The sequence below is a fragment of the Larimichthys crocea genome, chromosome I, assembly GCF_000972845.2.
Source record: "Larimichthys crocea isolate SSNF chromosome I, L_crocea_2.0, whole genome shotgun sequence".
In the NCBI taxonomy this organism is placed as follows: Eukaryota; Metazoa; Chordata; class Actinopteri; family Sciaenidae; genus Larimichthys; species Larimichthys crocea.
Window position 1 is genome coordinate 35,263,519 of NC_040011.1, and position 71,740 is coordinate 35,335,258.

The window sequence follows — 71,740 nt, forward strand, 5'->3', positions numbered from 1 at the left end:
CAAGTGTGTGTTGCAGTAGTATCTAGGCCACATGTATGCATGGTTGCGAGGTAGAGAGAGTGTACTGCCTGGTTGTGTTTGGAGCGGGCCCAGGCCAGAGGAGCTCAAAGCGCTGAATGTCATCATCAGAGCTGTCGGGGAGCCAAGCAGTAATCACACCCAGATCACCTACACACTCACGCCAACTTACAACACCAGTCACCCCAGAGTGGTGTGTGTGTATGTGTGTTTGTCTAAAAAAAAAAAAAGGGGGGGGGGGAGACTGATTGAGAGGAAGAAAGAAAACGAAAGACAAGAAGTATATGTGCATGCAGTAAGTATGCATCCTGTGTTACCGTAAAAAGTGTGTGCGCAGACAAGCATGTGGTCATAGTGTGAGTAGTAAGTGAGTGAAGGCTGTGAATATGTGTGCTGTGGAGAGGAGAGGAGGGTGTATTTTTTCTCTCCTCTTTCTTCCTCCCTCTCTCCATGTCAGTCTTATATCCCACCCCTCTATTTTCCATTTTTACATGCAGCTCCAGATGTGAAGGCAGTGAAATATTAAATTACAGAAATGGGCTTGTTTCTGCACTTTGGCTATATCAAAAACAACCCAGCCTCTGCTCTTTCCTGACCTGACACACACACTTTCTCACACTTTGATAATCACATTTTAAACTGTGCATAACCATACGCTGCAGGTGAAAGGAGCAAAGCACAGTAATGCCTGTTACTTGCACGGATACATTTTTTCAGTATTTGTATAAAGTCAGTGGTTTGATTTTTGTGTTCAGACTGGCATATTATTTGTTTTCATTTTAGAGAACAACCCCTCCATACACACTGCATCAGAGTCAAGCAGCAACCAACACAGCTGGATCATAGAGCTCTTGCAAAAGTGCCTTGAGGTGCAGTCCCTGTAAACACCACTAGATGCTGGCTCCAAGAAAACCTTCCTGGAGTCAACAAACTATTTAGTTGCAAATACAAACATTGTTAATGGATTCATGTTTATTTATTGCAGGGCTTGCTAATATCAGTAGGACAAAATTTAACTCAAGCTCTTTCACAGCAATGCAGTTCCATTTAGATGGTATATATGAAGAAATAAGTTGTCTTGATCTCTGTGATTTTTCTTGGTCAACGTAGGACTTTTTCACAGCAGACATTTTGGCCTGTCATAGGAGGAAAAGCACATATGTTATATAATGAAATAACATTAATGATGGAAGTGTGCCAGTGAGTCATGACCAGCTAATGCAATAACCATGAAACTGAAGCAGCAATACGTAATTCAGCCATCATTAATATTATTCTTTACACCTGTGCTTGTCCTCGTCACGTCCTTCATGAAAAAGGATTATTATGATATTTATTGTTCAGTTCAAGGAATATTTAGTCTTAAAGAGATGTATATTTGGAGATGATTGGTTTGTGGGATTATCTCAGACATCATATTCAGCTGTGGTGGTTGTCATTTGCTTTGTCTATTTCAGTTTCACCTGACTATCCACCAAGTAGTGGTTGTACTATATAAATCAATCAAATCAAGTAATCTCGTCAGAGAAGCCCTCATCAACACCTAACTCATGTTACTTTGAACCAGTACTGTAAAAAAAACAACTTTTACTTACCTTATCAGCTGTTCCACTCCAAATAAATAATCAATGATGATTTTTCCTATTCACAAAGTATGCAGACAGTTTGGCTTTTGAAAATGGATGAAAACCTGTGACATCAGCTCAGTTTTTGAAGAATATTATCAAGTCAAGGATGTAGAAAATGAACAAACTTCATTAAAGTAGAAGTCAAAGTACAAAGTAGCATGAACAGTCATAATAATAAGTAAGCAACATTTGTTCTTCAATTCTCAGAGAACCGGAATGACTGCCTGGAACAGAATGCAGAATGCATTGTGACATCACAAGGACTTTTGAGTAATATGATAAATACAGAGAGAGAAAGAGGGAGAGCCACTTGTCAGTGTGCTCAACAAAAGTAATTTGAAGATCAGCATCAATACAAGAAACATGGCAAGTCGGGGCAGTTTAAAAGGTAAGGAACATTTCCAGACTTTCACAATGACAACTGCTGACTATGATTGAACGTTAAAGGCAAAGAAATATCCAGACTTAACATACAATTACATTAGTACAAATCAGGCTAAAAGATCGTTACATTGTGCTGCTGGTTACAGAGTGAGAAGGGTAACAGCTCTTGAAAATAAAGTAAAATTAGCTACAAACCATTTATAAAGATTTAAAACCACCCTCAGCCTGCAGAGGTTTCTAAAAGTAAATTCTTCACATTTTGTGTTATATATTCAGTAATGATAGCCAGATATGTGTACATTATTAGCTTAAACTTTTTCTCTGTTTCATATCACATCTCCTGATCATACAGCAGAGAACACACTGCCATCGCAGGTTAATATGACATTACTTGCTAGCATTACAATATTACAACATCGGCAAAAACCTACACACTCCCCTCTGCACATATTGTTCTGAAAGCGTAGCCCCCTGTTCACCTCCTCCATAAACCCTGAGCTATCCTGTGGATACACATGACTTACTGATTGAGTGTAGACAACCTGATAGCAGTTTAGGATCACAGTAGAGTTAACACACTGTCAAATGCCATGCAATGAGCACCTCAACAGGGGACAGATGAGAGTAACATGTGAGCGTATGTTGGGCGTGTGTATGCCTGCGCATATATGAGAGTGTGAAATGAGTGTGTATCTTGTGTGTGTGTATGAGTAAAGTGTGTGTATACGTCTGTTTGTGTGTGTGAGGGCTACCCTGCTCAGGGCATTGACTGAATTGTTTCCACATGTGTCTTAACGCAGAGTTCTGGGCGGGTTTGGAGGACAAGGGAGGAGAGGGGGCTGCTATAGTTGGTGAAGGGGGGGGGGTCAGGTTTCATAGCACCATGCAGCACATCTGGGCTGCAAGAGCAGAATTAGATTTCCCACGACTGAAAACACATAGCCTACACACACTCACATGCATCTGCACACACCTTGATAAACCACTATTGGTACACAAACATCTGTGATTTGTAAGCAGCAGCAACCATGTGCACATCCACAAACACAGAACATACATGCACACACAGTCAGCTACCACACACATTGTACAACCAGCTACACAGTTCCTCCTTGTTATATCTGTTGCCTTTTAACCCCAGTCTCTCTTATCCTTAACACACACACACACTCATGCATGCCCACAAACAAACACACACATACAAATACACATACAGATATACACACACTCACACTCGAACACCACTTCTTCCCTGGCACAGCTGTCCCAAATGCTGCGGGCACACGGGCGTTTCACTGGCACGACACATGGAAGGAAAATCTGAATGTGTTCTCACTAATCATTCCCCTATTCCACCCAGAGAGAGAGAGACAGACAGACAGACAGACAGACAGAGAAAGAGAGAAGTGTGGGGGGGGCAACTAAAGGATGAGGATGGACGAGTGCAGGGACTGGACTGTATAACAGGTGTTGGAAGGTGAGGAGGCAGGAGACAATAGTTTCACAGCGAAAACGCGACAAGAAAGAGTGACAGAGCAAGATAAAAGCAGGTTAGAGGTGAATGGATAGGGAGAGCTGGTGGGATAGAAAGAGAGAGAGAGACGGAGTGAGATGGGATAAATGGGGGCATGCCAGTTCCATAAATGTTTAATTGCCAGCAGGTTTATTCATGTTAAGAGAAAGAGAGAAGAAAAAAAGAGAGAGCTTAAACAGTACAAAATCTGTCTAGAGCCCCCAAATCTAATTTACACAACAAACAGAGAGAGGAGAGAAGAGAGGGCAAAAAACAGAGTGGAAGAGAAGGGGGGGGAGTGAAAAAGAAAAGGAGAGGGAGAAAAATGCTAATTGGCTACAGTTGGGCATGTCTGGCCTGAGATGAAAGAGGAAGAGGACAGAGAATGAGGGAGCAGGAGGGAGCGATGAGAGTGCAAAGAGAGGAGTGAAGAAGGCAGAGCATTGACTGCATAGACTGATAGATGGATGGATGGATGCGATGGATGGATGGATGGATGGATGGATGGATGGATGGATGGATGGATCACAGACATGGGTGAACGAGTGTCATCTGTAGTAGATATCACATAATGTGTCCCAGCCATTACTGCTGCTTTCTTTCTTTTTTTCCCCTGCCGTTACTCATGCGTCTGTTTTTCTTTCTCCAGAACAATTGAATGAATGAAAGTAAGGCTAAAAGATGGTAGGTCATAATGCATTTTCATTCACATAAATAATAGTATAATAAAGTTAATTGCCACCATCTCTCTACTTAATTCGCTGCTGTTCCTGAAGCAATTTCTTGTTAGACTTTGTGGTCTCTCTCAGTACATTAAAGACTCTTTTAAAATGGAAATCCAATTCAAATGTCAGTCATGTGACTGGGGTCACACATGATTGACGTTTGGTTGGTAGCTACTGTTCATTGGACTAACAGTTGAAATAGATGAGAGGATAGGATGAGCTGCGTGGTGTTGTATTTCACTATTTCAGTCTTATTTACACTGCAGCAGTATTTCTCCATCTGTAGATGCATAGACTTTGAATGGAATCCACAAATGAGTCAGATTGGACTTTCCCAGCTGTGCAGAGGTTTGGCGTTGTCTGCTGTACTGGTGCAGGGATACTGGAACTGTTTTGACTTGGCTAGTCCTTCCTGAATCGAAACAACTCGTAAGCTCAACTGCTGCAGAAAAAGGCTTAAAATTCTATTGGTCCCTAGCGCAAAGTGTACCTCGTACTCCCTCTGTTTATGGCAGGACCCTCTCCCCCTCATCTCACCCCATTTTGTCTCTCACTCTGTATATCTCTCCTATTCTGTCTCTCATCTCCTGTTCCATCACATTTTACACCTCCTCCACCCTGCCTCCCCTGTGTTTTCACTTAAGCTTATTCCTGTATTACCTCAAATCCCCCCAATGAGCCACGTGTGGAGAGCCAAGCCCAAATGTCACAAAAAAAAAAAACATGATACCAACTTAATAGGTCAGGATTGTCCAGAGAAAGGTCAGCATGTCCACTGGGCTTGGCCGGCCTTTGGCCTTGGCTGGATGAGGACATGTGAGATGCGGCTGGACCAAAGGTAGGGACATTCTTAAAGTCTGTCTCACTGTCTTTCTCCCTCTGTAACGCAGACCTATGTCTCCAGGCTGATACAGCATCTGGCTTTGTTAAACATATTACTGTTACGCAAGAATCTGGGGCAAAGAACAACAACACTTGCTAAATATTTTGTTTATTGAAGTTAAAAATGCATTCAATTGCGGTCATGAATCCTGCTTGAGAACCCTTCACTCTGATTAATCATGAAAACAAAGCAGCCTTTAAAAGAAAAATAAACCCAAGTCAGGCCACTGGTGGACAAATCGCCTTCGGTGTGTACCTGACTAGGTTTGGACTCAGGCCAGAACCAGACCAGGAAAGCAGGTCAGGGGGTGCTGTTCTGCGGGAGATCTGTTTGGAGTCTGCTCTGTGTGTGTTTTTGTGTTTAGCACGGTTTAGTCAGTCTCCGATTTACAAACATTTAAGGCCCCGCTGCTGCGCTGTTTCATTTTTCATTTAGTCACAGCCCAAGGCCATGTCCCAGATTGGAGACTGCTACACAGCACACCGCTGCACTCTGCACCGAGCCGCTCCCCTCCTCATCGTCTGGTCTGGTCTGAGGAGATGAGAACCTGCCGGTGACCCCATAGCCTGCAACACACACACACATGCTCACATTCTTGCACAGTTCTATATGCACGCTCACACACATATAGACCAAAGTAGAAAGCAGACATATTTCAGCTCGTGCACACAAACACACACGAGAAGGCCAAGAAAACACAGACAGATAGGCAGACAGAACACACACACGCAGACAACATACGGAACAAGCCGTCTAATTCCACTAATACGAATAAATCTGCAGAGACAGACAGGTATGACACTGCAGCCACTACAAACACAAAGAGAGACATTACACACACTCTAGTGCACAGTTATGTGTTTAGGGAGGTTTAACTCATGCAGACAGATACACACACACTGAAACACCTGATAACCAGTCACATGCATACTGAAAAAATCCCCGTACACCCACACAGATGCATGACCACCACATTGAACCTACTCACGCCAAAACAGAAATACATACACACAGAAACACACACACATACAGTAGGAATGTGCACACAAACACACACCTGTGGTTTCAGGCCAGCACACACAGAACTCTTTAGTCTTCGAGCTGTCTGTCCCACTTAAAGTGAGCGTTGCTTGTGAAGAGGACCTGACAGTCAGAGAAAACACACACGTATACACACACACATACACACACTGCGATGAGTACACTTCTGGAGCAGAAGACCTGACTAAGCTGAATTTCCCCCTGCTCCCCTTTCCTATTTTCCATCTGCCTCAGCGTAGGAGAACCTGTGTGGGGAAAAATAATGCCCACCATACACACGCCACGCTTCACTTTCTCTACTCTTGCTGTGACACTCCTTTACACACACACACACATACACACTGCTAATCCACTGTGTCAGTATCTACAGTTTCCCACTGCTTTATATTCACCGATTTCCTTCAATGCAACTTCTCAGCATTCTGTCTTCACTTGTTCCCCCAATTTCCTTGACTCCAGCCTTATCTCCTTTCAGTGCCCTATCTCCTCCATCTCTCCTCCTTCCTCCCTCCATCCCTTTGTCGTTTCTGTGGTGCTGTGTGGTTGACCAACAGCCAGGGAGAGACAAGTGCAGGAGTGCCGGCCAAACTTGCCTGCCTCTCCGCCCAAATTACATGGGACAGTCCCAATTACCCTGTGGCCAACCAAAGCATTTCCTGGGTTAGCGCTGGTGACGCGTGCCCCCCCTTTGCTGTGGTTACAGGGGGTGTCATTAGACGCTTGTTTTACTGCAACCCCAAGAACGTGCCCGCCGGCCGCATCCACGCCACGGGAAGCACAACTGCAACGTTCCAATAACTCTGCCGAGCCTGATGGATGACAAATGGAGGAACGCTAGGGGTAACGCTGGAGCTTGTAGTAAATTCCTGCTGGCCAAGAGGGAGATGCAAAGGGAACATTGCAGGGAAAATAAGAAAAAATCTAGACAAGCTGCTTTGAATTCTGGGAAGCAGATAACTGTGAGCCATGATGTTTTGTGGGATTCAAAACATTGAGACTAAATAATGAGAGCTTTTTGAACTGGTTGACTCCAATACTAAGCAAAGGTGTAAAGCATGAATATGGAGGGAGTAAATTATATAATCTGAGAAGTGTGGTTTTGGATTCAGCTGTATAAGATACAAATAATGGAAATGAGAAGAAGGCAGAAAAATCTTAAAGTCAATTTAGAAAGGAGGAAAAATATGTGCATGTGACAATTGTTGGAGAGTAACTAAGTAATCTGTCCTCAGGTACTTTAATTAAGGACCCAGTGTGTAGGATTTAGTGGCATCTAGCAGTGAGCTTGCACATTGCAACCAACTAAATACCCCTTGCCTCAACCTTCCCTTCCAAATGTGTACATGAAACTATGGTAGCTGCAAAATGAAAAATGTTTAATGTTTAAAGCCCTCAAGTCAGTGTTTGGTTTGTCTGTTCTGGACTACTGTAAAAACAAGGTGGTGCAACTTGGCAGACTGTGTGGAAGAGGATGTGCTCCCTCTGTAGGCTCATTTTCGGGTAACGACAACACAAATATTCTTATTTTTTACAGTGATTATACATTAATGAAAAATCTTACACAATGAACAAGTACAAGAACAATGCTGATATACTTTGCTTGCTTAATTCCATTTAATGTTACTTACATTTCTACTGCACTGTACATTTTGCTTCTCTATATTTATTTGACAGTTATTTTCACTTAAAAATATAACGCATTATTATAGCTTTAGAGCCCTAAGGTTAAAAAAAAAAGAAGCAAAGTAGCTGCACCTCATCCAGTGAAATCATTAAAATGTTGGTTACATGTTAATGAATTAGAAATAATAATCCAATAATATGATATATAATATACTATAAGTATAAACTTTGCTAACAATACTACTGTGCCTTTTCTTGAGTAAAACATTGCACTACTTGTAACTGAGTATCTTAAAAGTATAGTTTTACTGAAGGAATGTGAATACTGTACGTGACACAGCACAGATGGTCTACAGTATGTCATAGCAAAAATTGAAAACATAAACTAAATTTCAAATTTTTTTTTAAATTAGAACCAAACAAAGGAGAGTTAGAGAGGGGGAAGGACAGTGAAAGAGATGGATCTCATAGAGGAAAGTAGGCAAAAGGAGAAGGGAAAGAGTAGGCGACTGACGCACAGAGTGGGATGAGGGTTTGGAGGGGGTGTCTGGCGAGAGGCAGAGTGACGTAATGGATGAGAGGAGAGAGGGATTAGCTGAGTGACAGAGATGAAGGGATGCTCTCTGGTGTCACCCGTCCTCACTCTCACTCCGTCCATCATTCATTGGGAGCATCATGGGGCTCCAGAGTGTGTGGCAGCTGCGCATGCCAGCTGTGCACAAGTGTATGTGTAATCAATTTGTTTGCATACATTTCAAAGTCTGTTTATGCACGTGTGTATTGTATGTATTAATATTCCCTCTGTCAATATTAATGTGCACCATGTGTCTGTGTACAAAGTGTGTGTTTTATGTATGTATGAAGTGTGTGTTTTTTGTGTGTAGTGTGCGTCTACATGCAATGTGTCTACTTCGAGTTGCCCATCTGGGGCTGCTATGCTGTGCTGCTCAGCCAGCTCTCTAATAGCTCCAATAAGCCTGTGGTTTGCTGCCTCATACACACATGCACACTACACACACATATATACACAGATATGTACACATTGGCGCATGAATACACACACGTACTTACACAGTTAACACAAACCTTTACACACATGCTCCTCTCGCTGTTATTCTTCTTCCAAGAGAAAGAGGCCGAAAAATGACCATTTATTTACTTTGAGCTCTGGGGCTGCGGCAACACAGCCTGCCAGTTCCAAAAAAAAAAAAGAAAGAACGAAAGAAAGTCAAAGAGCGAAACAGAGGAGGGAGTAGGAAGGCAAAAGGTAGGCGAACAACAGAAGAGGACAGAGGGAGGAGCGGTGGACGAACAAGAAAAGAATGAGCCAGAAGGAGCCACAGGTTGGGAGAGAGGGAGAGAGTTTGCTGGTGGATGTGGAGTAGCAAGCTGTGGTTTGGTCCGGTGCAGCGTTTGGTTGTGTTACAGTCTGGCTGTGGCTTGTGTGGGTTGGGCTGAAATGAGCAGGGAAACAAATCTGGGCAAGAAAGTAGCTGAATTCACTCTGAACACTTGAAAACACACATTACAAGTGCTTAATAAACGCATCTTCCAAGTCATTTTTGTCCACGTTGAGGTTGTGTACATGTCTGATGAGACGAATTAAGGTTCACCTCATACATTTGAAATATTTTGAGTTGTATTTATGTTTGTCCAGGTCTGCTGGAGGGAGCACTCTGCCCTGCCCAGTCTGCTCCTGGCTCAGTCATTGGGGCTCCGTTCAGTAGCAGAGTGTCTTTCCAGCTTGTAGGGCCGCACTCGGTCCAGTTCCAACAAACTGAGAACTTATTTACATTCTGGGGGGGGGGGGGTGCGTGCATATGCCTTTTCAAATATGCCTTACAAGTCATTTCTAGCCAGAGAAATATTTCTACACATGTAAACAGGACAAATTGTCAACTTAACTTTGACGTGATTCCCCTGGATGTGGTGGATTACGCTCAGATTCAAAGCCAGGTTGTTCCAGTTTATCCAACAAAACAGGTCTCTCTTCAACTAGATGTTTATTTGAATCCCCTTGGGAAAAGCCAGGTGTTGCCAGTGTACACAGGCCTAATGTGGTGTAGGGAGTTTACCTTCAGTGCAGACTACAGGTGCTTGTAGGAGTGTGTGCTGCACTGCTCAAAAGATAAGATGCTGAGATGGGAGGAAAGCATGTGCCCCACAACCCCTGTGCAATGTGGTCCAAGGCAGCACAGAGATAGAAGCAAGCAGATTGACTGACTGACTGACAGATGCACACACACACACACACACACACACACACACACTCACACACACACTGCCTGGCTACTCTAAAGGCCAAGGTTGCCACAGTTACCTGCTCTCTGTTCTGTTACTTCTTCCGCTCTTTTTCATCCCTCTCTCTCCCTCCCTCGTCCTCTGTTAATCTGTTCCAGAGCATTGTGATCACATGGAAAAAAGCATAGCAAGTGCACATATTTCCCCCTTAGCCAAGAGTGAAAAAAACACACACAGGGGTGGGGTGGGATGGGGGGGGGTTGGGGGGGTGTATGATGGGGAGAAAAAAAAAGAAATAAACTGTTTATTCAAAGGCAGCGCTGAGCCCTTTTGTTGTGGTGGGGACCTGTCTTTTATTAGCAGCCTGAAAAGCCTTCAAAGGCTGGAAAGACAGAGGACATGCCAACAGACGAGTGTATACAAGGCAGAGGAGAGAGGAGGGGGAGGTGGGAGAGAAAGGGGGGACAGTGAAGGGGACAGGGCAAAAAGGTTTAGAAAGAGGCAAACGAATAAAGTCTGGGGACATGAATGGGTAGAAAGGTCTCGAGAGGGGGGCGGCAGTGGAGGAGGTGATGGAGGGTTGAGAACTTGAGATTGTGCCACTGGCAGTGAGGACACCGAGAAAGGCCAGCGCAGAAGGAAAAGGGGGGGTGCTGGGACAATTCCAGATGGACCATAATATGGGGAAACTGTTCAGAACTGTTCTCATATGTTTGCAGCTTTTTACACTGGCAGGACTTTCACAGAGTCTTGTAACTGATTTTGTCAGTGTGTGTGCATGTGTGTTTGTTGGGGAGGTTAAGAGGAGAATGATGTTTTATATCAGATCTTGATAGTTTAAAAAAAAAAAAGTTCTGGCAGAGAATGATTTGGTGTGTGTGTGTGTCTGTACCTAAATCTGTACACAGTTATGAGTGTGTGTTTGTCAGCGTGCTGTGTGGTAGGTGTTTGTGTGCATAAACTTACACATGTGAGGGAGATGGATGTATGTGGGGATAGCTTGGAGAGGCAAAGGAGACATTCCCTCATTGTGTAACTTCATCTCTCTTATCTCTGCTCTCAAAGCAAACTGTCAATGCTGTGTTCCCATCTCCTGCTCTCTCTTTCTTTCTTTCTTTCTCTTTCTCTCTCTCTTTCTGGATCACGTCGTCAGGGGCACAACCTTTTCGCTTTCCTTCTCTCTCATCCTGCTTTCCATCTCATCTCCTCAGTATTCAAGCTGTTTGTCTACTTTGGAAAAGTGCTGTTGAAATGATGTGACCACTATGATCCAACCTTAAAGCGCTGTGTGTGCCTGTGAGTGTGTGTGCACGCTCAAAAAATATGCTGATGGTATGAACAATACGTGTACGTATGTGCATAATGTGTGCAATCTATTTTAGTGTTTGTGTGTTGTGTGTTGTGTGTACGTGTGCGCTCGCCTGTGCATGGTGACCGCTCTTGAAGCTGAATCAAAGTGCTCTGCTTTCAATAAGAGTCACAATCAGCAAAGTGGCAGCAAGCAATGACATCACTGCAGCTGGGTCCCCAGCTGGAGCACAGAAAGGACTTTGGCAAGTGCGTTTGCGTGTGTGTGTGTGTGTGTGTGTGTGTGTGTGTGTGTGTGTGTGTGTGTGTGTGTGAGTGAGTGAGTGAGTATGTGTGGACGTATATGTGTAACAGAGTCAAAGACCAGTCTACGCATAGTTTATTTGTAATATGCATATTTCATGCAATTCGTAAACTCTGTGGCGGAGCAAAATGCAAGCAGGTCTGTGCCAATCTAGAACCTTTCCTCACAGCACTCATGACTGTGTGTTTGAGGTGTGTGTGTGTATGTGCGTGTGTGTGTATGGTGGCTGAGAGCATAAGTGAGATTTCCAACCTCAGTCGTCCCCATCAGTCTCTCTGCACATTCTGTGCCTTGTTTCTATTGGAGCAGACAGTGCTGCGGTGAGAAAAACAACAGGAATTTCATCTGTCATTGATTAAGCCCATTAACGGTGGTGTCTGATGTCTTTTACACTCATTCCACACACACCGACATGCAGCTGCACACAAAGTTATACATACACACCCTCACTCCCCCCATACTGCACTGCTACCAAGACTACCATACGGTAATGGACACACCATGGAATATCATCAAGATCCACACCATTTGTGTGTGTGTGTGCATGTGTGTGTGTGTGTTTGTGTTGGGTGTGAATGGATTTTCACACGCTAAGTCATGCAAGCCGGAAAATACTGATCATAAACTTCCAACCAGCATGAGCAACCAACAACCCCACAGAGAGCCAACAAACACACACACACATACACACACACACACACACACCATGCTACTGGACGCACAAGCTACTGACGCGGTTTGCACACATGCATGTACACACACAAACTGCACTCATATGAACAAACCATGCTTTCAAACACACACACACATATGCCACTGAGAGCACACGGCTACTGAGCATACCGCGCAACCAGACACTCCAAACTCACTAAACAAATGTCTGATGTTGTCACTCTGGTATTTACCACTCCACCACTGTCATTTTATAAGCCAGCCTCACTACTTTGAATGTGAAAGCATTGTGATTTTAGCTGTGTGTTGAAAGTACAGCTCACATAATGTGACAGTTATTGGTTGAAAACAGAGCTCAAGTGCTACAATTCCACTACGTCTGCTTGGTTTACATCTTAGTTTCACTGCACAATGAAAACAAAGGTGAAGAACTTCAAGTATTAGTGATGTACCTGGACACCTGAAGTGTTGATGTAGACATTGTGGTTTTCATCACCACAGACACTGTCTGTTCATTGTGGTTTCTACAAAGACACAAAGTCAGTGTCACCACCTCAACAAATTTCAAATGATTCAGCTGCAGTCCAAATGAATATGGTTTGACAAAAAAATCTAGCTCTTTTTTTTCCAATGTTTTCAACCACATCTCATGGTTCTGCAGATAGAGATGGCACAGTTCTCATCTGAAACTTCATTCTTCAGGTGGATGTATACAGTAATATCAGATTAGTGAAGCAGCGATTAACCTATTTCAACATTTGCCACAGTTTAAAATGGTTGTGTCCGTAAGGTTCAGCTATTTTCTAGTTTCTGTTAATATTAAGAGTAGCAATGAGTTAAAAGTTGGGCTTTTAGTGTAACATAAACCAACAGCAACAATAACATCTGCATAAGAGAGGTTCCATGTTTTTCTTCTAAACTCCATCCACTGAGAAAGACTGTGATTGAAAGTCCAGAAAAAGTAGAACCTTAAGTTAATATCGTTTTTTAAACTAAAGTTAAACTACTTTAGGTCAAGAATTACCTTTTCTATTATAATTATTATTATCTGAATTATTATCTAATCATGCCAGTTACATGAAACGGCGTATAAAACGATGTCTCTGATCAGTGATATTCATGGACAGGATCTCAAGAAACAGGGTGAGTTGAGTGTCTAGTTTGGGAACCTTGGAATTGCGCGGTTTTGCAGATGATGTGGTTCTGTTAGCTTCATCAGACTGTGAACTGCAGCACACACTAGGGGAGTGTACAGCTGACTGTGAAGCAGCCGAGAGGAGAATCAGCACTTCCAAGTCTAAGGTTATGGTGTTCTGCCGGAAAACAGTGGAATGCTCCCTCCAGGTTGGAAGTGAGTTACTGCCTCAAGTGAAGCATTTTAAATATCTCTGGGTCTTGTTCACGATTGATGGGAAAACGGAACTTGCAATAGATAGACAGATTGATGCATCCTTAGAAGTAATATGGATGTTGTACCATTGGGTGGAAGAGGAAGCTGAGCTGGAATGCAAAGCTCTCAATTTTTGAGTCTATCTTTGTTCCAACCTTCACCTACGGCCATAAACTTTGGGTAGTAACTGAAAGAATAAGATCATGGACACAGGCCAAAAAAAGTTTCCTCCGTAGGGTGGCTGGGGACCCTCTTAGAGATAGGGTAAGGAGCTTGGATATTCAAAGGGAGCTCAGAGTAGAGCTGCTGCTCCTTTGCATTGAAGGAGCCAGGTGAGGTGGTTTGGGCATCTGATCCAGAAGCCTCCTTGGTGCCTTCCTTTGGAGGTGTTTAGATACGTCCAACTGGCAGGAGACCCAGAGGCAGACCCAGAACTTGCTTGAGGGATTATATAGCCCATCTGGCCTGGGAATGCCTCGGGATCCCCCAGGAGGAGCTGGAATGTGTTGCTGGGGAGAGGGACGTCTGGAACGCCTTGCTAAACCTGCTGCCATGGTGACCCAACCCCGGATAAGCGGAAGGGGATGGATGGATGGATGGATGGATGGATGGATGGATTGATGCTACAAGTCAAGAATTAACTTTCACGCTCAATTGAGAATACTTCTTATCATATATCTTATCATGCTGGTTATACGAAATCGATATAAATATTTTATGGGTTCCATTTGATCTGAAAAGAAAAATGTCATCTTGATTTTAGATATTTTATTTAGTACTATAAATGCATGACGTAGTTTTTGGAACATGTTAACATTATAATTTGGCAAAAAGGTTTTAATATAATTAGATTTCAGAGTAATATCTGGATTAAGGATGGCAATAAAAAAAAGAAAAAAAAAACATGATTTGACAAAACTAAAAGCAAACAAACAATGAAACAATGAATGAAAGTGAATGGCAAAGGTAGGTAAATGTTTATATATAGGTGGATGACAAAGAACAGTATTTATGTATGTCTTAATATGATGTTGAGCTATGACAAACCACCATAACAGCTCTAAACTTGGCTCTGAACTTTACTAGAGGGATGAACTCAATTCTACCAAAATATATAGAAGATAGAGGGTGCTGTTTAAGGTGTTGTGTTGACATAGCAAACTATGAAGGTCATAGCATGTGATTCACGTCATTTTAATGCTCATCAAACCATTCTGTGAACCCTTGTACCCTCTGTGCAACCATCTGCATCCATTATGTTTCTTCAGTCGGGTTTCTTTAACTTGTCACCCGTCTGTATATGGAAAATGTCAATTATCAGCTTTATAGGAATGTTGAGTAAAGGAGTCCTAATTGCTGCACAGCATTTGAAAATGTGTGGGAATATGTTTTTGGCTTTGCTCAATACACAGGAATTTAGTTAACGGTCATTTAGTTGTATATAATATGAGCTGCCCTGTTCTTTTCCATTTACTGTATTTTATCCAATATCTAGTTGTTTGGGTATTTATAGTCTCTGAAGTTTCCTTTCACTTCGGTCACTGCAGTTCTGACTAGATCATTAAGGTCCAAAACAGTTCCCTCATAATAAAAATAATTTTCCTCAATCCAAGTTGAATACAGGCTATTGAGCTTGAAGAGAATAATTTCACCAAATGGTTGTCTACCCAGCTGTCACTACTTGATTCATTCTTTTTTTATTTATTTTTTTTATTGCAGAACCAAATAGGAGTTACGACTTACAAAATCCAACTTGGATTTTAAAACCATTCAAAGCCAAAAATGAACTGTATCATAAAATATATGTTGGCAAGGCTCGTTTACAAGTGTTCCAGTTAGTGATACTTTCATCAATAGATTGGAATAAGGTAAAACAGAGCTGAACACAAAGCGTACAGCAGGAGAGGAGAGTGAAGCCAACAGGAGAGACCTGGGGGAACCGAGTAGTGATGAGGGACGGCTACCAGAGACACCCAGCAACTCACATGGTTGTGCACAGCAACCCACACACACACCAGTGCACATGGACCATAAAAAACGCACATGATTATAGACACACAAACCAAGAAAGGGTACGCATGCAAACAATTACACTTACACGAACCTGTACACATCCCATATACAAAACACCTGTAGTGCGCATAAACACTTTTGTTTCAGTACATATTGATCACATAAACTAATACTTGTTATCATAAATCCTTTGTTATCTACAGTGTTTCCTCTGATCTTTTTTCTTCATGCTTCCATCATCATCCTTCCTTTTCTTCTATCAAAATCCAGGGATCCATCACATTACATATTTCCATCACAGGAGGCAGCCCCACAGCCCTGCTGCTTTCCAGAAGTCCAAAGCTTTGTCCAACGCTCCAGTCTGACTCCAGAATCCTGTCATGTGCTATAATTTTGCTCTTTCCAGAATGCTTAACTTTCCCTCTGATTGTCATTTCCCATATATCACTGTCATTCAGCTCATCTGTCGGGGGTCTGGGAAAAGAGCTATGGGTGAGCAGAGGTGTCATCAGATTCCTGTCTCAGTCTTTCTTGGTTGTTTCCCTTTGCTTATAACACACACACACACACACACACACACACAAACACACATATTTAACCTCAGTATGAATGACAAAGGGCAGAGGGGAAAGGCAGGTGGGTTTACATGGAGTGAGAGGTTGAAATGAGGAAGGGAGAAAGTGATAGAAGCCAATAGAGGGAGTGTGAGCAAGGCGGAAAGAGCGTGAGAGAAAGAATGAGAAGAAAAGGGAGAATAAAACAACAGGCAAAGTGGGAGAGAAAAGGAGAGGGAGAAAGCCTCGGGAGTGCTTTTTCGCTCCAACGGGACAAAAGGTTACAGCATGACGGGGGTAGGTGTCAGGTGATGTGTGACAAGTCCAAATTAAAGATGACATAATGGCGGGGGCCCGGATGAGGTCCAAACTGGGGGCTGCCTCAGACTGAGGGTGGGGGCAGACCATGGCAACCAAGTCGAGCTGGGCCATGCTGGGCTGGGCTAGGCTGGGGCTGGGCAGCAGGGGGCTACCCTGCAGGCTCCTCCATATGGAACGCGTTAGCCTAGCAATTGCTAATGAAATGCAGGCTGACGTCAGGCAGACACCCACCCATTGTTTAGCTGCTTAATTTGTTATAATATTTGTCTTACAAATGAGGATTTTTCCAGGACACAGGAAGAATGAGAAGCTACAGCTGCAAAAGAACAGAGGTGGGCAAAAGGTATTAGAGTAAGAGCCCGACGTTAAGAAAGCAAATGGTGTTTGAGCATTCACAGTGAAGGTAGAGAGAAGCTAGGAGACTTAGCATAAGTGCTAACACAAGAAGGGCCAGGGCTTCAGCTGTCTAAGTGGGAGGTATAGTGACCGGAGGACTAGCAAGGGTGGGTGCACTGGAAAGGGAGGGACTGCTGTAAGAGGCTCGGGGTATGTGTTAATTGCATATGGAAGTTTTTAGCATAAACAAACATTTGTGCATTACTCACAACAATTTGTTTAAGGAATGCATCATTCAGGCTACTCCTGCAGCTGCCTGTTTTATGCATCCTCATTTACACTTTTTCAGTAAGTGTTATTTCCCTCCCTCCCTCACGCTTTCCCTCACCCTCTCCTTCGAGCCCATTCACCCAGTTTCCGACATACAGAGAAGCCTTCCTAAAATAGGCTCAGTGGAGCAAGTTTAAGAATGCTTTTGTTATTCCAAAAGGAGTTGTGCTGTAATTGACCACCACCTGGGCATCTGGCAGAAGTCACCGTGAGCCAGAGAGAACGGGATGCAGAGAGAGAGAGGAAGGAGCTGTGGATGGAAAGAATGAAAGAAACGACAAGACGGAGATGAACAAATGGAGTATGAGGAAAGAAATGAAAGAAGGAGAGATTAATAGATGGGGGGGTTATGGAAACTGTGTGTGCTATGCCCCCCCCCCCCCCCTTCTCTTTCTCTGTCTCTCGCTCTCCCACTCTGACATGTCAATTTGAAGGTGCTTTATTGGCGTGAGTAATGATGGGAGGTGTTGCCAGGGTAATTACATAGCACATTAAAGGGTTTCATAAACATTACAGTTCCTCCTCTGCCCGGTGGCAAGGCTAAAGGGGCAGGGAGAGGGAAAAAACAGAATGAGAGGAATGGGCACAGTGAGAGGGAGCAGGAGCAGCACAAAGGAGAGTAGAAGGGAGGATATAAGAGAGTCAAGGGCACTTACTGGAGAGGAGGGGTAGGAAGGGAGGAGTGTGGAAGAGATGAACAGAAAAGATGACAGGAGTGAAGGTTACCATGATCATGAATTCCATCGCAGAGTGCCTGAACATGAAACAGGAAAGGAAAAAAACAACATGCCAGATCAGCGTCCAACACAAGCTACAGCTGCAATTCACATCACTATGCGTGGACAGCACAGGATGATTCTCTTTCACACACACACACATATGCACACTGCAGACGTGAAACACACACTTACACAACTTTGTGCATACCCTTGTTGACACAATCTTTGCATGTATTCATAACCATTCACACTATAGCCGCAAACCCCACACACTCAGCTGTGCACAGTCTGTCACTGAGGGTCATGACACTCTCACTCAAGCAAACATATACAACCACAAGGACCATAATTAAACAAACATCCACCCAGTCACTGAGCATTGCATATTTATGTACAACCTCATTGGTCGAAAGCAATTAACTTCTTCTTCTTCTTCTCTGCCAATCACTGTCAGACAGCAAACAGTGCCAGTCCTGCAGTAAATCTCCATCACACAGGACCTCTTGGTGTTCACATCTTCAAATCAATATTCAGATTGTCCCTGTTGTTGTTTATTTGAACTGATTTCTGTCTTTGGTTTAATTTTATTGGGATGGTGAGAAGTTCTTGGCCCCTGCATGAGGTTCTGTCATTAGTTCATGATGATGCTGATATATGATCCAGGTGCAGGAAGACAGTGTCCTCCACATTTGATCTCTTTATGTCTCTGTTTTTTACATACCACTTCATCAATGCAAAGTGTTCAAACTTCAACAAGCAGTCTTACCAGATGGCACAGAGGTGAAGATGAGATAGTCTTGCTGCTGGCTTGCATATGTTATTGGATCTAAGGTCAGTATTATGCACTTGGTTAATCTGAAAGGCACAGATGTTTTGTATTAGTAGACTTTTTATTTTGGCAAACCTCATCCACAACAATGACAATCAACTCTTAAAGCCACTGAATAACTTCCATAATGAAAATCGTACCATGTATCCTGCTAAGTGGGCAAGTGTAGCCCAAAGAACACGACTACCTGGACACGATTCACTCTGCAAAACCAGGCTTTGGCTGAACAGTGACAAGCTAGATTGCATGAATAATTACCCTGACATGAGTCCAAAGCAGCATCAAACCCTCCAACTTGAAAGTGTCAAAGTAAAGTTATTCCAGTGCTTCAGCTGGGCTATGTATAGAGACAACAGCTGCAATGGATTCTGGTAGGGAGGAGAGTAAACGTTCATATTCACTGGATTCTTACTAAGCGAGAGAAGGGAGCAGGCTGTGCACCACCAACATCGCCACTAATAAAAACAATATTTTGCTTTTCTCTTCATCTCAGCCACGGCTCACTATCGCACAAACGGCTCTCCGCTAATTAATTCCTGCTCTTACTTAGTTGCAGCTGTCGATTCTCTCATCTCACAGACGCAGACAAGTGGCGAACAGGTTCTCATTTCAAAGACCGGCACACTGTACACATTCCTTGACTTCGCATGGGCCCCCCTGTCATCAAAGGGCCTTTATTAAGTGTCTCATACATTTACACATTGGGGAACAGTTTAAACTTGGCCCATGATTAACAGAGTGGGGATATCTATCCCAGAAACCAATGTTAGGCTGACATCTCAACATCTGATGTGAAGTTTAGGTCCATGTCTGCAGGTATTAATCAAAGCCACAAGCCTCTCTCTCCCTCCAGAGATCCCACATATACACAGGCCTGCCTCCCTGATCCCTCCTCCCATCCAAACATATACAGCCCATACCTTATAGGCAAAGCTAATTGGACACAATCCACTGCACTTGACAGATCTAAGAACTCCAAATCTGCACAGTGTGTCACCAGAATGATGGATTGCATTTATACTGTTCAAAGTTTTCACAGTGTCTAACACTTTAGAGTACGCAGCAGGGGGATGATATTGCCTGTCTGCCAACTTGTCTTTGACTGCATCCAAACCAAGGAATATCTAAACCCGACTCACACCTCTGCACACACATACACACAGAGTTGTCATAATGCGTCAACAACCGGCCAGCAGCTCAGAGTGCTCCACGCTCTGCATTAGGTTCCACTCCAGTCACCCATAACATAGAGTCCAGCACACCATGCCTCTCCTCCATGATGACCTTGGGGTCAGGCCAGAATGCCCTCATATAATGAGAGTGCTGTTTGGGGATTTGTTGGAGTGTGATAGAGAAAGGGCAAGCACACGCAATGCACCCTGGGTCTTTGTCTGGATGCTGACGGTATTGACGAGTGCTGATCGATGTTAATTGCTAGACAGAATGGCCATATTGACCAGGCTCCCTGGATGAAGAAGCCTGCAGGCCCAGTCAAAGAGAGAGAGAGAGAGAGAGAGAGAGAGAGAGAGAGATACATAGAAAGAAAGCGACTGGGCCCAAACCTACATCAGCTACAGGGCCCCAGACTTACACACACACACACACACACACACACACACACACACACACACACACACACACACACACACACACACACACACACGGGTCTCATTCACTTTAATGAGTCGAGAGAGGAGCACAAAGGCATAACGTCCATCAATGCCAAGTCTATTCAACACAACAGAGGGTATATGCAAAAAATTGGTGTCCTGGTGTGTGTCTCTTTGTGAATGTTTATGCACATGTGAGTGCATGCACATGTGCATTTATGAATAGTGTGTGGCAAAGTTGGTCTAAATGAAAGTGTTTGAGTGTGTAGGGGACAGGAAGGGGACATCCATGTATGCGCCGATGTGTGTGCACACAAGTTTGTGAGTGTGTGCGGGTCTTAGCTAAGGATCAATAGGCAGGAGCTGCAGAGGCAAAGACATGGGCAATCAATATGCTGGCTGCAAACAGAGGGAGGGACAGAGGGAGCAGATAAAAAACAGCCGGGGAGATTAAAGAGACAGATAGGGAGAACAGAAAATGAATGAGAAAGAGTGATGTGACAGAAGGAGAGAGAAGGAGAAAGAAGGGGCTTGTTGTAATCTTTTATTCCCATAACTTTATGTGACTGTAAGTATGTGAAAATATTATCATTTCCAAACATTTTGGTTGTATGAAATCCCACCTTTCTGCAAGCTGAAACACTTGTCAAACATCTTCGACCGTCACCAACTCCACAGATGGAGCAAGCTGTAAGTCATTTCTAAGGCTTACTGCGGGTACAGCTTTGTTTGGCGAGGAACCAATCACAGTTACAATTGAGGTTTGAATGTTTGAGCCACAATATGTTATTATAACTGTCTATGACTCCAGATGTGAATGGTGCTCAATTTAATTTTGTCCTGTATTTTCTTTTCGTTTTTCAACCAAAACTTATGTTCATACTGCTGCGCCAGATGCACTAAGTCTTGTTTCCCAGAAGAATCTTAGTGTAACGTACATTTTACAGATTTACTATAAGAGTTATTATCTCAACATCAGAATCCTTTTCTATCTACAAATCTACTACTACTGTTAAAACAGTCTTTTACATGCAGTCTGTGAATGGATTTGGGCTCTTCTTCCTGCTATTCACTCCACCATTGTACCAAGATGTGCTGCAGTCCCTGTTCTGAACCCTTCCATCTGGGCTTAAGAGTACCAGACAGGCCCATACCTCATCACCAGAATGTGGTTCAAATCCCTCTCCACAACATTTACACTCGTGTCCCTTGCAGCAGTGCGGTGAGCAGCGAAAAAAGCACCCAGACACAGGTGCAAAGACAGAGAGAGCCAGTAGTAGGAAAGAAGGCCAGAGGCTTGTCTATGGAGCATGACTGGAAAGGCATTCAACCACAGTACCCCTACCCAGCCCAGCTCAACCCTGTCCAGTTGCAGAAGTCTGTGTGTGTGTGTGTGTGTGTGTGTGTGTGTGTGTGTGCATGCATGTGTGTGATTTGAAAGTACAATGTTGAAAAGAATAAGCTTACACTTGGAGCCAAGATAACTGTCCCTGATGTATGAGGCCAACCCCCTCCCACCTCTATTACTTACACACACACACACACACACACACACACACACACAGAGAGAGAGAGAGGAACAAATTTACTCTCTTTCCCTCTGTTCTCTCTCTCTGCACGCTTGTGTGTGTGTGTGTGTGTGTGAATGAAAGGTATGGCAGGAGTGTTGTGTTGGCTTGGCTGACCGTCTGCGGTTGTGCGGCGGTGAGAGGGAGTTTTGGGAGCGCAGAGCGGGCGTTGCTGCCGAAATCCCTGAGAAATGTTCGTTTTGGATCCGTGTCCGTGCTTACATACCGCCCTCCCGACTGTCTCTCATTCTCCGTTTCATTTTTCCCTCTTAAGGTTTAACTTAAAAGTTATGAAATGGGGAGTCAAAATACATCACTTGAAAGCGCGGCGGCTCTGAAGGGTGTGTGTGTGTGTGAGTGTGCGTGTGTGTGTGTGTGTGTGTGCGCTGCCCTCCACCCTCCATCCTGAGTCCGGGGCCACTGAGGCTGCAGGGGTGAGGTTATCTTCAGGGGAGATAAAGGAGGGCAAGAAGTCCGCTTGGTTTACAGACAGATGCTCATTTGACTGAAGCAGGTGTCTTTGTTTTATGACGATCATTAAAACAAAAAGGTTTTTGACACTTTCTCATTCTGTCAGATACACTTTAACGAGCTCACCTAATTTGTTATGAAATGCCTTTTGAAACTGGATTTTCTGGAAACAAATGAATTCCTCCCGATACCATGACATCATTCACATTGTTTCCAGTGTATTTTACTTGTTTCAGGAATTCCCACAAACAATTATGAGATGACACAATGCAGAATAACTCTGATAGTAGTAGTCCAAAAGAAAATTGCGGAAAATTATAGAAACAAGTTGGTTTGCATAATAAACAAGTGAAATTATCTCACTTCATTAGCAGATGTTTTTCACATAGAACGGAACACTTGTTAAAATGGATATTTTCACAGTGTAAGTTGGGTCGGCATCGCATAGCGACTGACTAATCCCATTTTGATCCAATAAGTGTGCATGTGCGTGTGTGCGAGGCAGAGAGAGAGAGAGAGAGGGAGAGAGAGAGGGAGAGGGAGAGGGCGAGAGGTGGGAGGGAGTGAGGAGAGGAGAGGAGGGAGGGAGGATTGATCCGCGTCTGTTAAAATCTTGTTCTGGTTTTTCTTGGAGTGAGGTCTGTGCCTGCCGACGCGCCTCTCCTGTGCAGCCCCCCTCAAGAAGAGCTTTTTATGGAAGGAAACCTTGGAATTTTTGAAAGAGAGAAGGATCTGCATAACACCAGTGAAGTGGATAAAAAAACGCATGGCTGGGTTCTTTTTGCGTTCTCTCTTGCGTTTTCTCTCCTCTGGTGTCTGAATGAAACAGGGAGGCAAATATAAGGAGAAGAGGGACGGTGCAGGTTCTAGACTGGGAGTCGATCTGTCAGAGTGATTTTGAGTAAACACATTTCCAGTGCGCCCGTTTTAACTTTTATTTCTTCAGAAACTGGCGAGCTCGACTCTTCTTCAATTGCACGGCAGAGTTCGTTTTTCTCGGAACGAGGAGACTTTCGTGTTTTTCCCCCTTCAGAGAAACTGCCTAAACTTTCTACGTTTAAAAAAATAAATAAAAAGATCGGATTGCATTTTCCCCCTTCAAACATTTTGGAGGTGATGTCATCGTGCTGTGTTTTGGCTGGTATTGTGTCGAGAGGACGCAGGGAGGACGACTGCAGCCAGGCGGTAACCAGCGGCTGAGGCGAGCGGGGAAGTCCGGAAAATCAGGTGCAAAGTGCGGCTGTTATTTCCTCGCTGTGTCGCGGGTGGCTGAGTCCGCCACCCAGTCACAGCTGTTCCCATCCTCTACAGCTACCCCTCCCTCACTCGTCTTTCTTTCCCCTTTATTATCCCCTCCCATTCTCATTCAGCACTCTCCATATACCCCTCTGAGCTGGACCGCTCCGGGACCTTATCACCCTCTCCGTTGGACACTGTTGGTCGGTGTCACCTGAGCAACAGACCCGTTGAGCCATCTTGGGGGCGCAGTCATGACCGAGGCCGCCCTGCATTACCCTGCGCCCGCAGAACCCCCGTCTCCAGCTTTGCTCCATCAACCAGCCCAGGTAGCCCACCTTCAACAGCTCCTGACCCTGGTCTGCTGGGACTAAACCTGCCTCCTGCTCCTCTCTGTGCCGGAACAAACACTACACCACTTTCTTTTATCATCTCACCTTTTACAGAATTTATTTTGGAGACCAGAAGCTTGTTGATGTGCTGAAACATTACGCATTGGATTACGCAGAAGATTACGCACGCACAGCATCAGTTCACGGGGCCGAGCATCACTTTGAAAGGGTCAGCAAGGTCGATTGGAGTTGGATATCTGTGACGCGTGAGCGCGCTTTCACCTGTTCCTCGTCGGGGACGCGCAGCCTTTAAATCCCAAACCTTCCCCCCTTTGCTCCCCCGCCCATCCGTCTCCCCACCAGTCTGGACAGCTGTTAGAGGTTGCCCGGCGGTCACAGTGGCACAGTTACCCCAGCCTTACACCCTACATTGCCCGTGCCCGCACATTTATCCACGCCGGGGGAACCGGGGCACACCGCCGCCGATGCCAACGGGAGTGTCCGCTGACTCTTTGACTCTGCACAACATCCAGCGGATTCAAAACACAGAGGGCAACTCTCCGGACTGTCGGACTGGCTCAGACCGAGCGAGGAGACTGTCTCTGGGCCAAGTTCCATAGTGGAGGGGGGAAGCAATGTGGCCCCTTCTTTCCACGCTGACCGTCTTGTAAGTCACTTTTATCACTTTATCATGACATGATCTTATTTATCCACTCAGGTCTTACCTCTTGTCTTCAGTTGTTTAAACTAGTTTCATGACGGACCTAGCTACAGATGAAGATGATGGAGAGGAAGGTTGCAGTGTCTAACGATTACATCACTCCTCATCAGTCCCCATAGAAAACATGCCATGGAAGGCCCTGTTTTGATTGGCTGACAGTTCAGGGTCACTGGGTCAGAGTCAGGGCCCTGTTACTCATAAAACCTGCCATAAACATCTCCATCACCATCTGTACTTACTTCAGGGATGGCCAAGCTGGCTTAGAAAAGACCATTTTCCCATCGCCAAGAAAATGCTTTTTTTTCCCCTATTGAAAATATTTCAGAAGTTGAGTCAAATAACACCGGCTTTATCTAGTGGGATAGGAAAATGATAAAGTGCCAAGAGCAAATCTCAGGGAGGAGAATACAGACTCAGGGGGCTTGAGTTTGCCCATTCGAGGTGTGTCTTGTTAAAAGCCAAGGGGTTTATTTTTCTTTCTTTGTGTCGGCTGTACTTCTCCCAGATGGCAGTCATCTCCAGATACTTCTCATTCCTCACACAACCTGGACAGGGTGTGTGCTGCTGCTGCTGGTGTCTGCCTGACTTTCTCTCTCTTCATCTGTGTTTCCCTCACACTCTCTCCACTTACCCACCTAACTGCCTACATCTGTCTTCCTGTCTTGCCTATACCCTATTTTTCCACAGATACTTGCTCAGATAAAAAGTAGGAATTAATAACTGATGAATGATGGCGCCTCTGGCAATATCTGAGGAGGAGCAGTCTCACTGTTTAGTCTGCTGGTTTTAGTTTAGGTATTTCGGGGTCAATCATCTCTCCATTCATTTCCTTCTTGCCTATGCCTTTTACCACAGCCACTTCACTCCAGCCATGCTCTTTTACCAACTTGATCATACTGAAAGTCGTCAGTCAGTGAGAAACACCAAGGGCCCTTTGCCACAACAACCTGTTACTGCTCCTCTGCTGAAGCCACAGCCTCATGTTGAGGCCCTCTGCTTTCCTAACCATTGCTCCACCATAGGCCCTATTACTGCTGATACCACTCACACGCCCACTAGCCTAACCACTATTCTTCACTGAGGCCCACTGCTGAACATCTGAAACTTCTGCACCGTGCCGAAGCCCACTGCTTCAGTGTTGGCCTACCACGCTAACCACTGCTACACACAGCTGAAACCGCTGCTCTGTGCTGAGTCCCACCAGGGCGACCGCTCTCACTCCACACTGCTGCCCAGTCCTCGGTGCTGAGGCCTGCTAGTCTAACCGCAGCCTCCATATGGTAGATCTGCTGGGACGCAGGTTTATGATGTCAGACCCTTGCTTGTTTTGGCTGCTATCCAAAGCGCACCGGGCTTTCCCTCTCTCCATACCTCCTTCTGTCTTTACTCTCCCCGACTTTTACTCAGGGCTCTCTTATTCTCTCGTTTTCTCATCCCTCCCCCACCACCCGACTGATCCTGTCTCCCTCTTTCCTCTCTCCTTCTCTTTCTCTCTGTGGCTGGCATAATATGGAGTGTCTGTGGTTTTTGTGGGAGCGGGGGAATCCAGTGCCGAGGCACTTTTCCTGCAGTGTCCTCGGCGGCAGTGCAGCTGTGGTGTTTTAACAGCTGAGAGTCCTCACAATGCACAGGCGCTCAGGTTTTTTCGGCTGCGCAGGCAAAATGTGAGGGCCAACACTCTACTGCATTGCCTGGGATTTCGGCATCTAGAGCGACTCAGGGGCCAACGCACCAGCTATGAGAAAGAAGTGTTGGGGAAAAAAAGAAAGTAAGGAAGATGGCATATGTGTGTGTTAGTCAGGAGGTAGTGACATGTGTAACGAGGTGCATAAGTTGAACCCCCCTCCTCTTTCTTTCCCATTATTTGTCTTTTTGTCTACTTCTCACGCCAGAACACACTCTGTGGTTACACTACTGTCTCTCATTTTACCACTTTTCTCCTCCGTCCTTCAGGATGTAACATTCGTCTTCTTCCTCTCTGCTCCTTCTCACATCTGTCCATCTTCCCATTCTGTCTGATTTTTATCTCTCACCTCTTATTATCTTTCAGCCTTCTCTTGCTTCATTTCCCCCTCAATTTATTCTTACATCACCTTCCTCTGTCCTGCCTTCTCCCATCCCTTTGTGTACTTCTCAGTCTACCTCTCTCTTCTCGTCGCTATCTCCCTCTCTCAGCAGCGCGTATGTCTTTGCTTTGGCCCAGCTGTCAGCTGCCTGCTTCTCCTGTATACACACACACACACACACACACACACACACACACACACACACACACAAACACACGCACACATGCACCCTGCACATCTGTGTGCATGCCCATGACAGTGTGGAGGAGTGACCCTGCTAACCCCAAACATAAAGGAAAATGGGAGGCAGGGAACGATAGGAGAAAGGTAGAGTGGACAGAGAGACAGGGAGAGATAAGGTAGGGGAGAGATAGGGAGGACAAGTCAGAGAAGGAGAGTTGAGTAGAGAGAGAGAGAGAGAAGAGGCATGCAGAGAGATAGCAAAAGATGAGGTGGGGAAAGACATTCGTAGAATTGCTTTTCAGCCCACACACTTGGTTCTGAACTTCATCAAGTCTTCAGCGACTAATTCTGAGCAGTTCAAGGACTGCCAGAGTAGATTTTGCGCAACACAATCACTCCCTTACTAAAGCTGTAAATAACATTTGATACATCCAAAACCAGGGTTTAAACTTCAATTAACGTAAGATAAGTGAGAAGAATGTTATTGTAGCTGTAAACGGCAGTCTGTAAGTCCAGGTAGTCAAGTAAGTAATAAGAAATAACACATAAAACGATTATTCCCCACCAACTGATTCTTCCATAAATCATTTTTCCACACGTTTTGGTAGCTCATGTTCTCACTTATTCATAGCATCTCTAAATGTAACCACAGTCAGCCGCTCTCCAAAGCCACATCACAGCAGAGTGTACACCTGTAGTCCAGCCCAGCTGTCTACATACACAGAGCAGCCAAATAAGCCAGGCCATTCCTTTAGATGTCCAAACCAAAACATGTTCTAGTTGTCTCGGCATGTTTGCCATTTCGCTATGGTCCAATCAGGTCATTTGGAGGCCAGATTTTGGTGTGGCGAAAGTCAGGAACAGGTCAGAAAGTGGGTTTGGACAGAAGGCTGGTAGCGTTACAGTAAACACTGCTCTGGGTGTTGTCTGTCTGCCGATCCCTGGACATCTGCCTGCCTGTATGTCAAGTCACTGTGCCAGCTGCACACCCAGCAGTGTGAGTAATCACCCAATAAGGAAAAGAGATGTTAAACAGAAAGAACGGCAGAGAAGAAAGAGATGGAAATGATGGTGTCACGCATGACTCTTCCAACATTCAGTGTATGCTTACATTTTTCGAAACTCATCTGTTTTCACTTTTTTCAGATGTATCCAGATGTTGCTGGTGATGTGCAATCCATTACAGGTGAGAGTCTACATGCATGGCAAAGAGAAATTGTACAGTATAAAGGACAAGTTGTATACTGGTATACGATACAATACAATACAATAGCCTGTTTATGTCATTCTGTATCTGTATGTGTGTGTATCAACCTTTGGATGTGTGACTACCTTGGTGTGTGTGTGTGTGTATATACGTGTGTGTTTCCAGCAGGTACTTGGTGTGGATGGGGTCAACTTCAGTGTGCATGTGGAGAACCAGACACAGGTGCGAGACACCATGAGTCGGCGACACCACCGGGTTTACCAGCTCTACAGCCGCACAAGCGGCAAACATGTCCAGGTGCTGGGGCGCAGAATCAGTGCTCGAGGAGAAGATGGAGACAAATATGGTAAGACACACACACGCACAGTAAAACACAAGCAAACACTTTAGTACATGTGAGCATATGTTAGATGCTTACTTGCAAGTACATGCACACTCACACCGACTAACGGCTGCAACTACAAAGACTTGAAGGTTGACCAAGTGCATGCATGAACGGGTACAGAATGCAACTGTGCAGGCACACTCACAAAAGCACACACACACATGCCTCCCCAGGCTTTGGCAGAGGGGCAGTGGAGCTTGTCTTGGGAGTACAAAGACCTCATCGACTGGCTGCTGACTCAATGATTCACAAGAGAGAGAGCGAGAGAAAGAAGGTGTTAGTGAAAAAAAGTGTGAGTTAGTGGGAGAAGCCTGGCAGGTAGAGTGGCGGGGTGAGTGTTAGAAACTCATCTCCTTCATCGATCCCTCCATTGATTTCTCATCCTCCCTGTTGTCTCCTCTGGATTTAAAACAGCAGGCTTCCTCTCCCTCCCTCCATCCTTTAACACTCCCTCTGTCCATCCCCCACTCCCTTTACCTCTCTACATTTCTCTGTCTGTAATGATGTCTAACCCATTCTTAAACCACACACAATCAATGGGCAGAAGAAAGCCAAGCCATAAAGCTAAAGTTCATATTTCTGCATGTATTCTGGTGGTTCACATCCAGTCCATTCACAAACATGTCACTTCAAGCCACATATGGGATCATAGACGCAAAAAGCCTGTTTTAAAAGTCTGTTTATTGACAAATACCACTCCTAAGCAGAACAATCCACCCAAAACTGACCAACTATGCCAATGAGGTATTATACCGGAGAACCAAAAGCAGAGAGAGAAGAAATAAAGCAAAGAAGGGGTGGGTGCATGTAGGTATAAACATGAAGTGAAAGAGCAGAAGGGAGACGAGAGGAGAGTTGGGGGAAGAGAGAGGAAGAGGGCAAGAGGGAGGGAGGTATTGATTTCTCTTGACCCCTTTGTTGACTAAGGTCACGCAGGAACCATTTTAGGGATTTATTTTTAAACAGGCACAAGCGCTCTCTGAAGATGTGTAGTTTGTGAAGCGGTATTGCCTGGAAGGATGAACATGCATGCACCTGCACACACACACATACACAGAGGGTACACACGCACACGCACACACCTTAAAACAACAGTACCGCAGACACTCAGTCTGAGTGTTCCCCTGCTCTTTTTGGCCCACTGTGCTCCATTTACTCTTGGCTGTTATCTTTTTTATGAGGCCCATTTGTGGTCAGCGGCCTCACATCCATGTGTGTGACCGGGCTTATCTAACAACCATCTGTCCAGCCAGAGACATTTACATCTGTCCGTGATTTATCAGCACGTTTAATAGCAACTATGAATCCTAAAACTGTGATTCAATGTGAATGCCTTATCTGGTTTAAAGCCAGATCTGATTTAACGGTGGCTAGTAATCTGTGCAATTAGTGTCACGCTACTTGGCAGTGGGTTTGTTCATGTAAGCTCAAATGTTGTTTGTTGCTATGGCAAGTGGTGTCGCACAACATGAAACTAAATGAGCTCTACCTTTATCGTTCTTCCTCTAATATTTATGCGATACAATCTAATAAACCTGTGAAATCCAGTGAACACACTACAATACTGTATTTCTCTGCAATGCCTGTGGCTCTAATGTCTGTCTGTTCCTCTGTCTGTCCCTTCACAAGCCCAGCTCGTAGTGGAGGCCGACACCTTTGGTAGCCAGGTGAGAATCCGGGGCAAAGAAACCAATTTCTACCTGTGCATGAACCGCCGCGGCAAGCTGGTAGGAAAGGTAAGGCTTCTTCCTTTTAGAGACGTGTTTATGAAGAATATCTTCCTACAGTTTCCTGACCAGCCTCTCTTTGTTTCTCCCAATGTGTGTGTGTGTGTGTGTGGGTGGGTGTGGGTACCTGTGGTTTCTCTGCTCTCTCAGAAGGCCAGTAATCGAAGCGCAGACTGCGTCTTTGTGGAAAAGGTTCTGGAAAACCACTACACAGCTCTGATGTCAGCACGCTACTCAGGCTGGTATGTGGGCTTCACCAAAAGAGGTCGTCCTCGGCGTGGCCCTCACACACTCCCCAACCAGCAGGACGTACACTTCATGAAGCGTTTCCCGCCTGGGGAACAGCCCGACCTCACCACACCCTTCCGCTTCACTACAGTCAGCAAGCGGAGCAAGAAGGTGCGCGCTACTGGGCCCCGCTAGTAGTGGCTAATGCTAACACCCACTGTCTTGTCATCCAAAGCCTTGACCTGAGCCTGCCAGTTGCTAACCCAGTCATCTCTTCTGTCGCACACGACTGAACACCTCCCTTTGTTGAGACAAACATTGACAAGAAACTTGATGAATCATTCATGGGGTTTAGCTTTACACCTACTAATTTGCCACTACAGCCCCCTAGTTAGTGATCATTCCTCTCAGTTTTAGTTCCCTTACTGGACCAACAAGACCAATACTGGTCCATTACTGAAAGCTCTATGGACCTGGACTGCTTCCTTTCATAGGCCAAAAACACTGACAAGAAACCTGAAGGGCAGCCAGAGTCCCAGGCTCTACTAAGGCCTCTATTCCACAACCACAAAAACCACAAGGCCTTCAAGTCTCCTGTTCTGGACCAGCTGGACAATGTCAAGTATGGGATTACAACTGGACCATACAGAGAGAAAACAAGGGTGGGAAAGACTGAACAAGAGAGTGGGTGCTTAGCCTATGGATAAAGGGAAAACAGGAAGGAGAAAACAGGAAAATGGTGGAGTAGACAAAGGGGTAGAGTGATCTACACAGATCAAATGGACCAATAATGGATTGTTGACATGTGACGCACTTATTTGTCTCACTACTAAATTGGTGAGAACCTGTGAGGCTGGTGGATGAATGGAAGGATGGATGAGGGAATCACGGAGCGAGTGATTTACTGAATAAATGCATGTTTGTAAGAAGAAGATGAGGGAATGTACGTAAGTGTGTGTGTGTGTGTTTGTGTGAGTGAATGAGTGCACCAACAACCATGAGTGAAGCTGGATCACAAGGGACTCTAGAAAGGGACCATCAAGTCCCTGCATGAACCCGTGACAACTCATCGCAGGGACTGAAGCTTTAGAAACTAGAATGTATAAAAACCAAGCTGCACCAAAAACAGCCAGCCAATCATCACAAACCAAACCAACAACCGACCAAAGACAACTGGAGACCTTCTTCATGACTCCTCCCAATGCCCTGCCCCCCGAGGACACTACACCTTCAGCTTATAGGTGCAGAAGGTGATGAGCGCAGGGTTGAGCAGGGCAGGGAGGGTGCCTTGTCGATTAGCATTGCTATAGAAACGACCCAGGGGATGATGCTCCCATGCGATACCGTGGATACAGAATGCTGCTACCAGGACATTCAGTGGAACAAACCAAAGTCTCATGCATACACACAGGAGAAAAAATATTAAAGGGAACAATTTATTGAAAGTTATATATATTATATATATAAAAGAAGACAGAAACCCTAAATAAGCAATCTTACTATGATGGTTACTATAATTATTACGATAAAATTATTTCATTTATTTATTTCAGCTCTGTGTGCAGCAGTCTTTCTCGACTCAGTAAACCTTACAGAAACATTTCTTGTGTCTCTCAGCCTCTTTTAACTGGTTCTTCACTTTCGTTCATTCATTTTCTGTAAAGGCATACATTGTATAAAGAGATTCAAGTTAACGGAGGCTCCAGATGTGGGCGGCTGGCTTTAGTGATCAAGTGGTTGATCATTAATAATGGTTAATGTGTCATGCATCAAGCAAAAAAGACCAACATTTGCTTGTTCCAGCTACAGTAATATGAGTGTTTTATGGTTTTCTCTGTTTTCATATCATCCCAAACTGAAAATAATTGGGTTTTGGACAGCTAGTTTAACAAAATAAGCAATCTGAAGACATTTCCCTCGGCTCTGAGAAATTGTTTTACATAAAAGGGTTTGATGACATGATAATATATACACAAATTTGTCAACCACCAGAGATTGTGCCCTACCATTTCTACCAAAATATCTATCCCTTTAGTATCTCTGGTTGTTTTAGACAATATTGCAATCAGTCAGTGTGCAGGATTAATTTACTTGTAGTGTTTGCAAGATTGCTGCATCAGTGTGATATTTAATTCACTTAAAAATTCAAAATACTGAAATCTTTGCCTATCAAGATATATACCATGGTAGACTATATTCATATTTTATAGATGAAAAGATGATTGATTGACTGCAAAAGTAATACATTCATTGCTAATTAGACCTGCTTAGTTGAAGCCCTAGCTGGCATCAAAATGATGAAACTACATCATAGATTTGAAAAAAGTTATCTGACAAAGTATCAAGGATCAATATCAGACTGTCATGCAATGGTAAGAACTTCAATCTCTTACTCACGCCAGGTAGAAGAGCTACTGCATTTTGCATTTCCCACAACAATTCATCATACAAAGTTGGAAAAGCTCTCCAACCCCTGCAAGGCTTTAAAATCTAACCAGCAGATTTCTAATCGAGCCGAGTGCTTATAAGGCTGCAGAATCGATTCTGTAGTTTTCATAGTTCTTGTCTTGTATGGGTAAGTCATTGAAACCTATATTTCCAACATTAAATGTTAAACAAACAAACAAAAAAAACATATTTAAGTTGGACCAGCCTTACTCAGGAACCCTGTAAGCTGCTGTTCTCCAAGTGTTGTGCAGAAATTGACAGCCACCTCCACATTATAAACCTTTGCCATGAATTCACAGCATGAAGGATCAGACAAAACAGTGAAAAGGAAACATGCAGTAGTGAGATAGAGTTTCATAGCTGCTTCTCCTCTCATCTATCCTGCTCTTATCCCCCCATCCCTCCCCTTCCTTCCCTATCCTAGCAGGAGGTCACTGAAGAGATGTCGCTGCCAAATGACCCAATCATGCCGGCAGACACAAACAGCTGACTCAGGGGGAAAAAGGGTTGTACCAGAGGATTCCTATTGCAAGGCAGAATCAGTGCTGGAGGGGGGTGGTATAAGGAGGAGACAGTGGGGTGGAAGGGAAACAGGGTGTGGGGCTGGGATAAAGAAGAGCGAGTAGGGGGTGGTGGGGTGAGTTGTTCATTTCTGGAACGTTGCTCCAGTTCCACTCGGGAATGATGGAAATATTCCGCGTAGCCAAACCCAGAGTGGAAGGTGTATGGTAATCATGTCGGGGAAGGAATGCCAAATATGTGCGTGAGAACGGAGCTGTGACCTGAGAGCTGCAGGAATTATGGGCCAAAATCCCACAGACCCAGAGGAAGCATACACACCCATATCCAACACATACACACATCATATACTAATGGTGCTCCACCAAGCACAAATCCATCCCACATAACTTATTCCCAGAATTTGAAACATTCTACTACACTAAACTAAACCTAGAAATTTTGAAAACCAACCCCGTCAGAGAGCCAACTCCCCTCCTTCTCCAAGTCAGGAGAATACACACTGTACAATAACCAGACAGAGGTATTACAGAGCTCAAATACACTACCCAGACCTTTGCTATAAAGGCACCACTTTAGGCATCTCAGACATACATTCCTCCTTCACAGTTACAGTGTTTACACGACTGACTATGTGATCTACTGTAACAGGTTATTTAGACTCCAAACTTTGCTACCAAACAGTCAGAGCCCAACTCTCATAAACACGTTACACTGCAGGAGATAGCCGAGTTTATACTCCCACCTGGTGGCCATCATGAACACACATCACACAATACAGTTTAACCATCAGTTGTTTCATGTTACAAATTAAAACAATTTGATTTAAATATGACTTAATGGATGTAAACTGACCGTAAGCTATTTTACTTTTTAAAAGGTCATAAAACACTGAGATTCTGCATATTTTTAAGTACTTTACCTGCTTTGTTGCTGTCTCATATGGTCGGAATGAATTTTAAATGATTAAAGTGGCTCAAGTGATTGACAAGATGCAAGATTCTTTGTGAAAAACAACAAAAGTCCATGGTCGTCTCTTTAGGATATTCAGAATATGATGGAACAAAAAAAAAAAGCTGTTTTGACACTACAGGATACAATAGGCTTTACATCTCACTCACAGAAGAGCATAAACTCAGATTATAAACTCTGATGTCACACATTCCATCAGTTCTTTATAATTATTTTCTCACAGTCCAATAAGATCAGTGAGTCTGTTTATATGTACACTGGTATCTTAGTTGCAAGTATCCAGGTTATGTATTGCTATTGTGAACATAATAGCCTGGTTTCTAGATACATGTCACATGGAGTAAGTAGAAACCAGCATAGTTTGTAGGTACAAAACACAGTGGCTGAGATGGAAAAACAAAACACAGATTGTCAGAAGCCTGGATACTGTTAGAATCACGTGTACAGGGGTATGAATAACCAGGTTTCTCATCTCATTTCTCAAGCTTTCAATCAGGAGTTTGCTCAGTTGGGTTGCTGAGAAACACCACCCAGGAAGACCATAACATGCTGTGGTCTCCAGTAAAAGCTGGTAACTAAATTATGGTTTAAAAAAAAAAAATCCTAAATGTGTTAAATTGCAAATAAACTGGTTCTGTTGTTTGTCTGCAGTACAAAAAGGGAACAGACTGAAAGTACAGAGTGTTGATCTACATGTCAGACAGAAAGGCAGCATAGCACAAATCCACCCACACACACACACGCACGCATACACACACAAAAACAGACAGACAATTAGACACTCATTCATGTTACAGTTGGCTCAACACTCCACCACTGTCAAGTACTTTATTCACAATAAGGTCATTTTTCTTCTTTAAAAAATCATTTTTAATATACAACACAATTTGACAAGACAACTCCGTTTACAGCTAAATTTGAGCTCTTGAGTTCCAGCTTCTCTCATAACCAAAGCAAGCACGTAGATGATGGGGGAGAGAAAGATGGAGTGAAAGGGACAGATGAACAAGGGTCGAAGTTAGAAGAAAGAATGAGGAAAAAGACAGTAAGAGAGGGAGGGGGAGAGAAAGAGGACTACGCTTAGTATGATTTTTGTACTAAGAACCAAAATACTCAAATAAAATGAGAAAATAACAGTAATAAAAAACAGTAAGAAAGTAAGAGTTAAAGAGAAAAAAAAAAAGCAGAGGTGTACCGGGATGCTGTATCCAAGGCAACCTCACATGCATGTCTGTCTGTTTGACGCTTCTGCTCTGTTCTGCCGTTTCACAAGTCCACATACACAAGCACACACTCAGCAAACTTGAGTGTGTGCGCCCCCATATTCCAAGCGAGTGTGCATCTCTGGGGGTTAGAAGGGAGGGGAGGGGGGAGGCGAAGGGTGGGTGGAGAGAGACAGGGAGGAGTGAGAGAGAGTGAGAGGGAGCAGGATGTCATCCCAGACACAGTTCTCCCTCATTCACTCCCTCCATCTCCAATCCTTCCCTCCTTTCCTTGAGCTGAGTAAAGAGTCTCTGTCTCCCACATCACAGCTCCGGTCATCCTCTGTCCAACTGTGCCACTGCGTGTCTGTGTGTGTTTGTGTTTGTGTGTATATATGTGTGTATGTGTGTGTGTAATATATATATAAATATATATCTATAAGCAATTCCATATCTGTGGAAACCTGTTTTGGCAGGGGTCAAAAACTGAGGAGCAGAAGCTGCTTTAAGTTTGTATCAAGGGGACAAAAGGGGAGCTTGTGACTTATATAATGTCTAAGTTAATACTGTCATTAGTGTACTTTACAAAACATAAATTAGTAGTAGAAGATGAACTTCTTGGGATAGTTGCATTGGTTCTGTAGTACGGAATCCTCATCAGTGTCGACCTGTATGTGTGTGCGTGTCTGTGTGCAGGTCACAGTACTGCCAGGCAATGGGCACAAGCTCAAGAGTCTGTCAGAACGGGCAGGGAGGTGGAGGCGGCAGGGGCGGGGTGGGAGTGGACAGAGAGATGACGAAGAGGAAGGATAAGAGATGGGCTCCTTTCCGTGATGGATGCACCCATCAGCCAATCAGCCCTGGGCTCCTCCAAGAAAGGGTGCGGTGGATGGCGCCACCTGCAGCAAAGAGTCACACTGAATATGATTATCTGAACATGCAACCTTATGTGTGATACAGGATGAAACATTTTTACTGAAAAGTTTTATTAGCCAAGTGTGAACGTGCATGTGTTTGTACCTGCTATCTAGAAATGTAAGTGTAGGTGCGGGAGGGAGACCGTCCCTCTGACTGGCCATTGGTCGAGACGTTCAGGAAGTCCCAGATCAGAATGGTGTCGTCATGAGAACTGCTGATGATCTGAAACTCATCAAACTGAAGGCGGAACACGCGGCCAGAGTGCTCCTGAAAACACAATGAATCAAGACCTTATGTTAACATACTGAGCACAGAGGCAGATAATGGATGTGAGGTCACCACTGAAATGTGCACCGCTGATATCAATTCTGTTTTGCAGCAGACTATCAATGATAAGTGTTGTTCTTAGAACCACACCCAAGACCTGACTAATAAATTCATTAAGTTTGAGAAACACTGGACTGTACCCAAGTGTTTATATGAATGGACACTCACTGTGCTCCCCATTTATATCTATGAGGAACTCATCTTAGTAAAATGCAATACAATTTATTACCAACATGATTAATGATAAACCTCTCTAAACAGTTTCATCAGAACCTGAACATTACATCCATCATGGAGTTTAAAGTGTAATGCATTAGAAAGCATTTGTTTGAGCTGATTTAGCAAGTGAGTGGTTCTCTTTGATATCTCTTCACTGATTCTGTTTTTTAACATCCTAGTTTAGATTCCTGAAGCCAACATTAAAGTGCAGCTGAAGACATTTGTGCATGAACGCCATCAGGCAGCTTATGTGGCTAACTCAGTGATACTCACCACTAGAGTGCGCAGGCATAATGTGCTGGCGGGGGCTCGTGGGTCCAGGGCTGCCTGCAGGTCCCACACCTTGATCTTACTGCAGAGAGCAACATGAGACGACACAATGTCAGAAACAAAATGTCTTTGCACAAAGCTGTGTGTGTGTGTGTGTGTGTGTGCACGAGACTGACCCGTCGTAGGCGCCGCTGACAATCCTTTTGTTGTCAAAGCGAATGCAGCGCACCAACTCCTCGTGACCTTCCAGCACTCGCAAACATGCTCCACACTCTATGTCCCATAACCTGGAGAAAGAGAAGCCTTAGTAAACACATATAGCAATATACAGTCCCTTCAGTGTTTATATATCTTTTTAGTGGTAAAGCATAACTTGAAAATTTTAATTATGTAACTGGTCTGGTACATATTAATATTGCACATTTACAGATACAAATATTACATAATATATAGACTATGTACATGTTTAATCTCACACGTACCGGATTGTGTTGTCAGATGAGCCACTGACCACCAGGCGATCTCTGTACTGTAGACAGGCAATGCCCCGCTTATGACCATTTAGAGTGCGCACAAACTCACAGGTGCTGGTGCTCCATACCTACAAGGGAGGCAACACAGTAAGGTTTGTCAACAACAGCCTGGATGTTTCTATTCAGACTTAAAACGGGTCTTTGGTTTAAATTTATGATTGACTACGCTTGTTACCTTAATGGTGCGGTCCCCTGAGGCGGACACTATGTATTTGTCGTCAAAGTCGACCACATTGACAGCAGCCCTGTGTCCCACTAGGACACGGCGTAGGCTGATGTCAGTAGGAGAGGCCATGTCCCAAACGGCAATTGAACGGTCCTTGGAGCAGGTGACCATCAAGCCGTTGGCAAAGCGCAGGTGAAGAACTGCCTCGTTGTGGTGGATCAGTGTGTTCAGTACCTCACCCGTCGTCACCTCCCACACCCTGCACGGGAGAAGAGGTAGAAGCAGAGGGATGGAGGGAAATGGGTGGAAATAAAATCAGAAGTCAGGAGATATGACAGACAGGCCAAGTGATAGGGCAATGGTTATAAAGAGGAAAAGAAAAGTTAGATTAAGGGAAAAAGGAAGATAAACGTGGGAAAAAAGAGGCAAGGAAGGTGTGAGTAGGAAAGAAAAATGAGATGGGGGCAGTAGGAAGATCGGTCAAAACGAAAGAAAAGACGATGATAATGGAGAGTGGAAAAGATATGTAATGAGAGCAAAGGAAAAAGGAAAACAATGGAGACATGAGAGAGAATTATGTTTATTAGTTTTACAATGGAGAGACTCACGCACACGAGCAGCTGTGAAGAACATGTTACTGAACAGCACCGCTGGGCATTAAGAGTCAAACGCAGAACACACACTGGAAAAGCTGACAACCAAACCCACAAACAAAGTGCCTGTCAAGCTGTTGCTAAGGAAGTGAAGTCACACTTTCCTTGGATACCGCCCAGCTAGTACGGCTGAAGTGTGAAGTAATAAGAGAATTAATGTTGAGCTTCTGTGTGCAGTAGCCAAGCAAGTGTCAACATACATACACCTGCCAGGTTTTTAAATATCCGCAGTAAAACATATCCCACTATCTCCAGTAATGATGGTAAATCTATCTCACTGTGAAATAACATTCAATCTGACTGTTTGTTAACATTGCAAGTGTGTTACTGGCTAAATTCATTTTCTATATTTTATTTTCCAAATTGACATAAATCAGCTGTTTGATGTGTTTTGCATGAAATATTTTGTGTAAAGTTCATGGCAGGCTTTGAACCGATCAGACTTAACATGTTTCTGGTGAAAACATGTCCTCAAACAAACTATATGTAGTGTTATACATGTTGCTGTGTGGGTGATCAATTCATTATACACTCATATTAATTAGATGCACTCTATTCTGAATAGTTGAACAAACTATTGGCCACTGTAGTGAAGTATATGTTCCTTCTGCTATAGAACCTGTAAAGTTCACAGGAACACGTTTGTTGCATGATGCCCACACTAGCCTTTAAACTCTATTCTTTACTCAACAGCAAGTTTAACAGTAAATAAAGATAAATGACTAAATGTTTACACAAACATTCGGCCCAATTAACAGTGAGTAATAACGTTCTCTCTCGTTAATATTACAGACATGGCTTTAGGTCAACAGTGTGTCTGTCGTACCTGACAGTTGAGTCAGAAGACCCGGTCACGATGACCCTCTCGTCATACTGGAGACACAACACTGAGCCTGTGTGACCGGTCAGTATCTTCAGACACTCCAGAGACTGCTTATCCCAGATCTATGAGGAAAAAAAGACAAGAGTAGGAAGATGAGTGAAACAGAGTGAGAGGGCGATATCGATAGATGAGGACACAGAAAAAGAGGGAAAAATAAGTGGTTGTGAAAAGGTTGCAGATTTGGGTCATCCTAAGAATGGCCTATTCTCTCTCAGCAGTGTTCATGCCCCATTTCCCCACTGCTGTGCTGAAGCTCTGTGGGTGTACGTTAGTGTTCTCCAGAACAATAAGACAAATCCACTCCTTTCCTCCCTCCATCCTCCCCTCCTCTTCATCATCTTCTACTCTCCTCTCCTTTCCTCTCAGGCCAGACAGATAAGTGAAAAAAAACACAACAGGTCTGGAGCTGAGCCCTTTTATCCTGTAATTCACTTGTGTTCTGTGTCAGTATTTGCTGGTTTAGCTCAGCGCCATAGACAATAAGATGATAAGCCATACTGAGCCAAAAGAAAAGATTCAATTCATAAATAAACAAACCCAGGTTGGAAAAAAACAACCACACACACAGCATGCATGTCGTTACCAGCCAACACTTCTGGCTCTCTCTACCGTTAGAGCTTAGACATACAAATGGGATCAGTGTTAATTACTTCTACATGTCAGTTTGGGCCAGCAGGCAGACTCACACATGCCTACTGTATGTATTAACTGCCTTAGCAGCAGGAAAAAACGAGTCATGAAATAAAAAAAAAAAATCTTAAATGTGTAAAAGTTGATGTACGTTTTATTTATCTGTAGGGGATAGTGGTATTCCAGTCTTTACAGCTATAAATTACGATCATGATACTTGTGAACAAATGACAAAAGGCTCTGATGACAGTTTCACATCCTGCTGCTTTGCTGTTGTACATAACAGGTGCCATCAGGAGTGATTTGACATTAGTACACAATGAAATCTCTTTTACTTGTTAATTAAAGTACATAATAAAACATCTGAGACCGTTTTAAACCAGAAAATGTAGAAAAAGTGCCAATGGGTGGCAGGGTATAGTTGCAAAGATAAAGTGGACCAGTTCATAATTTCAAAAGACCTCCGATTGTTCTTGATGTTCAATAGACACATACCTTGATGGAATTGTCCCTAAGGCCACTGATGATCTTGTCGTCGTCATACTGGAGACAGTAAACCCCTTTACTATTTTCTGAGCGACACTGAATCCTCTGCAAGTTGTGTCTGCCACATCTCCAATTAGCCTCAATAGTCTGAAGGAAAGAGGGAGAAATAATGAGAAAGGCAACAAATGAAAGAAGCACTGGTCTCTGGTTGAACAGAGACAAGATGGACACATATTTTATCATTTTAATAATGTCAAGGTTAAGAGTGGTCATGGGATTGCTTTGATTACAATGACACCAAGACAATTACCACTACCACCAACACTTTTAGATTAATCAATGTGACACCAAGTCAAACAAGCCTTTTCCACTTTTTTAATTAATAAGCTTTGTGCCATATGTCAGATACACATGTGCATTATAGTTTCATAGGTTTTGAAGTAACAATTTACTTGGATAGTAGTAAATTTAATGGCTTATTAGTTGAGGTATTTTGGTCTCTAGGCGGACTATTCAAGTGGTTCTGTGACACTCGAATATGGTCCTTTCAGAGAGTAATGTGACATTTTCAATCAGGGAGAAAAAAATAATCTGGTACAGCACGAAAGCTGCAAAAAATAAAAAATAAAAAAAACTCTCTAGAATGAACAGAAACATGTTCATGTTCAGTTAATACTGAAATCCATCTCACTGTCTCTTACCTCTATGTCTTGGATGATCTTGGGATAAAGGGAGTGATAGTAGGAGTTGGGTGGGACTTCTGACGTGCGGTTCTTGAACAGATATTTCTCCCTAGGGCGAAAAAAAATATAAGAATGAGGTCTGCTTTGTATCCACTGGGATTTTGTTTCACCTACAATAGACACTTAAGACCAACCAGGTATAACTATACTATCCTAAATTAAAAAGCCCAAAAGAAGAAGACTAACCAGCACAGTGAAAAGAAGTAGTTTCCCCCATGTCCTCAGAAAGCCCTCTTGATTTAGATTTTTAGATGCAAAACATTTTACAAGCAAATAACATGGCTAAACCTGTATGCCAGTGTGCGTGTAAATGGGTCTATATCCAATCTTACCACTGATGTCTCTCAGACAGGCCTTTCCAGAGCGGGTCGGTGCGGACCATGCGTTCAATGAGCTTCTTCCACAGCATACCCTCAGAGATGACCCTCTGCCATTCCTTACACACAAGCTCTGCCGAGCATAGCGAGCGTGCATCCAGGAAAGACAGGATGTTCTCCGCTATGTGATCCAAGCCTTGGGCTGGAGGGAGGAGGAGAAGGGGCTGAGTGAGTGCTTGATGCAAAATTAATAGGATTTCATCTGGCTGGTTTATCTAGACCTGGGGATCATTATTTTCAGATTGTGTGTGTTTTTTTTTTAAAGCAATCCATGTTTGTTGGTTTTATTTGAAATATTTACAAAATGATGACACAAAAACCTGTGTGAAAACTTCAGGAATACCATTGGTTGTGCAAACTTTCTGTAGTTTTAACTTTTTTTGTTATGGTATTCCTTGAAGAGGACTATAATGATCACCCTCATGCAGCAGAAAACAACTTCTGGATAGGTGGACATAAATGTTCATGTATGTATCTATGTATTTGTACCTGGCAGCGCAGTGATGAAGTCTCTCTGCAGCATGGGTTTGAGGTAGGAGTTGATGTGGCCATGCTGGTAGTGGCACATACGGGAGATCAGGCGCTCGACAAACTCCACCTGGTCGGCCTCCGACCACTGGTCAAACAGGGCGATGCAGTGTTCCTTCTCCTTCTCGTAATTCCCCTCTGATGGACGTTTGCGGGATCCCACAACAGGACCGTTACTAAGCTGGAACAATCAAGAACATATGAAGATTTATTAAATGTTTTCAAATATGCATCTGCGCCAGATTGATTGTATTTTCATAGATTCATATGGTGCAAACTTGATCATGTTCAGGCAGTCTTCTGTTCATTGAGTGTAACGTGTATATTACGTTTTCTTCAGCAGCATCTTACACAATATCATCTCAATTACTTTCAGGGCTTTTCTTCCCTTTACTGAAACTACTGTGTAGGATTTTAAATAGGGAATGAAGCTGAAAGTTGTTCTGTTGGTTCACAACAGTCTGTGTACAGGACCAAGAAGATTATTATTGTTGCAGAATGGACAAAATCAATTTTCACTGTTATGGGTCAAAGCTCGTTAAACCACCAGAGGCCCTGGGTGGTGGAGGTGTGTGTGGGAATAAGGAAAAAAATGCTTTTAAATATATGTTCACGACAACAGCATTTGTCAACATCAGTGTGAGGTTTTTACTTGTTTTAAGGGAACAGGATAGTCATTAAAAATATTTGATGCCACAGTATGTCGAGAATCCAAAAAAAAATTTGTTTCAATTATATTTTCAGTGATCCTGAATCATGTGAAGGCTTTAACTGCAATATTATCAACCTGTACATGAGGGTTTCTACATATATTATGCGTTATTCATATGCAGCATATACACATTTGAAATACTTTAATTTAAATATGAGCTGCAGATCTCAGTTTTTCGTCTAGTTGTGGCAATGGATACAAAAAACGTTCTGCACACACACCTTGAGAACTGTGTTCTTCTTTGGCGACAGATCGTCCACAAGGTTCTGTGACTCCATCCCTGATGTGTTCTGTAGAGAAAAAGAACAAAACAAGGAGAAGGTGCTGGTTAGTGTTTTGTTCTCTTTGCATCTGTGTTAAAGGCACTGTGAGAGCCAGGGCAGCGGTGTGGACAGCGCTGGACACAAGAGTGCCACAAACACAGCCAAGGAAGGGTAACCATCATGACTTTTGAGGCGTGCACGCAGAAAACACCCGTGCATACACACACATATGGAGTGGGAAAAAAACTGAGCACTGCAACAAAAGGAATCTATTTGCTTGCTTGTCTGTGATGCGGGCTAAGTAGTCTGGACAGGAAATTAAACTGCAGCATCTTGGGTATGTCACTGGCAGGAGCTCAGGCACGACTGTAATGAAACTAAAATCAGATAGTGGTCTGGGAGGTAACTGGATCCCACCCATTTCTAACATGACTAAGTCTTACAATGATTTGAGTCTTTTACAAGTGCACTGCAAACAAGCCAGAGAGACTTGAGTCACCTTAATAACAACAGGGTTAGGGCATAAATCACTTATTGACAGTAATACAATGAGAGGCTGACCAATTAGTCTTGCTCTTAACACTCAATAAACAATAAAATTTATAGAATATACACTTCTTTGGAAGTCATGGGCAGTCAGGCAGCAACATCAGAATCTTACATTCATCGTTACATGCATACAAACCAATATGGAGACCTGCTATCTTCTTAGGGGGCTTGATGTTTACTGGTTTTAGTTGTGCTGAATATGCTGTGTTACTATGTTAGGTCGTCTGAAACAAACATGTCAAATTAAAACTAGCATATTCCTGAACTACAAAGTCTCTTTAAAAGCATACACTGAAAACTCTCCACATACGACCAGGAACAGCACAACGTTGTTTGAGCATAACTACGTGTGGACCGTGCCAAAAGTGAACAAATACAATATTATTTGCAGATTCAATCATATTCCCTGTTCCCAGATATGCTAACAAACTAAGCTAGAGGGACACACAAGGCCTTCACCTGGGAGAGGGTCAGTGCTATCACATATCTGTGTAGGTGATGACTGAGCCAAGGTCACAGCCTTTAAAAATGACTATGTTGGCGGAAAAAAATGGAGTACAGGCCTGTCGGTCTATAGATTATCTTATAGTGCTTCTCCAGAGGCCTTAAAAACAGGATGAGTTCATCATCTAGATATTTTTCTCCAAGCAAAAACCCAGAACCCTCTCAAGAACTGCTTCAGATTTTGCTCAGTGCAGTTATCCATCTAACATGGTGATGATGCTACGTGTGGCGAGCAAAACCAATAGAGGCGTTTCCTGTCAGTGGTTGGCACGAACACAACTGTACAAAACAAACAAACGGTTAGGTACCTAGACCAAAGCAGACAGGACAAGAAGCCAGAATGGGCTTGCTGGTGTTGATGATCATGCAGAGTAGAAGAGGAGAAGGGAGGAGAAATTAAAAAAACAAAAAACAGACAGACCAGGTTTGGCCAGGCAGGCAGGCAAGCAAGCATGTAGCCTCTCAGAGCTTGAAGGAAGACCCCCCACCTCGGCCCTCACACCTCCAGGTAGAAGGGGAGAAAACGTTACTCCTCAATGCAGGGTTATTCTCTGGTACCCCCTGAAACCAACCCTCCACTCACATCAGTGTACTCTGGAAATAGTTTAGTATTCAAACCCATCTGATTGGAAGAGCCTCCAGTTTTTATGGCATAGAACAGTCACTGTTTGACTTTAAGCGCTCTAGGGCCTAATTTAGATGCAAGAACTGTGATTTGACATGATTATAAAGAAGTAGAAGTCAATTACAGTTTACGAAGCTACAATTCTGTTTCAAGTAGAGAGAGTTTGAGGACGCACCAGAGAAGAACCTGAGAGCAGTGTGCTTCCAACAGGGAGGAAAGGACAACGTAAGGTGAGGAGGTAGGAGGGTGAGGGGGTGAGTGGGTGCTGTCCGCACCAAGGTGGTATGAGGAGTCGTATGGAGTGGGCGAAGAAAAGTGAAGGGTGAGGAGATGGCGAGGGAGGAAGGGAAGGGAGAGGAGGAGGAGCAGCAGAATTAAGAGGAGAGAGGCAGAACCTGGTTGTGAGCCCGGGTGGAGGGGATGCTCTGCAGGCACCTGAGTGCACACAAACTCTCAGCCACCGAGGAGCAGCCCAGCCAGAGAGAGCGAGGCACAGAGCACTGTGTGAAAGAGAGAGAGGAAGGGAGGAAGGGAAGGAGGAGAACGAAGTGGACAGGGTGAGGGAGGAAGAGAAAGGGAAGAGCGAGAGACCAGAGATGAGAAGTAAAGGAAAAGTAGAGGGGGGGTTGATGAGGGAAGTTGGTAGGAGGAAACCAAAGGCGATGAGTGAATGTATGGATCAATGAATGGACAGATGGATGGTAGTAGTGAGGAGTTGAGGAGCGGGACAGGTGAAAGTGTGAAAAAGTAAGAATTCAAAAATAATGGAAAAATAAAAAATAAAAAAACAAATAAGGTTTGGTTTGAAATTGAGAGGAGGTGGGTGTGTAACCATCAAAAGTGGGGAGAGAAGAAGAGGGGAGGAGGTGGGGGATAGTGAAGGGAAAAACCAGTATTAGAGCTACACACACATTGGCACAGTGAGCGCAGGAACACACACTCCTTCACACACAAGATACAGACTGATAAACATACACACAGAAGCATTATTAGACATGAACTGGGTGGGGATAGGTAGAGGAGAGGGAGGGGGGGGGGGCAATGGGATTAATTGTCAATTACTGTCACTATTGGTTTGACAGAAACCCCACCCGCTGTTCTGCCATCCCCACTCCCATGAGTGGTTAGTGAATAACACTGGGACACAAAAATAAAAATCAAAATTAAATACACAGACACAATCCACATGAAATTCCCAACTTTTGGTAGGCCTGTAAGATAAGGTTCCCAAACGCTGCACAAATATATATACTATAATACTTACTACTACTACTAGTATATACAGTACTAAAGTATTAAAGAAAGATATGTGTTATCATTGTTCAGAGCAAAGGAATAGAGAAAAGGTAGATCAATAGGCTACACATAGTAAATGTGCCGATTAGGCAAAATACTGACTTTAACATTTATTTCTTATCCTGTGTTTGTGTAAACTCTTGGGCACATTTCTGTTTTTATTATTTACACATATATAGACCACAATCAAAGAAAGCAGTATCTACTACATCTTATTAATTCCCTGTGTTCACATAGTCATTTTAATGGGTGTTAGTAAAGTGAATTTAAAGTAAATTAAAGTATTGGGGAAGCTGCTGGTTGGCTCCATTAGTCATTTCTCTCTATTCGTGCAATTGATTTCTCGATGGTTATTCATGATCTGTAAACGTGTGTAGCAAAAACAGGAACAAACTGGTAAGTGTGTGTCACAGAACAGACATCTAGGTCCACACAATTCACTAAAAACAGTCTCACATACTTTCTGGGCCTACACTTGCTTTGTCAATAGCAAGTACGGCGATACAATTGATTTGTTTGTTGGAGAAACCGAGGGGCTGTTCGGCATTTCAGATAACGGAGAATAAATGTTAGCTGTTCCTCCGCCGACGTGTTGAGTTAAAAGTGACAGAAACACATCGTCTTAATTGACGTTTTCACTTTGACCCCTGTAATGTTGAATGTTAGCCCTTTCGGCGAAGCTAACGTTAGCCGAGGTGGCTAGCCTGAGAAGAAACCATCCAAATTCACCAGAAAACAACTTTGTTACTTATCGAGCAAACCTCACAACGACACACCGACTATAGAGCGAGGTGATGTTATAAGATTCGTGGATAAATATAGTTAACAAAAGAGCTCACACCGCCTTTACAAATTGACTGTTTTGGTATGGTAATGTCTGTCAAGTGTGCCTAGCATTTTTAGCATGCTAGCCGTGAAGCTAATCGCTACCTCGCTAATCGCGGTGAATGAAAAAGCAAACACACTTCCTTCTACGCACTTTGGAAATATAAACAGACAGGCAGCACACCGCTACGCTTTCAGCTACATTCCGCTGTTATCGTGGGATCTAACAGCCCCGCACATGTATTACCACGTAAGGTTGTCTCAACACGAACTAGATAATAAAAACATACCCGTGAATTTAGTTGGTTCATCGCCGTGTAGCCTGCGTTAGCTCGGATGGCTAAAGTATCAGGACAGGGCCCAGCTCGGAGTGGCGCAGCGTCACCGCAGTGAGCGCTACCCCGTGAACGCTCGTCTGTCTTCGGCCGACGACTGAACGTCAACCTTTAAATTTTCCTCCCCCCTCCCTGTCTCCCTCTCTCTCTCTCTCTTTCTCTCTCTACGCTGTTTGCCGATTTTTAATCCGAAAAACCAACACGCGTTTAACATTCACCAGATGTTGACGTCTTGTTTTGGCAATCCGACCAGTCTGCGGAGCATTTCTTATCTTAAAAAAACTGTATCGATAATTTCAGGCCCTCCCTCTGATTTCTGGTCTCCCCCCCCTCCTCCTCCACCACCACCACCACCACCTCCTTTCTCCTCCACCTCTCTCCCGACAAGCCGCTTCAGACCATTCCTGCCGTCGAGTCGAGCCTCGGCGCTTCGGCGACAAACAGGAGTGAAACTCAACACCTCCGTTGTTCAGGATGCCACAACCAAACGACTCTTACCATCAGTTCCAACGTTTTGTCCTCCATCTCCGGCTCCATGTTGACGATCCCCCCCGAAACTCGCTCTGAAAATGGAAACCCAGCCCTGCGTCGGCGGCCCGCAAATGCAGAGACGTCATTCACTTCGCTCAACCACACAGCTTTGGTAGGGCAGTGTCAAAGAGTGGGTGGGGGATGGGAACGCCCATGCAATAAAAAAAAACACGCTGATTGGACGGATTTTGTCAAAAGGGGAGTAGTTTCGCAGCTCTGCCTTTTATTGATTGGCTAACCGTGCTACCAAGGCTTCCCCGGTGACTCCCCCAAACAAAAGGGCAAATGGATGAAGATGCTGTTGCTATCCTGAAGAGGAATACACTAAGGCAAAATCAATCATCCGCATAGCTTTGCTATAAGATGCTGCAGGATGTTGCCTATTTAATATAGCCTATCATGTGTGATAAAAGAAATAAGTGAAATCCATCTCCATAAAATAGCAACACAAGTTGTGACGCAAGGATTTGAGGTTTTGTGTTCCTGTAGCTGTGATATGATCATATACAGATACATGGGTTGCTCTGATCAAACTGTATATTTTAGTAATGCACAGGATGTTGCATGATTAAAATTAGTGCAAGTGAATAAGACGGGTAAAAGTGACAACTAGTAATAGTTACATCAGGAACCTCATGGAAAAAAAAACAACCTGTTAACTTTGCGGAGTAAAACGATGAGGTGCATGATCGTGTATTGATGTTAGAACACCTGCTTCAGATAAAGCCAGGCAGTGGGAACAGCTTGAGTTACCACCAACCTTTACCTTAGTTTACCTTTGTTGATTCCTTCTTATGAAACCCACTGGAATTAAAAACAAACAAAAAAAAAACATGGTTGACAGTGCATATGTTTAAATTACTCACATCCTGAAGTCCCAGAACTGTATGTTGTAAAGTGCAGGATGTTTTGTTTCCTTCCCCAAGACTGTTCCTACTTTAAGAATTCATCAAAGCAAGTGCTTTAATGCATTTTTCCTTAGCTTTTCCTGTGAATCAACATGAATATTTTGGGCCCTTTTTTGAAGTGAAGAATGGATGCACGTTTGGTGTATTTAACAAGGCCATTTTTAACAGCTCCATAGGTAGCTCCATCTTCCATTTTTCAACAAACTTAAGAGAACTTATTTTCCTTACATAGTTAAGCAAATGACAAATCTCATTTGCTAGGTGACCAACTATCATGTTTAAAATCTATCTACAGGATTGCACAGTATGATTCAGAATTTCAATGAATTTGATAGCAAGCTTTCACAGATTAATTTACAAATATGTCAGAGGTGGAACCAGGGATTCCTGAAAATATGTCAATTTCATTTTTATCTGATCACATCTTATATCAAAGGGCACAATAAGAAATCTGATACCTTTGCTTTCTGCAGTGTAAAAGTCAATTTCAACATGAGAATGATCCCGATGAAGCAAATAATCAATTGAATCCCCTAAAAACAGTCATGAATCCTTAGCACAACATTTAAATTAAGGAAAGCAAAGAAAAAGTTGGCATTTCCAGAAACTGAGTAGACACAGTACAGGATTGAGACCACAGCAGATGAGGAGGTAGCAATGGTTTTCAGCAGTTCAAATTTAATACTTTGTCCCCCCTTCTCTACAGAAACCCAGGTAAAAAAAATCCCCCACTCTCATAAAATACAACAGCAGCAGTTACCAGTAAAAAAATGAAATGCAAAAAAAAAAAAAAACAAAAAAAAAAAGAAAGAGAGAAAGCATTGAAGGGAGAAGAGAGAGAGGGTAGGGACAAGATGAGGCAAGAAAGGAAAATATATTTTCTATATGTGAGTGAGTCAGTCCAAAGTTCATCTTCAGACCGGGTTTGGGGGCAGCGACGAATCTGGGAACTTGCTGTTGTGTTCATTCAAAATGGAGGGGAGGAGGGGAAAAAGAAAAGAACAAAATGAGTCGAGTCCAATCCAACTAGGGGAAGGAACCAGCACTCTAAGGCAGGGATTTATTCAGGAAGGGCTTTCTCCCTCTCTGGATGAAAGAAAATCTCACTCCTCTTCAGCCTGTGTGATGTACTTTGTCTTGTGTACAGGATGAAATGTATGTGCAAGTTTGTGTATGGAACAGGTAAATTGGAAGGTGTGTCTGTCATATATATGGTCAACACGGTTGCACCTCTCACTTGCTGCAAGAGAGGTGGCATTTTTCTTTCCTTATTTCTTCATTCATTCCTTTGCTTTTCTTTTTTCTCCCAATATCAGTCCCCGACTACCTAGTAGTCATCCAAATCAAAGAACTCATCGTCCTCTCCTTGGTACTCCATGCCCTGGAAATCCACCCTGTACCGCAAGATACCTGAGGAACAAAAACATGATAGATTAACAAGAGGAACATGATGGCTGGCCAGCTTATGTCATGTTTTGTTAGATCATGGTAGTATTAAAGTAAGAATCTGTATTAGGATAAGATAATCCTCATTAGCTATGAGGTGGGACTTATTCGTTTCTAAAAGCATGAATTCCTGAGATACTTTTTTATTTACTTTACTGAATTACAATAACAAAAACATAAAATGTATTTTCAGGTTGAGAAAATGTACAAGAAATTCGTATTTATTTGTTTAAAATAAAAATCGATTGCATGATTAAGGCCTCTAGCTCCACATCAGCACATCAGAATGAGAAGTCTTACCTGTAAGCAGAGTATGTTAATACATATATGTTCAATACTTTGATTTATCATGCCACTAATGTTTAAAGTTTTGACTCAGAGTGTATGGCGAGATGAATCAGTCACTGTAGAATATACATGTTTTGAAACATTCAAACATTTTTTGTGCCTTTTGTCTGCAAAAGGGAGGACAACATTACAGTGCCAATACAGCTTGGTAACCTGAGGAATTCAGGTTGCTTTTAATTGGCTTTTACTTTGCCAAATTTCTTTAGCTTCCTGGCCACCACGTGTCAACTAAGGAAATCTGCCAAAGCTGCCAAAAGTCAGGACGAAGGTGAATCAAGGAGAAATGAGAACTAGAACAGTCTGTCCTCTCTACTGACTCAGAATCCCTATCAAATCGCCCAATAATCTAGCTAAAGTGCAGAAGTCCATTACTTTACTCTACTGTGGTCAAGGCTACATGTAAACAAATAGTATATTTTAAGCAGAATTAGTCAAAGCCATAAACTAAGCTCGCAAAGTTAAGCTGATTATTATTAGCCTATGATCATATTCTTGCACACTGCCTTGCCTATCAATTTCGTAATTGTTGCTGATGTCAGCATAGAATTAATTTAGGCAGCGGAGCTTGTATGTAGTCTGCAGGACGGCATACAACATATTTCCTAACAAGAAACTGGTTTTTATCATGACAAAGCTGTTATTGTTGTTTCCTGCACGAGGTTGCAAAGGAACAAAAGGGGGAGGGAAAAAGGAAGGCCTTTCTCAGGTTCTCTTGATATTCTGCCCGTAGTCTCTTCATCACAGTAGATTCCTGAGGATACATGGAGGCTTGAATCTGTCCTCTCTAGTTGAATAACTACTCACTGAGTCACAGAAAAAAAACAACTTAATGACCACTCAGCTACAGCCTTCATCGTAAACAGTCTGCTTACCCCCAATGCCTCCAAAGCCCTTGACGAACTGGGACCCTTCCTGGCTCTTGTCTGTGACTATCTCCAATGTGGCTCCAAATTTCTTGTAGTTGTTGGCAAACCACTCCAGCAGTGGCATGCTCTCGATCAGCTCATGTTCCTGCCCCGTCTAGAAACACAATCAAGAGTCAGGAACACACAGCATAAGGGGTAATGTGTTTAACTTAAAGTTGGTCCTTTCTTTGCAGTGCTCACCTCTTTGTCTGTGAAGTGAGACTTGTCTTTCTCCTGCTCTGGCGTTAAGTACAAAGTCTTCTCATCTAAAAATCAAGGAGTGACATTAGAACATAATATTTATGGCCCTAGTTCTCAGAAATGGTAGATGTGATATTTGTGGTTTGTATACCGTTCTCTGCTCCGTTGCTCTCTGCCCCATGCACACGTAGAATGTAGCGCATGGTGTCTAAGTTCTCGTAGACTATGAGGATCTCCACGGCTCCCATCTCCAGGGCTTTGAGCGTGTCCTCCACACCAAAACAGTACTTCCCCGTATCCTGACTGATCTCATCGAAGTACCGCCCTATAGAGGGTGACAACCATTAAGAAAAAATCTTTACCACAACAAAAGCTTTTGTTTCCTTTAGCGGTTACTGGTAACACCTCACAACAGTTGTTCCAATGTGTCAACATAACAACTCACCTATGAGCTTCTTCTCCTGGATGAACTTGACATTAGAGAGCACCTCTGCTGAGAGCTCAATGGCCTGGTTGAAACCATTCTCTCCTCCATAAGAAATATCCACCAGCTTCAGAACCTTGGCCTGTAACCTCTGTAGAAAGCAAAAACATAAAAGTTAAACATACAAACAGACACAGGCACAAAGTGATATAATTAGGAGCATAATTCATTTTTAGTAGCAATGTAACTTTTTACTAAGGACTAAAACTTGGTATTTTCATCAATGTAAATGTATTTATACAGCCCTTTACAACAGTCCTTTCGGTGTACCAAAGTGCTTTACAGCAGATAATAAATAAAGAGAACAATAAGTAAAAACAAACAAAATAAAAACAATAAAGAACAATAAACACAAACACAACAAAATCGAATAAGATAAGATAAAAGTGTCATCACATTACTGGGTATTAAAAGCCATCCTAAATAAGTGTCTCTAACATGAGAGTCTATAAACCAAAAAAATGTGCTCACAATGACACATTAAGTTGCAGGATACCTGTGCAAAGTCCACATAATAGTTGTCAGTGTTGAGACTGCCATTTATGTGGTGTAAGTTAACCCAGAGACAGGGGCAAATTGCACCAGATGGAACAAAATGATTTTGTAATGTGAAGAGGATTTCAAAAGAGGGCAAACACTATTAATAAAGTGTAAACACCACCTAGCTAAACCTACTGTATTTATTACTACTGTCTTGACTGAACATCCTAGTTAGGCACAGATTTACCACAGTAAAATGTATAGTGTGTATAAGAAATAAAACTGCTTAGTAATCTAGTTTCTGTACAGTTTGTAAAGTCATTTACATTAATAATACATAACAGAGTAAATATTTCATTGGTGCTGCATTTTATCAGACCACACACACACAGACTTACTGGGTCGAACATGTCAGACTGGCTGAGCTCTGTTTTGAAGTCGGCAGAGCCAGCCAAGACCATTCCCGCCACATTAACTTTGTCGTTGGACACAAAGAGCTGGACAGCCGTCTCAGCCACTTTTCTCACATAGTTGTGTCTTTTCTCCATTCTCAGACGAGCGAAACGCAGAGCAGACTGCCCTCCTCTCCCTGAAAGAAAGGTGAAGATACAAGACACAATCATAAGAATGTTTCACAACCTACTACAGAGTAGTATTTAATTTTCTGACAATTCCTGCTGTGCAGTTGAAAAAAATGTTTAGTGTTGTATGAGAATTCTGGTTCAGTACCGTGCTTCTTGGGTAGGTCCACAGTGAACTTGTGTAGCACCTCCCTGGTGTTGCCCTGCAGCGTGCCAAACAGTGCCCCACTACCGTCGATGACAATAAAGCCAAACTTACTGTCATCAGAAAGCAGGGCTGTCAATGCCTGTGTTAGGGGGAGGAAGGAAGAATTGATGATGAACATCTTACAAGTGTTTAATAGAAACCAAAGTACATGTCCCAAGAAACTTCTCTACTCTCACCTCGGTGTGGAACTTGTTGTCACAGAGATACAGGGAGGTGTTGATTGGCTTAAAAGGCTCAAAGTCGATATTGACTTTCTTCTCCTTGCCTTCCTCTGTCACAATGGTGCCACAGTACACGACCAAACCATTGGGTGGCACTGGCAAGAGATAAAAAGTCAGAGACCAGTAGATTAGACAAACAGTGCAAAAACAATATATAGTTTCTGGAGGAGATGCCACCGTCATCAAGCTTTCTCATATGTCACTGCAGGTGTTGCTCTCCATGTTCTTAAAGGCCATGACATTCTTCAATAAAATCTAGAAGGAGACTAATGTTTTTTTGTTATGATGTATGCACTGACATTGTAGCAACAGGAAATACACACCCTTTTCCTACGCTAACTACCCATCTTTCTATTTCAGTGCTATAACCACCATATCATCTGCCAGTTAAATATCACCATCTTATTTACTAGCTGGTTACAAGCAAGGGGTACATAATATATCACACATACAGTAAAATGATATTGGAAAAGCTACATTTTCCAGAATTTCCTGTTCAATCTAGACCTACTTTAACTGAAATCCTGTTCATGTTTATGAATGTAGGCTGTAAATCCATCCACAAGCACAAAAAAAGAGAAAGAAAAAAAAAATCAGATGCAATCTTGTGTTACAGATGATTATTTTGCAGCTTTTGTCACTGCCACTGAAATTGCATCTTTGCATCAGTAACATCTGACTAAATTTCAATTAAACACTCAATGTGGCTATCTGACCTTTACTGGGCCCATGAGGGTAATTTTATGTAAAGACGTTTTGATATTAATTCTGTCCAGCTGCCCATAAACAACCACATCCCACATAAAAGCCAGTATGTTTTTTATTAGGTTTTCATTGTAACACATACCCTTGTTGTAGAGTTTTAGTCTTTGCTGTACAGAAGTGATGGCCCCGAGAACAGAGAGCCTGTTGACTCGACTCTTGATGTTGGAAGCAGTTCCAAACTCATCAGCCAACATCTTGGCCACTCTGGATATCTGGTCCTTGGGGGGGATGATCAGTGAGATCATACTGGTGCCATTACTATAGAGAGAGAAGGAATTAAGAGTTAGTGCTTGGATTTACACTTAGGCATACATACACATAAGACGCTATGGGATGCAATGTTAAACAAAACACTGTAGATGGTGTAACACTGACACAGGCTAAACACCTTAGATTCATATTTATGTGAAAACAAGATAGGTGCTATCCACACAAACTATAATGTTGTTACTAAGAGCAGATTTGATTTGTTCCTTCTTTTAAATATCATCCAACCTCTTACTTCCATCTGGTTTTGTAAACACACAACTGTCCCTTGCAAAAATATCACCTTGACAAGGAGTGAAAGGTGGAGGGACAAACAGGGTGGGCTTTCATTCACACAGTGTACAATCACTGCCCTTGAAGCAGAGGACTGAGGTTCAGTTCAACTGCTCCACACTGTCTCTCCATTCACTACCTACCAAGAGACAAAGCATACCAGCACAGGCTGACACTGCATGCACATGGGCAGGTAGCAGCAGCTGGATGAATGTAGGGCAAATGGTCAACTGTGTGTGTGACATGGCAGGCGGTGGAGCACAGGACAGCAAATTCTGCGCAGCACTAAACGACAAGCTGTCGCAGAGCAAGGTACAAGCCAGTGTAGCAACACCAACATTTCTCTAGTCGTGTTTGACAATCCAAGAAAGCCTCAGTGTCCGTATGAGTCCGTGGAAATCTTTTCCTACTGACCATTTTGTAGCCGACAAGCCTTTAAATGTACCACCAGCTTGGCTGCCATGAGGTAACTGACTTTGTGTACTCGAGGGAATAAAAGCAGCTGTATCATAATATACATATTTAAAAAGCCAGGTGAATGTCATTTAAAGTTTTTGGAAGAAGTCCAACGGAGCATGTGGGCGTCCAACAGTAAGCTAGCCGGCCTTCCTTCCTCATCAACGTGCTTTCTTGTTAAAGACACCCATGGAGGCCTCTTTCCAGAGATGACGTCTATTAGCGGGTCTCATTAGCAGCACGGCTAAGACAAACGTTACTAGCTTTATAACGGTAACGTTACCCTTTATGAGTACGGAAGAAACATCCTGAGCGATGTCACCCGCACCACAAAATATAGACAATTAAAAAAAGCACGTTCCCGCACATTAACACAATGTTTTCAGCGTCCAGACGGGCTTAAAGTGCGACAGCGGGTCGCGCTTAGCAATTAGCAAAGTTAGCGGCAAAAGCTACGTTAGGCTAGGCTAGCTATGCTAAGCTAACCACTCCCAAAAAAAAAAATCGGCCGCACAGATCCGATCCCCAGCAGCTGCTGCGGCGGTCAACCGAAACAATAAAACCCCCAGTCGGCCCCGGACACTGTGTCGGCACACAGCTCAAATGGATTCCTTACCCGCGGGCAGCTTCCAAACTTTTGATCAGCTTCTTGATTTTCCATATCTCCACGTTCCTGTCCGCCGCGCTGGGGTCGTCCGCCATCTTTCTGCTGTAATCGCTTCAGCACCTAGAAAAGACGTGGGGGGGAAAGAAGAGTAAAACATGTGCGGTAAACCGGCCACACTGACAGATGTTCAGAATATTATTTGGCTGGGAAAATATTCGTCCCATGTGGCTGGATACCTGTCCAAACTAGTGGCGCGGTGTCCTGTTAAGGAACCTGACCAGAACTGGCAGCCGGGCTGACCGTGAGAGAAAGACGTTAGCCCGGCAGACTCCGTCAGGACAGTGCGCGGAGAACACCAGGCCTACAGTCTGCCAGGCCCTAGCGTCCACCCTTTTCTTATCTAATACGACCTACTTTCCCTCGGTTCGCTCCTGGAAACCGCGCGGAAACCAACTGCCAGCTTTTTACACGTTATGTTTATTTAGCATAAATGAAGCCGGTACGGTACCTGCCTCGGACAACGCCGCTCCGCTCCGCTGTCTGTCCGCTGCGCTACGTCGAGTCGGTGGTCCGAGGAGTGACGTTGCCTTCCCGACCGGTGTCTCTCTCCTCCACACGCTGCGCGTGGCGCTATCGATGGAGCTCACATGTGGGAGGTGGTTAGAATTGTGGCGTTCACTTCCTGGAAACCGCATAGAAACCAATGGCAGTCCTCCTCTAGTACGTCAATCATAAAAATCCAAACAACGATTGGACGAGAAGGCAGAAGTTTTGTGTTGGCATGGTGGGCGATTGTATCTGTGCATCATGGGATTTGTAGTTAGAGTGATTAACTGGTTGTGCCAAACTGGTACAGAGACTCCATCACCGTTGCTTTTGAGATTGCACTTTTCTAGAAGTCTTCCTACATTTTCATTATTTTACTTATAATATGAGGGTTTGTCCATAAACATTTAGTATGAAGAGTGACATCTGCTGGCCATTTCGAAAACATGTTTTCCCAGATAAATTCTACTTTTCTACCAAAGGCAACCACATCTGTTTTTGCTTTGGTGTCGTCGTTTCGCAGATTTCCTCAGAAACATTTGTGAAAGTGATGTTCAATTCCACATGTTGCAACATTATTGTAATGCATATGTTTTGATGACTAACTGTAGTGACTCATGACCCTCATGATAATTCAAGAAAAGCCATTTTATCACAAGTTACTTTTTTATGTACAGTAAGCTATATTCAATGATTGATCAACCAGATTTTAGGCCTGAATGCCACATTTCGTGATGCAACAGGTGTCTTCCATGTTCCACTATATATATATATATATCTATAATAATATATATATAAGAAGATATATATATGGGTGTTTCTTTTGTATATCCAAGCCAGCAGGATTTAGCTGTCCTTTCAGGGTATGAGTGTTGTGACAATGTGGTTTTCAAACTGCTGAGGGAGCCATTTCAAGCTAAAGAAAGGTCAGCTGTCCAATTAGTATGACTGGTGGCCCTCCAAAAGAAAAAAGAAAAAAATATAGCACAGTGTTTCAATCCAGGCGGTTCAGTAGTCCAATTACCTTCTGTTGAGGTTGATGATACAGATGCAAATTAGTGGGTTAGATGCTGGGTGAGCCATGTGTAAGCCTGAGATTGCAGAGTAAGTGAGTTTAAGTATAGTGTGGTCCTTATTAAGGGTTCTAAGTTGCCCTGCAACACAGCAGTTATCTGCAAAGCCTGGTAGGTCATTTAGTGAAATACATCTTCTTTTTTTCCCCCCTTTTGTCTTTAATGACATTTGGTACTTTTTTACAGCAGATATAAATAATTATTTACTAGTACCCACTTTGTACTCATGAAATATGATATAACAAAAATATACTCTATTCCCTGTTGCTATATTTATTTGTTTTCCTTTCTAAAGCATGCTATATGTGTTAATGTAGTAGTCCTTTCAATCTTTGAGCACTGTTATTATTAGAAAAACGAAGAAGCCAACATGGACAGTAGTTGTTGCAACTTTTTTCTAGCCTTTTCTGTGCTTTAAAAAACTCTTTAACACACATTTTTTGTTTGCTTGTTTTTGTTTATTTTTTATTTTTTTTACTTTTAGTGGACGTATTGAGCTTGAGGTCTGTTACGTCACTTTTCCCAGTTTCTCTAATAGTGGTGAGAGCCTAGGACTGAAAAAAAAAATATGGGGTCAAGACATTTTCCTCTCCTCATTAGAAGATCTACATATGATGCATCTTTGCACATTTCCTTTTACACGAACAAGCTGTGAAAAATGATTAGGACCTGTACACATTTAGACCACTAGATGACAGCATTGGTTAAACAACAAATGAATAGTTTTTGTAGTCTCTCAACTGTTTTATTAGTTGACGGAGGTGCAAAATATCCCTCGAGCTTCTGTTTTTTGCATTGCTCAATAAGACACTGAGAAGTCAGGTTTTGTTGTGTATATGTTGTACTAATTATTGCATGCAGATTGTCACACTTTATTAGGTTGCCATATGCTGGATATTAGTCAGTGTCTTCAGTGAATTGTGATTGTTTCTATCAGAACAAACATCTGTTTGTGCATGAAGCAACAAGCCCAAGGATTATCCCTGTGGTATTAACCATCTCTGGAGAAATGGGGGATGGGTGGGTGGAGCTTCTGTCTGGATTTGGCACTGTAACAATGGCCACATAATGGAGAAACAGTGATATGGCAGTTTGTGCAACGGACTGCCTCCAAAATTGTCCAGCACTGGCATCAGCACCAATTCATCACCATCTGTCGACCATCAGAGCTGTAATGATCTGTCACTTAGAAATAGATGGCACTTGCTGTGCTGTGAATGGGAACTGTGCTGACCAGGGCCGCTATTCCTCATTTCACCTGGGCGTCACACATGAGCATTCAGATGAGCAGAGAAGACTGGCAGGTTGTTAAATCCCCAGACTTTGAAGCTAAAAAAGAAACTATATTTTGTATTATAGCAGCACAAAACAATTGTACATAATTAATTTAGTATTCCTAGAGTACAATTAACGTTTATTATACTTATATCAGGGGTTTCAAGGTTCAAACCCCCTGAGGTCCAAAATATTCTTACAATCCCAGTAGTTTGAGAAATATGAAGCTGCAAATTTGATAAAGTTGTAATTTAGAATTCGGTTTTCAAGAGCTTTAAGGGAGCTTCAAATATGCATAGACAATAGACAGATGGCAATAATATTTCAGTAATATTTTAAACCTATTTAGTCCTTTTTCATTAACAATATTGCACATATTATACAAATTGTTTTTTTATGTGTTATATGCATTTTAATTGAACATACTCAGAGCTCTTGCTTTGTGTGTTTTTGTCTTGATGCTTTTACATTTTGTCAGTTTTATGCCTTTGACCATAATAAAGAAAAAAAATATATTTCAACTGTTTCGTTTGTTTGTGATGACACATCAAATGAACTTGATCTCCTTGACACTACTTGAACATTCAGAACTGTGTCCTCTAAACTGAATTGTGACTGAATAGTGGTACTTATTGGGAAGGTCTATTTTTCAGTGCAACACTTTTAAGACCAGAATTAGGTCTCTGCACGTCTCTTCAAAAGTAAGTTAGTGTGCTGTATTCTCTCAAACGAATGAATCTGTCTGGGAACATTGTACCTTTAATTGTGCCATTTTAAAGCACAGTTCTGTGGAACATAATGAGTGAGTTATTGCACTCATTTTCTTTTCAATCATTTTATTGTTACTTCTTTCCTTACATGTATCCATCTGCATGAAGTGTCCAATTCAAATATGTAACCTATATAGCTACCCTTTCCCATCATGTTATTTCATACCCTGTGCAGATGATGATGTCATTGTGATTAATTGTCTGCGTTGTCAAAGTGACCAATCCGTAGGAAGGAAGCACTGTTTGTATGTGTGTGGTGTACATAGGTATGCATGTAGAAAAGCTATGTTTGTGACCTTATGAGTGTGACCTAAAACAGATGCCAGCAGGTTCACAGGGCCTTATTTCCCCCATCTGTGGCCATCTGCTTAAGTACAGTTCAGGGGAGAGAGAGAAGAGTAAAGGTGGAAGTGGAAACTCTCAGGGGTATTCAAGGACATGGTCTTGCTTGTCATCACTAAGAAATGTGAGTAGGTTAAAAAGACAGAGGGAGTGAGAACACATCTAATCAGACACTTCCAGAAAGAGGTATGCAGTTACACAATCCGAGGTCCTGAAACTTATCAGACACGACCAACATGGCAGACATTTAAGCGTTAGTCAGAATAGAGAAAGACTTACAAACCAAAGCTATGTGATACCTGTTTCGCTGACAACCTTTGCTGTCACTGCCGTGTTAAAGCTTCCCCTCCCATGAAAACTTTATTTGCTCCTTAGAGTGTGCAGTGCAGCTCTCAACACAGATGAAGAAACCTTTGAACTCCTCAGAGGGAATTAAGCAGCACGTACTCTCTGCTGACACGCTAATCTGTGACTCAGTATGTGTCTGTCTCTCAGGCTCTCTTTCTCTGTCCACCCCACTGAAAAAGAGGAGCATAATCGTCAGCACTTCAATAGCTTGCTTACGACTTAAACCAATCTTCTTAGGACATGCTGTATGCGTATGAGAATGTACAACTGTTGGAGTCTGGCAGCCATCTGCTGCACCGCTGTGAGTTTTTGGTTCTGGGAAATGTTTGCAGTAGCATGGGTTTTTAGGTGTGTGTGTGTGTGTGTGTGTTTGTTTTTTTTTGCAAATCTCATAGTTGACAGTCCTTTCACACTCTTGGCTCTTTTACTGCTCTCCACAGAGGCAGAACGAGATTTACGGATCTGTGTCCTAATATTAAGTAGATTAATCAGGAATGAGGAGGGGAGGTTGTCATAAATATAAATGAGGTCTTTTGAGGCACAAGGGGAGACATGCTGCATGTCCACACAGTGTAGGCTATTAGACGTTTATCAGTGCAGTAGATTAAGACCAATAACCTCAATTTAGAGGCCAAGACACACATTCAATCTTAATGTAGCATTGGAAAGGGGTTAAACCCAAAGGTAATATGGACCAGCTGGCCTGCCTACACTCACTGACCCAGGGCATAATCCAATTGTCTGTCATGCCTCAGGGAGTGAAGAGTTCAGTTTAAGTTAGATTTTAAAAACTTAAAAAAAATCTTATTTCCTGTTATTGTAAGGCAGACTAATAAATATGAAAACAAAATTGCCTGAACAAGCATTGTACTAATTGTTGATGTTAGGATAGCGCTGTATAGTTGTCAACACATCCAGCTGATAAAGCCTATCATCCCCCAGGGAGATATTACAGATGCTCTCATCAACCACACAACTTTTCCAGGGCTTGGTGGTATATCATTTCTGCCATCTATATTGGAGAAATAAAAGGAATGCACACATTTGCACATGCAGAAAAAACACATATTTGTGTATGCAAAATGTACCAAATACAGCTGTTGTAGAACATCTGTTCAATCAATGCATGCCACATGCATAAACACTGCAGATCTTCATTCAATGGCTGTGTTCATTTGTCTTTTAGCACAATTAACAGAGATGAAAAATGTAAAAGAGAATCATGTGTGTCACACTAAATTGTTACAAATGAGTTTGGTGAATCTATACCAAAAAAACAGTCCAGAAACACTTAATGTGGTGCACCAGAGATGCTGAGATTTGGTTGTCACTCCCCTGGAGAATCAAGTTTTCATAGCAATGAGTGGGGTACATACAGTAATTCATGCCATCACTCATGCAGCACAGCTTTAAAGCAGTCTGAAACCACTATATTAGAGCCACCACCATGACGTCACAGATAGACTGATAAGGAAAGGAAGATGGGAAGAGAAGGGGGTGAAACGGGAGAGAGATGGTGGAAAATTGATTTTCTTCGAGCTGCATTAATCAAATTGACTACAGAAAGGGCATTATCAGTACAATGGATTTAATACAGCGTATTAAATGAAGGCAGAGGCGTGGCTGGTGAGGCGAGCTTACTTTGAGGGATGATGATGGGAATGATTAAAAGTCGATGCCATTTGGGTGACGTGCATATGTCTTCAAGTTTGTAGAAAAACCTCTTTTAAATGCAATTCTCTCTAGTATAGATGATAATGATGGCGGTAATTGTGTGGGTTGTATCTTAAAAATGATTTTAAACTGCAGCTCTGTTTCTGCAAATCCAGATCAATGTATGCAATCTACATGTGTGTACAAGTCTGCTCCACTGCATGGAAAAGTGTCAGTTGTGCAGTTTGTGTGTCTACTGCTGGAACATGTAGACTGCTACTGAAATGAGGACACTGAACACTGTTATAATGACACGAAGACTTAAATTTATTCAGCCAAGCATTGTGGAACTGTTTCAGTAAAACCAGTGTTTTTAGCTCATGGTATCAGCAATTCATTAGAAGTTCAAAATTGTTAGACAAACTTATTTCACTATGCTTGTATCAAGCTACAGTTAGTAAACAATTTTTTAAAATAATAATAATAATAATAAGTAGAAGAAGAAGAAGAAGAAGAAGAAGAAGAAGAAGAAGAAAAAGAAAAGTAAAAAAAGAATTATAAAGTGTTGTATTGCATTTGCAAAAGACACACCTGTAAAATGTTTTTGTGTGTGTCTATTGCCCCAGTCAGCATCTCTTCAGCCTGACTGTGAAGCTGAGAGAATACAAAATTGAATATAACAGCCAGAATTGAGGTTATGTTCATTTGCCGTATTTGTCTCACAAATGAGTAAATCAATATCTTACATTCAAAAATACAAAAGGGGAATCGATGGAATTGACTCAGTGAGTGCCTCGTAATAGATGTCTGTAAGGCCTGGTTGCAGGTGAAGATTGAGTTAAGAAAAGAGAGGGAGCTCCACAAGAAGAAGACAAAAGCATGAGATAGATGGGAAAGGGAGGAGTCTAAAACAGGAAAGTTGGCAGTAGTGTTTCAACCCTGCCAAGCAACCCTTGTTTATGTTTGAGGTTTACCATAATAGCTACAATTGTAATATTTAAATGCAGGCAAAATTGTGGCCATTAATCAATTAATTTATGTCAGCCAAAACTTTATTTTGTTACAGACCCTTCTAATTTGACTAAACAAGCAGCTTTCCTGCTTGAGTAGGGACCATTTATATAGCACTTTTACAATTTGCTTCCCATTCAAGCATTTAATCATACACAGACCAACGCTAACCATTTACAGCAATTTGGGAGTGAGTGTGTTGCTCAAGGACAATCCAGCATGTGGTCAGGAGTGAAGCAAATAAGTGGACGACCCACTGCTCAATCACTAAAATGAATGGAAAGACAAACCAATGCCTGTAAGAGTTGCAGGGATAAAAGCTAGCGTACTGCATTAACTACAAGCATCTCAGAGCCTGCAGAGCTGCACTGCAGACACCAAAAAGGAGTCCAGTGGTGAAATACAGAAGAGAATGAATGGCTGATGGAGAGACATAAAACATATACATATACTACAATCTAGACCCTGGGAGGAAACATACAATATTTATGACAGTATGTATAGTAAGTTAATATTTTTGACCTCACAGGCTGAGACCAGATGATCTGACACAGACACAGAGGAAAGAGATGACAGAATAAGGGTAAAAAACTGGATACGTCACATTAACTTTTATGCTGAGAGGTAAGAGACGGCAGTTTCTATTGGTATTCCAACAGTCTGTTCTGTAATTATTAAGCACCTTTAAATTTGGGGACCCATTCAAATGGCACATCTTTGCTGAGAAAACATACGTCCCCGGTTGGCTAATGCCAGAGTAGATTAGGCTAGATGAGTTATCCAGTTTCATCCTTCAGGTTTTTATCATCTTCAATAACTCTTCTGTGGTGGATCCGGCTCCTTCGCTCTTTCAGTTTGCTTCTCTTGGTCAACAAAGGGAATGACCTCACACCCGCTGTCAAAATCCCCTGATGTATCAATGCTCTTCATCTGCAGAGAGATAAACACAGACAATAGTACATGAACTTACAAAGAGGCTGGCAGATTGCCTTTGATTCTTTGGCGTTTCTTATGTTATAGCCAGCCATCTTTTCATGGGAAAACAAATATGAGAGTTTGAACTCAGTGGTGAAAAGAAAACCAAACAAAAGAACACATGTACAAGAGGTAAAAAAATTAACACCCAAGACTGAAATACAATCTAACATGAAAACAGAAAATATCAGCCTCCCTAACACACTGGCACAAAAGCAGAAAAAAGATTGTCTATTAAGCCAAAAAGATGATCAAAGATCACTAGACTACCAACATGTTGTTTAGCCAGATTTACAGTACAAAGGTACAGTTTACTGTGTGTAAGCTTTGGGGCCATCTTGTGGTCAAAAAAGGCTTTAAGGACCTTGAGATACTCAATGCCCTCCGTGCCACGCCACATTTCTTTGTGAAGTGCCTTAAAAAGACAGGACACTTGTAACTGTGATGTTCACTGTGTTTCAGTATAATGTTTAAAGAGAAGCTCTGTGGGAAGTCTCCAGCAGTCCAGATTACACAGACAGAAAGATGACAGTCTCACAGGACACTACCTGAATCAAAGACCTTTCCAACGACATTTCTAAGGCTGACAATATCCTGAGAACCAGTATCTTTTGCAGAGTAAACCTCCAAAGTCAAACCATTTATTTACATCCACTTTCAGTGGACAAAAAAGATATTACTCAGGCCTGATTGACGCTCTATACATATCAAACAACATTTTTAGTAAAAGTCAGTGACACCATCTCTTTTGTGGCCTATCTGATCTGTGGTGTCCCCCAAACCTTCTCCAGGTCAACGAAAACAAGTCTAAAATCATTGTTTTTGCTTCCCCGAATTCTATACCAATTTTAAAAAACACATCTAGACTCCCTTTCTATAAATGTCAAACCTGTAGCCAGGATCCTGGGTGTAATATTTGACAGTGACCTTTTTAATCGAACAAGTCACAAAATTTGTCCAATCATCTGAAGAATCTTTTATTTTCTCTTTGGACCTGATCACACAAATAATAATCATACATGCTTTGATATCATCTCGGTTAGATTATATAATTTGCTGTATTCAGGGTTAAGTCAAATCGACTCACAGCTTCAGCTAGAACAACCTCAGCTGCTCAGATTTGAATAAATACTAGAAGACAGAATTATGCATAAAAGTAAAAGATAATAGGTTTAAGGGTAAGGAGGTGGAGATGTGAAAAAACAAAACAAAAAATACAAATGAACAGAGATAAAAATAAAAAAAACATGCATGTCATTTAATTCTTTCCATTTTCACATAAAACTCCCCCTTCTATGTAACCCTGAAAACACAATCTGTTGCAAAATCTTGGTTGTTACCATAGGAACACAATCTGATAATTATATTTGACCTGCATATTTAGTTTTTGTGCGTTTGTGTGCGTGACTCTCTCTCCTTTCATTGGCAGTAATTGATAAACAGAGATGGCAGCATGTGAAGAAAACACAGGATTCAATGTGGGAGGGAGACATGATGCGTGCCTGCAACACAGTCTGACTGAGGTGTCAGAGGGGAGAAAAAACATGCACATAACAGGTGAAGATCCAACAATTAATTGGATTAATTGAATTTAAAAAATGATAACTGACTCTGTAGTAATATACCCTCTGTTTCAACTGAAGCCATTTATCTTGGTCGGTAAGTAGAAACATCTAACAAACAAATTTTCTCGTATACATGTCTTGTTCATGTCACTTTTCCCTTTTGCTCTTTTTCCATTTTCTCCCTTTGACAGTCTTTTATGTTTGGACACAAACTTAATTTGTTCACTTTGACATTCACTCTACTCTTTCCTTCTCTGAATCTCTCTCTCTCTCTCTCTCTATCTTTGCTTGCTCCACTCTCGAGCATCAGAGGAACTTCTCTTTCTTGTTTCTCTTGGTGTAGCCCAAATTGTTTTGAAAAGGAATGGTACTGCTGCATGTGATGGAAGTCCTTTTGCTGGCCAGTGAGTCAGAATGCTGGAGCAGAAAACATTTGCACACTGGTAGGCACACATACAAATAAACACAGAGACAACATGCCCTGTTAACTGTTTCTTTCAGCAGCACAACAGGGTCAGGCCGACTTTAAAATGTCAGAGTTAGACAAAAAAACTGACATCAAAGTTGTTCCACAGAGAATACACTGAGAACACTTGTACATTCAGAACACAGGGGGGCTTAGTGGTTATGAGAGACCTTGAGTCGAGGGAAAGCATTCACCCTGCTGAAGTCATCTTGAATGAGACACTGTGTACCAAGCAGCCCTAAGGGGACTAGACTGGCTGATTGAGATGATAGAGCAAAAACAGAGTTCTGTTCACGGATGTACGTATATGATAGTCCTCCAAAGCCATATATGTGCAGTTACAATAAATAATATTTTATCGTTCGTTTACTCTATTAGGGAATTACATCAACATCAAACTGGTCACTTATTATAGAGATTGCTGACAATTTGAATAGGATATGATGATATATGTCTTCCTTAATAAAGGCATGGGTAAACCTGAAGGCTTTGCAATGATTTTAGTAAAGCAGAAGACAAACATAGAGGAAGCACCATAAGTGAAAGAGCTTTCATAAAATGGGACAAGAGAGAGATGGTGAGGCGAGTAATTCATCTTTGCAGTCAAGCTGTGTATAGGTCATCCATCCGGCCTTTATGCAGAGGTGTTATCATCAAATATAAGAATCAAGCAGAGCAAAGGAGAGGGGAGGATGGCATGGAGATGGATAGAGCAATAGACAGAGAGAAGGAGAGGAAAATGGGGTGAGCAAGATTTAAACAACCATGGGCGCTGAGAGTAGCACAGATTTGATTCCAATGCTTCTTAAAAAATTTAATTCCTATCACACCATATATGAGTCATATCAGCTATGACTATTGTCATAGTGAATGCTTTGTATTATATGCTTTTATGCCTTTATTTCATATGACAGCTGTAGAGAAACAGGAAAGCAGGTAGTGTCTCAAGTTAACTTCTGTTATGACTTGGCGCTGTATAAATAAAATCCAATTGAATTAAGTACAACTTTCACTTTCAAGAACTTACTGGCAGAATTAAAAATCTTGTATCTTAATTAAGCTGCATTATTAAAAAACATCATCGCAGGCTGACAGATACAAAGATGTTAGCAAACAACTGCCTACACATATCAACATTTGCATTTCTTTTGAGCTATTTTTTAAAATGCATTTTGATTAAGTGAAGTAACTGTGACAAAAGTGGATATGGAGAGTGGTAGAAAATAGGAAGGAAGTAGACGTGGAAAAAGAAGAAAGCCATATATGGACTGAGTAGTGACGATGTTTGTGTATGTCAAGACATTTGTCTGTGTGTCTCAGCCTCACATGAAACCAGGAGGAAGCTGTGGTAAACAGTCAGGCAGGAAGGCTGTATGATTTTCATCAAACACAAGCTATTGATCTCAGTCACAAGTCACACATCAATCCCTGAATCATGGCTGAGAATTAACCTCCTGCCTTTCCTGTCATCTTTATTTCCCTTCATCTCCCTCACTCCTGAGTTTCACTGCAGTATTTGTTTGCTCAGATCAATTGGAAATGGATACAAACAAAGCCAAGGAAACACAAAAGCCATATGTTTCTGACTCACACATACATACGCACACACTTATATATTGGTTTTCATTTTTGAGGACACTGTGTTGACTCACGTGTATTCACAGGAGGTTAAAGTGACAATCCTACTCATATAAAGAAAGAAAAGTTACAAACGAAACAAGAACGAATCAGTCACAAAATATAAACTAGAAATGACGTACACTGGCTCTGATCAACCGGACCAGTTCTACAGCCTTTCATCTCCAAACTTTCTCAGAGCTCCTCTAACTTCTTTAATAATTTTGAATTTCAAGAGGCATGCACCAACTCTTCTGCACTGATGTACCTGCAGAGGTGAAAAAGTTATGCAGTGGCCAGACAGATCGATAGATGTTTGGATACATCCATACATATGTGCACTGCGACAGTCCCCTGGTTTGTTTTGTGTTTTCTTAACACAGCAGATACCTGAGGGGCGGCATGATTAGTTGAAACCTGGACTCTGTGTTTTCCTCCTATATAAACCACACCCACTCTCTCTTCTCTGCTGTGCATTGTTGTGTTGTTTTCAGCCATCCAACATCTTACTCTCACTACACATTACACCACACACACTACTGACTTTACTGACAAACACATCTCATTATATCCCTAGTATACACAGAAATATGTGTGAATGTGTAATATGTGAAGTACATATTAGCTCCTATCTAATGCTTCATAATTCAAAGGTTGCTTCTCAATTCTATAGTGCACACTACTCTGTTATGCCACCAAAACTTTTCCATTTGCCAATTTTAATGATAATAATACAACTTAAGATTTAATTTAACACCGGGTTTGCTAAATCCCACTTTAACCCCAGTATTGAGTCCTCATCTTCATTACAAGTAACCTTGGATAAAGGCTCATCATGACATAGGTGTACTGATGCTTTAAATGGAGCACAGTATGTACATGTTTCATCCTCAGGTATGTAACTCACACAACATAGTGAGGAAAAGATCGACTGAGACAGGATTGGTCATTTATATTTCATGAACAGATGTGTGCATTAGGCAGTCATGTAGACACAGAGATGCCCAGTGACATTCAATTATTCACTGTAGTGCAAAAAAGCAAGATGGACTACTTCAGAATGTAATTTAACAGTATAAATCTCATTTCAAGTGAGGGCTACAAAATTGTTTGGATAGTTGGAGAAAAAATTCCAATTACAAGATCCCTCACAGAAGAATAATGAGAACTGAGGTGTAAATTCTGCCTTTGAGGTGCTGCTGACAGGTTTTACTAAACAAATCCATTCTTAACCATACCATTTTCCAAACAGTCCAAAATTCTAATTTAAAACCATAATTTGCACCCCTTCACCTCCTATAGTGCCTACTAATGTTGCTTAATGAAATTTGTTAACAGAATTACAGCGCAGCAAATTGACTTTTGACTTTTACACAGGTGAGGGAGAAAACCCAGGAGACACTTTCGGCATACACATCTCTCTTTGTGGGTTAATTATGTATCAGTGGAATACACCTATTTATTTTATGTAAAATAGAGATATAGATAAGGAGAAAAGTAATATGACAAGAAGACTTTGAGACTGACAGGAAGAAAAACAGGAGGGATCTCACCTTTGAAGATTAAGTGTGGCCATTAGATGAACCGAGAGAGAAACAGTGGGGGAGACTGAGTAACAACATCAACAACAACAACAGCAGCCAGGGTGAGGCAAGACTCAGTCACTAATAAAATTCTTCATGTATATGCATAATCACTGAGCTGCTTTTCTGGAGTCCAACTGTGTGTATGTGACATGATGTTACTAAAGTCTAAGCAGGATGCATTTTCTCTCAGAATGTTAATGGAAATAAATGCTGTCTTTTGGACAGTCTGTACTTTCTCAGTTAAAACCTGCACCAGGCATTATTTGACCACTAGGGGGCAGAAATAATCAAAAAACAATACTGTTTAAAGCATTATTAAGTAGAATTTCAGAGTGCAATACCCCTGTCGTAAATATGGACAGCTGTACATGTGTATTTGTCATGATTACATTATTTATGATCCAAAACTATCGAGTCAACAACATCAAGAAAGTGCAACACAAGACATAGTAGCCAGCTAATATTACTTACTAGTCCAACAGCATGAAGCCCAGCTTGGCGTCTGTCTTTCAGCCTTTTATTTCTTTAAGATCTCACTAACAATTTTGTCCCAGCTTTATTTCTTGTCCAGCAACATCTTGCTTGATCACTCTCTCCTTTTCAATTTTTTGTCCTCTTGCGTCTCTGAGCCGGTGCCATTATGTCCATATAGGCTGCTAAGCCCGGTTACATTGCCTGCTTGCCCAGCTCTGATTCTGGCATGACACCAACTACACTCCACATCAGTATTACCAAAGCCCCTGGCCTGAAAACCCCCTTTTCCCGGTGGTCCACAAATTGCTACACACACTAACACTCCCCAAGTGGGGCAGCCTGCCTAACAAACTGAGCAAACAGTAGCTATAGTTGCATTATCCAGTTTCACCAGAACAAGGTAAATAGTCGGTGGTGTGCAACTCAGCGCAGTAATGTATTACATAGTAGGAATGACAGAAGCGCCATTCACCTAACATCAAAATGATTCAAAATCTGTTATTTTATGATAGTAAAGTTGCACAACATTTCTTTAATGTAGCTTTAAAAGCACAATCAATGACCTGAATGTAAATAAAAGGGTCCATTATATCACAAAATTTTGAAAACACACATTAGACTTAACTAAATTGAAGTTATTGTTTTCTGATGATGTTAAAAGGTTTGTTTAAATCAGTAATGTTGATGTGAACACAATAATTTATCATGATCAATAAAGAAAATACACATTATATTTAGACATCCAACTCTTATGCCTCCAAGATAGTTCACTATCATAAGAGCTGTGTTTTTCTGACCGAACATTCAGTTCCTCCTCATTATGAGGAGGATGGTGACCTCAAGACAAGGATCCTTTATACCACCATGACCCACAGATGATGAGATGCTAGAGTAAATCTAGCCAAATCTAATTCACAAAATGTACAAAACTAAACCACACACTGATTATTATTCATTCATACACAAAGCATACAAATCTTTAATATTCTGTAACTGCATGGGGTTAGGGAGCTTTCTATCTCTTTCAAACTGTGTCTGTTCCAAGTCTATCTGTGGTGTGTGATAAACAAAAACTGTTCATGTTAGACTCAGTATGTCAGGATAAATGTCAAGAGCTCACACAGAAGACCTAACACAGCAAAACAAGGTGAAGTTATAACCTTTAACTTGAGCTGGTTTCCTTCGATTTTACAACAAAACATAAAGAAAAAGAGGTGAAATATTATGTAAAATATAATGTTTTCTGTAGTGTAGCAAAATGAATGCAACTTATTTTGACGGCTGGCTGGCATTTAAGGTGGCAGACCTTAGAGTGTTATGTAATTTCACACTAGACGAACAGCACAAACCTACTTTCAGCTGAAAAACAAAAGAGGAAAAAATAAATGAAGGTGGAAAAAGATCAAGAGTCAGTGACAGTTAAAACGAGCGAAAAGGAGATTAAATTGAAATGTAGCTGTAAGTGTAACAGCAAAAAAACACCTACAAGAGAGGAAGTCAAGGTGCAGTGCCGGATAATAGGACAGTGGTGTCAGCTGTGGCAGGGTGAGGTCTACCTTACCACTATGCTTGTGTGGATTTACAGAGTACATAACAGGAGCCACGGCCTTAATGCATGTGATACAAATGTTTTCTCTTGTTTCCCCAGTTGTACAAGCCACCGTGTACAAGTCATTAGCCTGTAGCTGCAAACTTCATAAGAAGAGGACAGCCTTGTCTCCATCAGGGGCCTAATGGGTTGTTTTTGAGCCCCAGCTGGTGTCTGCTGTAAACATCAACTAGCTTCTGACCTGATCACACATTGCGCTG

General features: G+C 42.4%; 3 protein-coding genes across 9 annotated transcripts; 1 reads left to right on the forward strand and 2 right to left on the reverse strand.

Moving 5' to 3' along the window:
• The first annotated feature begins 23,011 nt into the window (after window positions 1–23,011).
• Window positions 23,012–35,688, forward strand: fgf18a (fibroblast growth factor 18a). 4 transcript variants are annotated; one of them, XM_019260584.2, is made up of 5 exons: window positions 23,012–24,716; window positions 28,166–28,205; window positions 28,392–28,572; window positions 30,241–30,347; window positions 30,489–35,688. In XM_019260584.2, exons 1-5 carry the CDS (start codon window positions 24,685–24,687, stop codon window positions 30,759–30,761), a joined length of 633 nt encoding a protein of 210 aa, XP_019116129.1. In that variant the 5' UTR covers window positions 23,012–24,684; the 3' UTR covers window positions 30,762–35,688. The 4 variants fall into 4 exon arrangements, with proteins under 4 accessions (XP_019116129.1, XP_010747918.1, XP_027141968.1 ...); XM_010749616.3 differs by having other exon boundaries at window positions 28,395–28,572; XM_027286167.1 differs by having other exon boundaries at window positions 23,012–23,708; window positions 23,852–24,716; window positions 30,241–35,688.
• fbxw11a (F-box and WD repeat domain containing 11a) lies at window positions 35,318–48,203 on the reverse strand. 2 transcript variants are annotated; one of them, XM_010749614.3, is made up of 13 exons: window positions 48,048–48,203; window positions 43,374–43,442; window positions 42,402–42,621; window positions 41,868–42,054; window positions 41,494–41,584; window positions 40,802–40,939; window positions 39,620–39,738; window positions 38,150–38,399; window positions 37,924–38,042; window positions 37,618–37,728; window positions 37,445–37,523; window positions 36,728–36,892; window positions 35,318–36,606 (listed from the first exon to the last, which is right to left on the reverse strand). In XM_010749614.3, exons 1-12 carry the CDS (start codon window positions 48,084–48,086, stop codon window positions 36,731–36,733), a joined length of 1,584 nt encoding a protein of 527 aa, XP_010747916.1. In that variant the 5' UTR covers window positions 48,087–48,203; the 3' UTR covers window positions 35,318–36,606; window positions 36,728–36,730. The 2 variants fall into 2 exon arrangements, with proteins under 2 accessions (XP_010747916.1, XP_010747917.1); XM_010749615.3 differs by lacking the exon at window positions 48,048–48,203 and adding an exon at window positions 47,505–47,827.
• A 1,429-nt stretch (window positions 48,204–49,632) lies between these two features.
• On the reverse strand, window positions 49,633–56,917 carry etf1a (eukaryotic translation termination factor 1a). 3 transcript variants are annotated; one of them, XM_010749612.3, is made up of 11 exons: window positions 56,743–56,917; window positions 56,240–56,350; window positions 54,710–54,885; window positions 53,818–53,957; window positions 53,582–53,720; window positions 53,251–53,441; window positions 52,334–52,463; window positions 52,040–52,213; window positions 51,889–51,953; window positions 51,655–51,802; window positions 49,633–50,398 (listed from the first exon to the last, which is right to left on the reverse strand). In XM_010749612.3, exons 2-11 carry the CDS (start codon window positions 56,323–56,325, stop codon window positions 50,316–50,318), a joined length of 1,332 nt encoding a protein of 443 aa, XP_010747914.1. In that variant the 5' UTR covers window positions 56,326–56,350; window positions 56,743–56,917; the 3' UTR covers window positions 49,633–50,315. The 3 variants fall into 3 exon arrangements, with proteins under 3 accessions (XP_010747914.1, XP_019116128.1, XP_010747915.1); XM_019260583.2 differs by having other exon boundaries at window positions 56,739–56,916; XM_010749613.3 differs by lacking the exon at window positions 56,743–56,917 and adding an exon at window positions 56,467–56,640.
• Between the last annotated feature and the right edge of the window lie 14,823 nt (window positions 56,918–71,740).

Bases quoted from the DNA above. Each gene is read 5' to 3' on its own strand.
- fbxw11a (XM_010749614.3), bottom strand. From the start codon at position 48,086: ATGGAGCCGGAGATGGAGGACAAAACGTTGGAACTGATG. The intron at 41,585-41,867 runs GTAAGATTGGAT...TTTTCGCCCTAG, and splicing joins CTGTCTGAGAGACATCAGTG to GGAGAAATATCTGTTCAAGA. The intron at 39,739-40,801 runs GTATGTGTCTAT...TTTTCCTCATAG, and splicing joins TTAGGGACAATTCCATCAAG to ATCTGGGATAAGCAGTCTCT.
- fgf18a (XM_027286167.1), top strand. From the start codon at position 24,685: ATGTGGCCCCTTCTTTCCACGCTGACCGTCTT. The intron at 24,717-28,165 runs GTAAGTCACTTT...CACTTTTTTCAG, and splicing joins CTTTCCACGCTGACCGTCTT to ATGTATCCAGATGTTGCTGG. The intron at 28,206-28,391 runs GTGAGAGTCTAC...GTGTGTTTCCAG, and splicing joins TGATGTGCAATCCATTACAG to CAGGTACTTGGTGTGGATGG.
- etf1a (XM_010749612.3), bottom strand. From the start codon at position 56,325: ATGGCGGACGACCCCAGCGCGGCGGACAGGAACGTGGAGATATGGAAA. The intron at 54,886-56,239 runs GTAAGGAATCCA...CTCTCTCTATAG, and splicing joins AGTTTGGAAGCTGCCCGCGG to TAATGGCACCAGTATGATCT. The intron at 53,958-54,709 runs GTATGTGTTACA...ATCTCTTGCCAG, and splicing joins ACTAAAACTCTACAACAAGG to TGCCACCCAATGGTTTGGTC.